The sequence below is a fragment of the Zingiber officinale genome, chromosome 4B (assembly GCF_018446385.1).
Source record: "Zingiber officinale cultivar Zhangliang chromosome 4B, Zo_v1.1, whole genome shotgun sequence".
NCBI lineage: Eukaryota > Viridiplantae > Streptophyta > Magnoliopsida > Zingiberales > Zingiberaceae > Zingiber > Zingiber officinale.
In genome coordinates, this window is record NC_055993.1 from 7868072 (window position 1) to 7939681 (window position 71610).

General features: G+C 40.7%; 5 protein-coding genes across 7 annotated transcripts in view; 2 read left to right on the top strand and 3 right to left on the bottom strand.

Annotated features, from left to right (window-relative positions):
• Nucleotides 1-1828: 1828 nt before the first annotated feature.
• On the bottom strand, nucleotides 1829-4101 carry LOC121977353 (2-hydroxy-6-oxononadienedioate/2-hydroxy-6-oxononatrienedioate hydrolase-like). Its single transcript, XM_042529936.1, has 5 exons — nucleotides 3662-4101; nucleotides 3279-3576; nucleotides 2503-2601; nucleotides 2288-2405; nucleotides 1829-2177 (listed from the first exon to the last, which is right to left on the bottom strand). Exons 1-5 carry the CDS (start codon nucleotides 4078-4080, stop codon nucleotides 1957-1959), a joined length of 1155 nt encoding a protein of 384 aa, XP_042385870.1. The 5' UTR covers nucleotides 4081-4101; the 3' UTR covers nucleotides 1829-1956.
• Nucleotides 4102-33731: 29630 nt separating this feature from the next.
• Nucleotides 33732-37646, top strand: LOC121974624 (glutamate receptor 3.4-like). 3 transcript variants are annotated; one of them, XM_042525773.1, is made up of 7 exons: nucleotides 33732-34069; nucleotides 34172-34492; nucleotides 34567-35912; nucleotides 36021-36298; nucleotides 36434-36465; nucleotides 36554-36960; nucleotides 37059-37646. In XM_042525773.1, exons 2-7 carry the CDS (start codon nucleotides 34222-34224, stop codon nucleotides 37518-37520), a joined length of 2796 nt encoding a protein of 931 aa, XP_042381707.1. In that variant the 5' UTR covers nucleotides 33732-34069; nucleotides 34172-34221; the 3' UTR covers nucleotides 37521-37646. The 3 variants fall into 3 exon arrangements, with proteins under 3 accessions (XP_042381707.1, XP_042381706.1, XP_042381705.1); XM_042525772.1 differs by having other exon boundaries at nucleotides 34213-34492; XM_042525771.1 differs by having other exon boundaries at nucleotides 33732-34034; nucleotides 34213-34492.
• A 34-nt stretch (nucleotides 37647-37680) lies between these two features.
• LOC121974625 (protein HEAT-STRESS-ASSOCIATED 32) lies at nucleotides 37681-40553 on the bottom strand. The gene is made up of 5 exons (XM_042525774.1): nucleotides 40194-40553; nucleotides 39022-39213; nucleotides 38732-38942; nucleotides 38092-38315; nucleotides 37681-38003 (listed from the first exon to the last, which is right to left on the bottom strand). The coding sequence occupies exons 1-5, from the start codon at nucleotides 40536-40538 to the stop codon at nucleotides 37893-37895; spliced, it is 1083 nt and encodes a 360-aa protein (XP_042381708.1). The 5' UTR covers nucleotides 40539-40553; the 3' UTR covers nucleotides 37681-37892.
• A 401-nt stretch (nucleotides 40554-40954) lies between these two features.
• On the bottom strand, nucleotides 40955-41506 carry LOC121974626. Its single transcript, XM_042525775.1, has one exon. It carries the CDS (start codon nucleotides 41357-41359, stop codon nucleotides 41087-41089), a length of 273 nt encoding a protein of 90 aa, XP_042381709.1. The 5' UTR covers nucleotides 41360-41506; the 3' UTR covers nucleotides 40955-41086.
• A 29916-nt stretch (nucleotides 41507-71422) lies between these two features.
• Nucleotides 71423-71610, top strand: part of LOC121974627 (alpha-soluble NSF attachment protein-like) — a 4641-nt gene continuing 4453 nt past the window's right edge. Inside the window, exon 1 of the mRNA XM_042525776.1 lies at nucleotides 71423-71610. This exon is cut by the window's right edge and continues 104 nt beyond it. Within this exon, the coding sequence (XP_042381710.1) occupies nucleotides 71570-71610 (41 nt within the window). The 5' untranslated portion in view covers nucleotides 71423-71569.

Sequence of the window (71610 nt, forward strand, 5' to 3'; positions counted from 1 at the left end):
CCTCCAGGACTTCAACTTTGTCAAGAGCTCCTCGCTCTGGGACTTCATCCTTGTCAAGAGATCTTTGCTCCGGGATTTCATTCTTGCCAAGTCACACTTGGACTTATGTTGCCAAGACAACACACTTGAACTTACACCGCCAAGCCTCCATACTTGGACTATGCCTTTGCCAAGATCACACTTGGACTTTGTCTTATATTTGCATCCTGTACACTCACAAGCATATATCAAATACAATAATAACTTTACTTAAACTTTTGCCCAAACAGTAAAACATAGGGTCACACCGATTGCTCCAATAGATTTTACCTTTTTGCTACCAAATTAATTCATTTATAAATTAGTAGAAGAAAACTTACATGTTGTTCACAAGATTGATCATAGTGTAAAATTTCGTGCACACTACGGTTTTAACTACACTGCTACTGTGATTGATTTTCCTATAATGATAAAAAAAAATTAGACATATTACGAAAATGTCCCTTAGCTACAATATTGGTAAGGGAAATTTGAGATGTTATTTAAAATGTTGGTTGACGAAATTCAATGAGTACTTGAAAATTTTGAACCTAGTGTTACAGTTGCTTACACCCAATAGCCAACACCTCGCTTAAACCCTGCTCTAAGATAATAGCAGAGAACTGGCAAAGCCACTACCTAGAATAAGGTTTTGTCAGTTTCAACTTCGTGGTCATGAGGGAGGTGTGTGGCCGGGAGTAGCTGCCTCATGAAGACCGTGGGAGACATAAACTGCACTGTTTGCCGTAGAAAAAGCTGCATCGGAGCTACTTTTGTTAAATTTTCCCCGATCGTATTTTCCATGTTCGATAAGCTGAAAAGTTCATCAGATATAAAACTCCACCAAAGCGAGGATTTTAACCTATGATCAATCTTTATTTTTCTCACAAGAAGATGCACCGTTTGTGGAAATATTTGGCATGGGCTTGACGTTTGTCAGCTTCTCTCTGTTCAGCTTTTTTTGTTCAGCAAAAGATCACAGTTCACCGAAAAATAAGCTACACCATTTTCCAAAAAAATAAGTTGCACCATTTGCCGATTGTCACCTTTGATTCGGACGAAGGTCGCTTTCTCCAAGAAGACATGGGCGTGATTCACAGTGGTCTTTTTGCTTCCGATACAATTATCATGCCAACGGGAGCAGGGACGGATTCAGTGGAGGGGTAGCATTAGCGGTCACCCCCTCTGTCTTTTTGTCGACGATGGAACCCCTAGTATTATGGGATTCCACCGACGGAGATAGAGGATACCACCCATTATTTATCATGATCTACCTCTCCATATTTGAATTTCCGAATCCGTCACTGAACGGGAGCAAGGGTAAAATAAAAAATGAGCCTAGTAAAATTACGACAATCTCAAAATCACCTACATGATTTAGGTAAATCGCATAACCAGCTACACAGTTTGAAAATTTGCCAAAAATGCTCTTTGTATATAAAATTAAATATAATATAGTAAAAATATAAATAACTAATAAAATAAAGACTAAAAAAAGGCTAAATCAACCGGGCTAGATACAAATTTTATGCCACAATATTTATCTTTTATTTGACGATAATATTGTTTTTATGCCAAAACATTTGACTAAAAAGTTTGACATGAATTCCTCATTTTCATTTCAAAACTAGTGAAATAAAAAAAATATCAACTCGTACCATATGAAGAAAAAAAAATTCTATATATTTTTATTATATAATTAAATAAAACATTATATTATTTGATACATTTGATATAATTTAAGATTTGTACGTGAGTCAGACATCCATTTCAAATCCAATTTTATGTGCGTGTCATTGGCGAAATTCTTGAATATTTTTTACATTCCAGAATAAATAAAATAATATTGTTGGCCACGTGGCATCTTAATATCTATCTTATCAGCAACAAATTAAATTAACACGTCCACTCGGATTCCTCTGTGATGTTTGACCGCCGTCATGGGGCCGGTGCGTCGATGGATTGGGGCTGATCAGAAACTGCAAACTCTCTTCGAAGAAACCTTTCGACGATCATCAGGAACTCCTCCACTTTTTCTTCGTGAGGCAGGTGCCCGCATTCCTCAATCACCTCGAAGCTCGAACCAGGAATCGATAATGAGAGACGCTTAGCGTTCCATGCTGGGACAACCCGGTCGCTGTCGCCGGTAATAATCAACACTGCATCAGCATGCATGCATTATTTCAACGGCAAAATCTAACTCTAAATTATAATATAAAATAAGATAAAATAAAATAAAAATAGAAATGTAATGAAAGCTTTTATATACCAGGGCATGAAATGTGAGCGAGTCGTTCAGACAATGGTGGTTTCTTGGAAGAAGAGACAGTCAGCAAGGCCAAAGTGTAGTCCAGAAATGCCCTCTCCCAACCTTTGGCCTTGAGTGGCTGCATGAAGAGAGATCGATGAATATTTAATTTGTTGTTAATTTACTGTAATTAACGTACTTATTAGATTTGCTTTAGTAAAGTAATGGGAACCTACCTTTGTATAACCTTGTATCACATAATCTGTGATTTTGCTCGGATCAAACCAAGAAACACGAATAGCCGATATTCCAAACTTGTCCACTATCATTCTTACCTGCAGGATACATAACCCAAACTGTTCATACTCACACATTCAATCCTTCTATTGTATTGGAAGTGAGAGATATCATCTTTTATTTGGCTGAGTGGTAAGGTTAAATTCTTTTTAATAGTGATATTTATGGAATTTTTTCTTAATTTAATTGTATAGGTAAAATGATAAGAGCTTACTATTGAACAGTAGCCGAGTTATATTGATTTTTATTGTCAAATTATGTCTAATATGACTTTTTAAATCTAATTATGTCACAATATGTCTAGTTATATGTATTAATTATATGAAAGTCGTGGTTGGTACGACATTTATTTAATGAGGTAACCTAACTAACTATATATATAACGACGTAATCTAGTCTGAGTCAGATCAATATCAATAACATTAATGAGGTAGATGGATTGAAAACTCTCCTTGCGACTCATTGCCTTTTGGTCAGCGTCAATGAGGAGACAGTGGTAGTAGATGGGTTAAAAACTTGCCTTTTTTAACGTTAACGTGGTCATGATGGTACAAGTATTTCATATATTACGCTACATTATTGACATTCCCATGCTAATTTAATTTTATCCATCCAAATTCTAATTAATAAAAGAGGTTCCTCATCATGTTGTATGTGAAGGTCCAATATGTGATTGAATCCATAAAAAAAAAAATCTCACAATATAGATATATACCAGCATTAACGCCTGTGTCGATTGCAAGAATGCCGTCAGTGCTCGAGCAAACAGAGAACCAGCCATATCTCTCAAGGCTTTCAGCACAATAAAGATTACCAGCACCAACTGCGTCCTTATATCAGCTAACGCTTTAAAAAACCTGAGAATACGATTCTCGGGAGCTCCATTTTCCTTGCCAATTGATCTCCCGCCGGATAGCGGAGCAAATATCGCCGGCGAGACGAGGACCAGCGCAGCGACCTTCTCGGGGGCTTTCAAGTACGTCTCGACGGCGACGAAGCAACCGGCAGAGTGCCTGAGAATTAAGCAGAGACCTTGAGCTTTTATATAGATAGATAGATAGGTATATAGATAGATAGACAGACAGACAGACAACATACCCTATCAGTAGAGCCTTTGCGCCTTTCTTCTCCGAAGCCAACCGATCTATGAAGAAGAGCGTGGCGAGGACGGAAAAGATCATGGAGTAGGGATTCAAACCGCTACTCGCCGCAGAGGTCCTCGAAGTGAGGCCGAAGGCAGGGCGGTCGAAAGCCAGGACGTCGGCCATGACCACCCGCGCCAGGGGCTGCATCACTCGCTCCCACGAGAAGGCCGACGCGCCGAAACCGTGAAGCAGGACAGTTGGAATTGCTCGAATCCCAACCTTTACATCTTCTTCTTCGCGAGGAGGCCTGCTGATTTTGTGGTGCAGATCGACCCCGTTGAATTCGCAGAAGCAGCTGTCGGCGTCGGCAAGCTCTTTCGGATCCAGTAGCTCATCCTGGGCGACGCCCGCGACGCTGCGTTGGGGAAGCATCGAAGAGAAGCAGCAGCCATCTTCAGCCATGATTGGCGACTTGGAGCAGAGCACGCGGGAGCAGGGTTTAAATAAATGCAGGGCACCAATTAGTTTATTTTCGATTAAACATATTATCATTTAATTTGAATTTTTATTTTAATTCTTAGCAGCAATAATAATTTCCACGATATCTCTAAGTCCAACTACGACCAAACTCGGCGTCTGCATTTAATCTGAGAAAACGAGTCATTGAAATAACGGGCTAGATAAGAATTAAAATATGATTCAAAGCATAAATTATAATCCCAGACAAAAAATATGTAAATGCAATTCCATCTGAAATTTTCTGTCATAAATAAAATTTGTATTTTTTTCATTTTGAAAGGTGGAAAAAACTCAATTTTTGCACAAACTAATTCCCCTGTAAACGTGATACAGTAGAATTTCTCTATCTAACTTCTATTTTCCATCTTCATTGCTGGTCCAGTCTGACCAGACACGTACAAGCGACAATTGCAGGTATAGTCTGACCACACACATGCCGTCACGTTTTCTTTTTTGGCGTTTGGGATTTTGCTCTTTAGAAATTGATTTTTGGAGTTTAAATAATTCTGGTCGACAGACAATACAATGCATGTTTTAATTTAGTGATTCTGAAAATTAAACAACATATTTCACATTTTAATCTAAATTCTTGTTAGAATTTGAGAGTCAAGTCAATCATGTGGGTGCGACTTTTCCTCGCTGAGGTCAGAGTCTTCATTCCCAAGCCAAAGAACTGCTTCGAAATTTGTATATGGAGTGAAAAATAAAATAATAATAATAATATTTTTTATAATATGTTTCCTGTTTTAGTTTTAGAGGCATACTTCCAATTTTTCTCCTATCCGGTCCTCTTCTTTCCTTCCAACGATGCAAGTAAGCATATCTTGTGCCCTATTTATTTGGGAGCGCGTATAATAAAAAGATTGAATTATACAAGATCGAAATACTTTTTATTGTTTACGTGTAAATTTCAAATCCATGAATTAATTATTTTTATCTCTAATTTTCATCCCCTCGAATTGGAAAGTGAGCGGACATAAGAGAATGAGAAGTATGCAATCTCAAAATCCCTCTTACCTTCTCTTGGACTCTTGCTGGACACTCCGCCGGGAGCACCGAGCAACCTTCCCCATCCCGGCATCGACCCGATCATTGCCACCTCCTCTTTCTACTTCACTCCTGCCCCTCTCCTTCTCCCCTCCTCCGCCGCCAACAACCACAATAGTAGCGGAGATTCGGCTTTCAGCCTTGCGATCTTTCTGTGAGGTTTCGGGTGAGATTTGACCTTGCGATCGTGAGATTGTGGGTGAGGTCATCATCAGGTTACCAATGTGATTACCGCTAAGGCACCCATGAATCGCGAGCTCGCCGCTGTGGTCGTCGTTACTTGGCTTTCCCTTCTTCTAGTTTACTTTTTATCCTTCATCTTTCCGTTCTTCTTTCTTAGGGATATATTTTCACGATGAATTCCTTACCTTTTTTCATCCACTCTTCTGAATAAATAAAGCATAAGTGCCCCATCTGAAAGATTATTGTAAATGCCTAGACCGCATGAATTTTATGAAACAAAATAAGAACTTATACGTAGGAAATACAAAAACATCAGCATGGATAATTTCAATGAAACCATAGAAAAAAACAAACAAAAACAAAAACATAAACATGACAACGAACCTAATTGCAAAGTCATGATATTTGTTCTTTAGCATCATCTGAGAATCCCTTAGGAAGAAGAAGCGGAAGTAAAATGAAGAGATTTTCTAAGAGGCTTAGGGTTGACGGAGTCGCAACCTTCGTCCATGGGGGAAATTACGTGAAATGTGATCAATACATATCAATTTCCAACTGGTCTTGAATGACCCAAAGGGTTTGATCATATTTGCTAAAGTTTTATGCTAAATTGTACTAGCAAATCATGATCAGAGACTTGTGATTCTTAATGAAATCCATATCATATTTATAAACATCAAATGTTAAACAATAGTAGTAAATCATCGTACTTTATTTCACATTGTCAAATAAATAAATAGAATTTCCATTAATGTTTTAAATTTTAAGTATGTACTATAATCAAAATAAAATGTTTGTATTTATAAACATAGAGCAATAAATAAATGTTTGTGTTTATAAACTTTAAGTTGTTCCATAAGAAGAACTCTCATATTCACAACATGCCCATGAAACACCTTATGCACCAAGCCCTTAGTAAGTAGACCTGCCAACATGGAATCTGTGCTGATATGTTCAATCATGACTTGACGGCTCTGAACTCTTTCTTTAACTACCAAAATCTTGATGTCGATGTGCTTGGATTTCGATAAAGTGAGATTGTTCTTAATATACAATTTTGCAGTTTTATTATCATAGTTGATCCTTAATGGTCTGTCAATGCCATTAATGATCTACAGGGTTATGATGAAACTCCATAGCCAAATACCATTAGATGTTTCGCAGCATGCTACCAACTTTGCCTCCAGTGGCTAGTAGTGTCAGTTTAACGCTCTGCCAAGATATAGTCACTCCAGCAAGCATAAAAATATAGCCTTGAAGTGGACCTCCTACTATCTAAGTATCCAGCAAAATCAAAGTCTAAATATCCAATCACCTCCAGGTGATTTAACCTCCAAGGCATGAGTATGTATCATTTAGTTCTTTGCAAATACTGTATTACTTTCTTTATTGATTTCCAGTGCGACGGTTCTAGGTTATTAACATATCTGTCTAACATCTTTATTATAAAGGCTATATCTATTAGTGTACAAACCTGTGCATATATGAGACTTCTCATAGCTAATGCATAAGGAAATTATTCTATCTGCTTTATTTCAAGTTCAAATCATGGGCACTGCTACAAGTTGAATTTGTCACCAGGTCCATAATTCTGCATACTATATTTTATAAGAACATTTTTAATGCAAGCCTTTTGTGATAGTCCAAGAATGTTTATTGAACGATCACAACAAATCTGTATGCCTAAAATAAAGGATGGTTCACCAAAATCTTTTATTTCAAAAATACCATATAGAAATGACTTGGTTTCATGCAGTAGACCCTTATTATTTTTCACAAATAATATATTGTCCATGTACAGAACAAGTATAATTATCTTATGCGCTGATCAACAGAGTTTTCTCTAAAGTCAAACGAGACAACCACTTAATTAAATTTCTGATACCATTGACGGGACATCTGTTTCAAACCATAAATGGACTTCTTTGATCTACATGCTAGATGCTTTGAGTTTGAGGACTAAAAATTCTCTAATTGCATCATACATATAGACTCCTCAATGTCTCCATTGAGGAATACAGTCTTTACATTAATTTAATGTAGCTCTAGATCATAATGAGTTACAAGTGTCATGATTACTCAAAGAGAGTCTTTTGTCTACATGGGTGAGAAAGTTTCTTTGTAATTAATGTTTTCCTTCTGAGTGAATTCCTTATCAACAAGACTAGTCTTATACTTTTTAACATTGCCTTTCGAATCACACTTGATTTTAAATGTCCATTATAACTAACGGGTTTCAAACATCCAGGCAATTTGACAAGTTCTCAAACGTCATTGTCAGCTATAGAATTCAACTCTTCTTATATGACATTAATCCACATTTTAGGATTAAAGCATTGTTTGACCTCTTGAAAAAAATGCAAGATTACTTTCAAACCCTTTGTCAAAATCATGCTGTTAGAGATAAGTATAATTATGAGAAGTCGTGATTCTCCGTTCCCTGTGGATCACCTTAAAGGCACTTGTACTTAAGGTGGTTGAGATACTTGTTCATCAATATGAGGTAATACCTCAATCTAAGTGATAGGCTCTTCCAATTACATTGGAGATGACATGAGAATATCTTTACTCACTACTCCCACTGAATGTACAATATCCATAATGTGTGGTATGGAAACTATATTGTTACTAATTACACTAGTAGTGATCATAAAAGAATTGCTAACGATTTTCTCAAAAGATACCTTCTTGACCTTATCACTCTCACTGTCCTTAATGAATTTAGCTTCTTCTGTTTCGAAGAATGATCTATTAGAGGGATCATGAAATTTATACCCCCTAATTTCTCAAAGAAACCTATAAAATTGCAGCTAACTATTTTTTTGCTTTCATTAGGTGTGTAAGGTCTTGCCTCAACTGGATAACTCTGGACGTGTAAATGCTTAATGTTAGGCTTCCTATCCATCCATATCTTGAATGGGATTTTAGTTACTGTCTTACTAATTACTCTATTAAGTAAGTACAGTGCAAGCTTGAGTGCCTAATCCCACAAAGACTCTGACAGAAAAATAAAGGTCATCATACTTCTCAGCATATCTTTTAGTGTTGGATTGTGATGCTTAACTACACCATTCTAATTGGGTGTACCAAACATGGTATATTGAGGCACAATCCCACACTTTGCAAGGTAGTTCACAAAAAGTCTTGGACGTTATTCATCTGATCCATCATATCGACCATAATATTCACCTCCATAGTCGGATCAGACGACTTTAATTTTCTTACCTAGTTCATTTTGAGCATATCCAACAATTGCAACTTCCAATGAATAAGGTACAAATAATTGAATTGAGAGTAGTCATCTATAAAGCTAATAAAATATGTTTGGTCATTCCAGGATGTCTTAGGGAATGGTCTACAAATGTCCGTATGTATTAGCTATAAAACGTCACTACAACGATTTGCTCCCTTATTTCTTTTGTTAGTTGTCTTCCCTTTAACACACTCTATATGGATATCAAAGTCTGACATCTCAAGAGAATCGAGAATTCCATGTAACATTAACATTTCTAAACGTTGTCAAGATATATGTCCTAAATATTTATGTCACAATATGGATGAATTCTCATTAGTCAATTTGTGTTTCATACTTATACTATGCATTATCATGTTGTCATTCATAGGAGTTATGGTGTTTAATTTATAAATCTTATTAACTATGGTACCATTGTCAATAAACATTGAATTAAAGATAATATTGAAAATTTTATTTCTAAATGAACAAGAATAACCTAATTTGTCCAAACAAGAAATTAAAATTAAATTTCATTGAAAAGATGATACAATAAATATATTTTCTAAATCTAAAAAAACATTAGTTCCTAAATAAAGTATAAAAACACCAATCGACTCGATTTTAGCCTTCTTACCATTATTCTTATAGATGTATCTTTCACCATGAAGTGAAAGTTATCTTTTGAGACAATCCTGCATAGTGACACTTATGTAAGTAGTAGCACCAGTATCTATCTACCAAGTGTCAATTGATATTATAAGTATCCCGAGGTAGTTTTGATGTTGATCAACCGAGTTAAGTTAGATCCTATTAGTTTGAGAGCTTGTGTCTAAGTGTGTAGGAACTTATAAATACAAGAAGTCTAGCGGAAGACGCAACGAGCGAGAATGATGGCACGAGAAGGAAGTTAACGAGCTCTGTCCATTTAAGGGACGAGAAGTAATGGAAGAGTACACTAGTGGAGCGAGAAGGACGTGCACGGCATATCTGAAGAACTAGAAGTAGGGGAGAAAGCCTACTCGAGGAAAATGTCAGAGTTGGATTTGGGTGAGCTCAACTCTAAACAGGAGAATCATCACCCAAGTGAGCGGAGTCAAAAAATGGTCAACTCAAAAGTTGACCATGAAGACTTGAAGAACCGAGGCACCTCAATTGACTTGAAGCGCCTCTATTTCCTAGTAGATCAGCTGTCGTGGAAGAGACTCGAGGCACCTCCGATCAGCAGAAGGCGCATTTAATGGCAAGGAGATGTTGCAGTGTGGATAAGAGCAAGAATCCATGTCAACACACCCGATGCACCTCCAATGAACCGAGGCGCCTCCAATCCACTAGATTAGAAAGACATTAGCTGCGATAAGGATAAAACTTGTCCAAATGGAGGCGCCTCCAAGTGTCCAAGGTGCCACCAATGTGCTACGTCACCAAACGGTCACTTTGACCAGTGGCCTATAAATAGCACCCTAAAGTCAATTGTAAAGTACACACACATGTACTCATTTCTATATTTCTTTTTGAACTTTCAATTGTTGTAAGGGGCTTTTTCGCCTCTGACCTTTGTTGAAGGAGTTAATTAGTGCACTTTCATCTGTCTTAGATTAATAACTACCCAGATTAACCAAATAAAATCTCTGTCTCCTTACCATTATTTTTATGTTAACTATTTTTAATTAATCAGTGTGTCCTTGCTAGCAAGTTAACTAGAAAAATTCCAATTTTAATTGCAGATCGTCTATCCAACCCCCCCCCCCCCCCCCTCTAGCCGGTCCACCCAATCTAATAAGTGATATCAGAGCCAAGTTGCCTTAGAAGGACTAATTGCTAACTAAAGTAACAAGAAGATGGTCAGATCAAGCATTCACCCAACGAAGTTAGAGGGGGAGTTAGAGCTTTGAAAGCGTCGGATGGAGGTATTCTTTAAAATTGACTTTGATATTCTTCTAACAATTAAATATGATTTTGAAGCACCCAAGGATAAGAATAGAGAAAAAGAAGAAGAACACCAATATAATAAGAAGCAACAGACTGATTTTGTGGCAAACTATAAGGTAGAGTTTCATTTGCTAAATGTTCTACCACCTCAAGAAGTCAACTGGATTGACGCCTATGACTCTGCCAAAGAATTATTGGAGAAGTTCTTGGAGCTTCATGAAGTAACTTCAAAGTCCAAGCTAGTAAGATGAGACCTGCTTTGAAATCAACTAACGAATCTCCGAATGGAAAAGGGAGAAAATATGGCTCAACTGCATGCAAAGATCAAGGAGCTGATCACCAAATTCAACTACCTCAAAGAAATGGTAACGAATTAAGATTCACTAAGGTATGTTCTAAATGCATTTCCGAGAACACCGGAATGGACGTTAATAGTAGACTCCTACTATATCTCCAAAGACCTCGAGGTAAGTAGTTTAGAAATTTATTTTTGACTTTCGAACTTCATGAATCTCAATGTGCAAGCTTTAAAGACATAGAAAAGTCAAACAATAGCATCACCCTAAAAGCCAAAAAGATCGAATCGGATTCAGAGTCATCCCTCGACAAAAATGAAGAGGCCTATATGGTAAGGAAATTTAAAACTTTTTAAATTCTAATAATTTTGATAAGGCACATGCCAAAAAGCTTCCACGAGGAAGAAGAAAAGTGAGACGCTACAACTGCAATGTAGAAGGACATATTAAAGATAACTGCCCCAGATTGAAGAACAAAGAAAAAGAAAATGACAAAGGATTAAGAAGGTCCAAACAAAAGAACCTTAGAGCAATATGGAGTGAGTCGTTATCAGAAGAATCTGAGATGTAAGAGCACGCTGGACTAGCACTAATGGCAAGTCACCAAGAAGAAGAAGATGAAGCCACTTCAAAAGAGAGCATCAATGAAGGGGAAGCATCTATCTATGAGTCTAACATAGTAAGCGTGGTATGTAACCTTCTCTCCAATTAATTTTACAAAGGTATTAAAATATTAAATAGATTCTTATGCAAATCTAGAAGCAAATTTCTTGAAATAAGAAAAGGAAAATTAATTATAGAGATAAAATTAGAAATGCATGTTTAGAACTAAAAAATGTTGGAAATGAAAATAAAGAATTAAAAGATCAAATATAATTGTTGAAAAAGAATTCTGCACGTTTAAATTTAAACTTTTTATGAATTTTAAATTTTAAAACTTATGGAGGACTGAATTTGTAATTAAAAATTATAGGGCCAACTTGTAAAAATTATAAAAAATAATGATAAATCCAGTAGGTAGAAATTTATTTTAGATTCTAAAATTTGTTCTAACCTATTAGATTTTTTTTTTGCCAGAAATTTAGTATTACTTGGAAATAATTTTTTGCATACATTTTCTCCAATTTTAATTCATTTAAAATTTTTTTGTGATATAGAAAAATGTTATCTTTTAGAAGAAATAGTTTCAAAAAATTTTAACTATTATATAATTTTTATGAATTTTTATTGAAAAACAAATTTTTAAAATTAGTTTTTTTTAAATTAATTTTTGAAAACTTTGATTTTTTGTGATAACCTTCAAAAAAAATTATCAAGTTATTTTGACATTGAAATCTATTTTTAAACATTTATTTTATAGAATACTTATTTCTGTATAGAAAAATATTTTGTCACTAAAAAGAAAAAGAAACTTCTCATGAAAATTTTTTCTATGATCATATTGTTTATATTTTACATTGATAACAAATTTCAAAATAAATAATTTTCAAAATTTTTTAGAAAACATAGTTTTTAAATCCTAGAAATTAGTATATTTGAAAAATAATTTTTTAAAAAAATATACAAACTTGCATGCTATATGTATAACCCCTAGATAAATTTTTTGATTTTTTTTATATCCTTTTCGTTTTATTCACCTATTTTTTTATGTGATCAAAGGAAGAGATATTATAAGGGTTAAGGGGAGATTGATTGCAAAATTTTGCTTGTACTTAATTATAAGTTTTAGTTTTTAAATTTTTTTTAAATTATGTACATGTTTGTTTATCCTAACTATAACTCGGGTTAATACATATTAAAAAGGGGGAGATTGTAAGTACCCTGAATAATTTTAATGTTGATTAACTGTGTTAAGTTAGGTTCTAGCAGTTTGATACTTTGTATCTAAGTATGTTGGAACTTAGGAATACAAGAAGTCAAGCGAAAGATACAACAACGAGAAAGATGATATGGGAAGGGAGTCGATGGGCTCAATGTATTTGAGGGACGAGAAGCTATGGAATAGTACACCGATGAAGTGAGAAGGACGTGTGATGCACATTCAACGGACAAAAAGCTGGGGAGGAAGCCTGCTCGAGGAAAAGGCCGTAGTTGGGTTCAGGTGAGGTCAACTATGGATGACCAGAGCATCACCCAAGCGAGCGGAATCTGAAAATGATCAACTCAGAAGTTGACCATGAAGACTTGAAGAACCAAGGCACGTCAATTGACTTGAAGCACCACAGTTGCCCGACAGATTAGTTACTATCGGGTTGCAAGATTGCAAACAAAGTCCCACATTGAAAACACATGGGAAAGATCATATGTTTATAAGGGAAAGATATCTCCATTGGTATGAGCCTTTTGGGTAGAGCCCAAAAAATAAAATCATGAGGGCTTAGGCCCAAAGTGGACAATATCATGCCATTGTAGAGATATCTAAATTCTTTTTGGTCCTAACAATTATATCAGTAGCAGAGCTCGAACTACCAGAAGGACTAACCGTCAACTATGCACAAAAGTCATTATCCAATCAAACCATATGGGTAGAATATTGACCTCGAATGAAAGAAGTGGAGACTCCCATGTCCAGATCAAGAGGACCAGACACCAGGTAGGAAGTCGTAGTTGTGGCTAGGCAAAGAAGTCCTAGTAGGTTGAGTAGATCGAGGGACAGGAAGACCTTATAGGTCAAGGATCGGATGTCAAGGAGTCTATGATCCTTCATTTGAGGGGGGGATTGTTGGGTTGCAAGATTGTAAAGTAAATCTCACATTGAAAATACATGGGAAATATCATGGGTTTATAAGGGAAAGATATCTCCATTGGTATGAGCTCTTTTGGGTAGAGCCTAAAAAATAAAACTATGAGGGTTTAGACCCAAAATGGACACTATTATGTCATTGTGGAGATATCTAAATTTCTTTTGATCTTAATAGTTACTGCAAAAAAGACTCAAGGAGCCTTCGATTAGCAAAAGGCACCTCCAATGGCAAGGAGACGTTACGGCGTGAATAAGAGAGGGAATCCACATCAGCACACTCGAGGCACCTCCGATGAACCGAGGCACCTCCAATCTGCCAGATCAGAAAGACGTTGGCTGCGATAAGGATAAAACTTTTCTAACTGGAGACGCCTCCAAGTGTGTGAGGTGTCTCAGATGTGCCATATCACCAAATGGTCACTTCGACCTGTGGCCTATAAATAGCACCCTAAAGCTAGTTGTAAACTGCACACACTTATACTAATTTCTGTATTTCTTTCTGAACTTTCAACTACTGTCAGCGGCTTCTCTGTCTCCGACCTTTGTTGAAGGAGTTAATTGGTGTTGGATCGAGACGCACGTGAGAAGGGGGGGGGTGAATCATGTGGTTTTAAAAATCTGCCTTTTTTGTTTTGAAAAACAAAGTGCGCAACACAAAATAAAAAATATATAAACAGACACGGTCGATTTTACTTGGTTCGGAGCCTTCGGCGACTCATACTCCAAGACCCAGGTTCCGTGGACCTTTCGATGAATAATCCATTAAATCCTCTTCTAAAATCATTGGAAGAATAATCAAATACAAAGAGAGTTAGAGAAGTGTAACACATTGCACTTTTCGTTTGCAAAAAGTAAGTACAATAAATTAAATTAGGTTACCAAACACTTTCATAAACGGTCTGCTTGAGCTCGATGTTTGGACAATTTCTTGGTAGTTGTCGTGCAAAGTAGAGTCATAGTAGGACAACAGCAGTAAGCTAGAGCAGTCGGAAAGTTGGTCAGATGCGTAGATGCTCGTATGGAAGTTGTGTGTAATAGCTTGAGCAAAACACCCTTATAAAGAGTATAGAAGGCGCCTTCCATAACCTTGAAGGTGCCTTCCATAGCCTTGAAAGTGCCTTCCATAGCCTTGAAGGTGCCTTCCATAGGTCATATTCTATCCCATCTTCGCTACTCCTTATCTACAAAGAAGTCTAAATTTTATCCTACAGAAAACGTCTTCCATAAACAGTGCGGAAGGCACTTTCCATAGCATGGAAGGTGCCTCAGGCACTGTTCACCCGAGGCCTTTTGTGTTGGTACAATTTACACTAATGATCTAACTCAGATTTTGATGAATGACATGGGATTAAAGTTAGAGTGCTTTGTGCTCTAATTACTTTACCAAGTGTGTAGGAGTTGACTGGTCTGAAGGAACTAACACTAGGCTGAAATTTAGCTAGATCTGTGGGATCTGATAGTTGGTGGGAAATCCAGATAGGTCCACGGGGCCCAATATCTGGCGGGAAGTTTGGTTGGGTCCTTGGGACCTGACAACTGATCGAAATTCAGTTGGGTTTGCGGACCTGACAACTGGCGGGAAGACCTAGTGGATCAAAGACAAGTTAAGCGACTGCAGATAAGTAATTGGAGGAGAGATCCAGTGAGGATGCATTTCCGGTTGTGAGAACTATAGGCGTCAATCTAACTTAGGTTCATTTAGAAAACCTAAGTTGAGACCTTGACTAGATCCTGGTCTTGAGGAGATAGGATCTAATTACTACAATTTTACTGAATTGGTCTAACTTTATTTTGCAGGATATACTTATTTTTGCTGCCCAGGACTAACTCTTTTTTGTAGGGAAGAAGGTTGGAAAAAGAGGAGTCCGAGCGCCCAAACCAACTTGCCCGGGTGGGTGCCACGGACACCCATACGATCTGGACGCCCGGAGTCTGTCCAAGCACCTATACCCGAAAACTCATCGAGAAGCTGAGGTGGAGCAAGTCGACTGGCCGAACCACGCCGACTGGCATGGTCTAGGCGTCCGGAGGGGTTCCAAGCGTATGGAATGGGCTTATATAAGGACCTTTGACTAGTAGCTTCAGAACATCAACTATTACGTCTTTTATATTCAGGTGCTACTCCGAAAGGGCTCCGCCGACACTGAAAAGCTGCTCCGAAGTTCGAGGAATGAGAGACTTCATTTTTCTTTTCTTTTTGTTAGTGACTTTGTTATTTTTAGTTCCTGTACTCAACTTTTGTAATACTTTTATGAACTAATAGTGATTTCCCAACGAAAGTACTTGATGAGTTTAGGACTTGGAGTAGGAGTCATCGAAGGCTCCAAACCAAGTAAAACTACTTGTCTTAGTATGTGATTTTCATTCTTCTTCCGTTGCGTAATTCTCTCTCGATTTTTGAAAAACGCTATTCACCCCCCCCCCCCCTCTAATGTATTTATGGTCTTACAAGTGGTATCAAAGCAGGTACCCCTCTGAATTGGTGCAACCACCAATTAGGCAAGGGGATGACTTTTAACCTTTTTGTTTTTAACATTTCTCTTTCGATTTTTAAAGTTTTCTTGATAAAATCTAAACAAACCAATTAGAATTGCAATTTCTTATTTATGGTCTCATCCGTCTATAATAAAACAATGAGATAGGTTTTGTAAAACTAATGGAATGAGATCTAAAAAATTTCCACGTGATGTACCAACATGTTGGAATTCAACATACCAATTATTACAAGATTCATTTCAATATAAAGAATTATTATGTTCATTTTTTGCACAAAATATTAATACTAATATATATTTATTTTCACAACGATGGAATATTTGTAGTAGTATTTTTGAAATTTTAAAAGTATTTAATGATTCAACCGAACAACTTTCCGGTGTTTATTATCCCACTGCTCAATTAGTTTTAGAAAATTTTTCTAATATAGTATTAGTTTTAAATGAACATATTAATAATGAATCTTTATCTCCTTGCATCTTAGCTATGAAAATTAAATAGGAAAAATATTTTTATTTTATTCCTGAAATTTATTTAATTGCATTTGCTTTAGATCCTAAATTTAAATTAGAAGTTTTATAAGAAATGTTAACTTTATATTACGACGCTTTAATTCCAATTAAGATTCTTCTTCTCCTGATCAGTTAATATTATATATAATATTAGAATTTATTTATATGATATTTATAATTGATCCGATGGTAAGAACAGGGGACCCCGTTCGGTGATGTCAACGCCACGTGGGAGTCAAAATGGAAGGATGCCCGTCCGGAGATGGGAGGTCCGAACGGCCGACCGGCCGTTCGGTGGAGTCAACGTCCGTAGAGGGCTGGGTCCGACCGGACGGCCGTCCGACCGGTGTCGGGCTGATGGTTAAAGGCGCCCTGAAGGAAGTCAGGGTTCTGGCGCTCAGGGGGAAAGATCGCAGGGACGAGCGGACTGCACGCTCGGCCAAGGCCATAAGGTAATATACTGCTAATGGTCTCCACAAAGCACGTGATGGAGAATCTCCCCAAGTAAATCACCGCATACGTCCGGCCGGATGTTGAAGGAGCTGGCCGACCGGACGACAGATCTGGAGCAAAGGGGAAAAGGTCAAGGGACGTCTTTTTCTGACAGCAGGTATGTTTCACGCGCAAGCCATGCTCCAAATCTTATGACAGGAGATTTCGCTGTCCCATCGAGGACATGCTTGGACTGTAGCAGTATGGGTCAGGGAAGCTCACTGACAAGCCCTTACGGGGGTATGGGCCATGGACACGTGTACACCTCGGTAGGTGTACACCCACTTCTTCGCTGCCCTATATAAAGGCCCTCTTACTTCGCCGGAGGTACGCACGCTACTAGTTTAGGAGCCCCTTTCTCTCTATTGAGCTTCGCCTGATTTGAGCGTCGGAGGGTCGCCGCCGGGAACCCCTTCCCGGCCAGACTTCTGTGCAGGTTCGCCGGAGCTTTGGAGGCCTACGCCATCGACTAGGAGAGCGACACGTGCCCAGCGTCCTTTGGTTCGGCGATTCGGACAGGATCAATAATCAATATTATGCAAAATATGAAACACAAATTAATATTTCTGAAATACAATAAACTACTAGTAGTAATTTAAAGATTACAAAATCATAACTTTTATTAAAATAACGAACAAAACATCCATGAGGATCCTCAAGTTCCACACAGGAACTTGAGAATTATTTTACGACTCTTTTGATTTTAATGAAGTAGATAGCGAAAATTTCGATATCTTAAAGTGGTGGTCACAGAAGGCTCAAAGCTTTCCCGTTCTCTCTGTGATCGCCAAAGAAATTTTAGCTTGTCCAGTGTCAACTGTTGCTGTGGAGCATACGTCCAGTACCAGCGGAAACATATTAGATGAACGATGATCAACTTTATCTCTCGACTTATTGGAAGTCCCAGTATTACTGGACGATTAAATCAGAGCAGAGAAAATTAGAATCCAAGGAATGTAACTTTCAAATGATAAAGTTGAAGATTTTGATACTGAAAGAATGAATACGACAGGAACGAGAAATGGAAGTGAGTGAAAATGTAAAAGAATAAAAATGTAAAAGAACTGCGTGGGCTTTGATTCCCCTAAGGGGATACGTAGGCAACTTAAATAAGTATAAGCCTTTTTCCAATAAATTTGTAATTTGTAATTTTTAATGTTTAATTTATAATTTATAATTTTTTTAACATAATAATCTTGAACCATGGTGAACTGTGATGAACTGTTAACCAACGGTTCCGAACCGTGAATCGGCGATTTCGAACCATGAACCATAATCGTCTTGGGCGGTTAAGGTTAAGGGTCGACTTGTCTAGAACTATCGAACCGACAATTCTGAACCATCGAACCAGCGATTCCGAACCGTGGTCAAATCTACTTTAGATGCTTATATCAGTGCATCAACATAAGTCTGGACGAAAAACACAACAATACATTAATCAAGTAAAGCAGTCTTTTTTTTTAGCGAAATCTAATTGGACACTAATACTTAACTTGACTAACCAGATGAACACTGCTATCTTCTGGTAGTCAGCTAGTAACTAAATGTTAGACATTTAAAGACCAATTTTAGATGAGTATTTTTAAACTAATTTTTTTTATTAAATTGTTCCTTAATTAATTTTTTTAACAATTAATTTTAACATAAATTAATTTTTAACTTAAATTAATTCTACTTATTACTTAAATTAATCTTTCAACAATTAATTTTTAAAACTACTCAATTTCTTTTAACTTAATTATTAAACAATCTAATTAATCAAATCACTTATTAAAAAATTTAATCTTTACTAAAAATTAATTCTTAACTTAAATTAATTAATTATTACACAATCTAACTAATTCAATTACTTATTAAACAATTTAATTAATCTTTACCATAAATTAATTCTTAACTTAAATCAATTTCTTAATTTAAAAAATTAAACTTAATTTAGTTTTTTTCAATTAACCTCTTAACTAAAATTAATTTCTTAACTTACAATTAATTTCTAATTTTTAACATAAACTAATTTGTCTAACTTAATTTTTTAAAAACAACTTATTTAATTAACTTAAATTTTTTTAACTTAATATCTTTCTTAACTAAAATAAACTTGTAACTTAAATCAATCTTTCAACAATCATTTTTTTGTAAATTAATTTTTGAACAATTAAAATTAATTTATCTCTTAATTTAAACTTAAATTAATGTTTTAACAACTTAATTAATTTTTAAATAATCTAATTTTTAACTTAATTAATATTTTACTTAAATTAATCTCTCACCAATTCAATTAAATGTTTAACTTAAAAAAAAACACTGCATAAACTATGAGGGTGGGCGCCCTTGGTATAAGGCTCCAAGCGCCCGGAAGAGGGAATCGGGTGTCCTGCCCTGTTGCCCAGTCCAAGCACCCGGACATAGCTCCGAGTGCCCGAACTGGCCTATATAAGGGGGCTAGCGGCCACCCCCTTTCCTTGCACCTCTCCCCTTTCTCTTTTGCAAGGCTTCTCACCAGGCTATATAGCAAAAGCAAAAAAAGGGGAAAAAGAAAAAAAATCGGTTCTTAAGCCACCACTACGGATCAACCGAGGTCATCAATTCTTTTATAAATATTCACAATGCTTCGATAATATTTCAATCCTAAATTTTATTTTGTTTCTTTGGTTTCCTTTGTCATTTCATTTTTAGGATGTTTTTGTTTATTAAGAAACAATCACATCCTGGTGTTGGACCCTCGATTGCTAGTACGGACCCTAGGTTTTCCACTGATGAACTTAGGATTAGATTTTCATCCACTATATATGCTCCTTTACTTTCTAGTTATCTAGATAGGTATTTTGTTATGCGATCATTCATTTCCGTTGTAGAGGTTATTGATTATTATACCTTGCAACATTTAGTTTATTGCTCTAGTTTTGTTAACATAGGTCTGTATGTTGAACTGTATAATAACCTAGTTAGAGTTGATGATCTTACCTACACCACCAGAATCGCCGGTGTGGATGTTACATTATCCCCTACTATCATCCGAGACATTTTAGGATTATGACCATCTTCATGCCCCTTTCAGTGCTACCCCTCTCGGGATTCACCATTTGACGATCCCTACTCGCATATCACGCTCGATATGAACTATTCATATTTTTTTGGTGGTTAGCATGTACCGACTGAGACCCTATTTCGATCAGTCACCTTTAGAGTCTAGGATTATGCCCTTTATAGGGTCTTAGTCACATGCATTTTGCCTCTGACCACTCGTGACATAGCGATGATGTATCCTTTTCATTTATTTCTCCTTTATGCATTATGTCATAGATTAGACATAAATATTAGTTTACACATATTTCATACCATCATCTACTCATTAAGTATTACCACCAGTTAACATGTTCATATGCCCTATTGTCACATTTTAACCGCCTACATAGCCTCATTGGGCATTGATGTCACCACAGGTGATGTCAAAGCCCTAAATGAGTTTGATATAGTAGGTGCTAGGAACTTCTCCTTAGATGGTGTACATATAGATGATAAGGGTGTCCTATCATGGGGAGAGAGGCTCAGCACCAGCCTAACCCAGCAACCCAGCCTCCACCTGATCTGGCAGCCCATCCCTAGCCTGATCCTGTGGCCAAAGATCAGCTTGATCTAGTTCTAGGAGAGGAGGCAGAGATAGATGAGTACATCAGTGATCTTTTTGGGTTGCTCATGCCTCCAGTCTCTCGTATGTTAGACGACAGAGTTACCAGACTTAAGGGATCCATGACAAGTCTCCGACAGGAGGTCTCCGGCCTTTGACAGGACGTCTCTGACCCCTCTTCCTCGTCTTCTCAGTAGATCAGCTTCTAGTTTATCTGACTGATGTTATTTAGTGTTCACTTTAGATATTTCTTTTATCATATTTGGTTAACTATTTCAGTAGATCATGCTCACTGTGGTTACTAGATGTTTCAATTATTTTATCTTATTATACTTACGATTTCACCTACTTTTCCTTTAATTGTTCAATAAAGATATCAGATTCAAGAGGAAGATCGAATTTCAAAACAATTGTCAAAAACTCTAAAATATTTATTTGAAAAAAATTTCTTAAAAATTTTTTTAGAAAATTTTCCTTAAAATTTTTCTGTATAAGTTTTGTTTTTTTTGAAAATCTTACTTAGAAATGTTTTGAACATCTTTACTAGAAAATCATTGGAAAACCTTTACTAAGAATAATGTTCCTTTGTAAATATTTACTTATAAACTTTTTTTTAAATTACTTTACAAATATTTACTTAGAAATTTACTCAGAAATTTTTGAAAAAACTTTCTTAAAATTTTTTTTAAAAAGTCTACTTAGGATTTTTTGAAGTTTACTTAAATCTTTTTTTTTAAAAAAAAAAAGTTTACTTAAAAATTCTTGAAAAACTTTACTTAGGAATTCATGAAAAAATTTACTCAGAAATATTTGACAAAAATTTTCTTAGAAATATTTGACAAAATTTCCTTAGAAATTTTTAAAATTTTCTTGGAACTTTATTTATAATTTTTTTACTCAAATGTTTTCAGTTTACTTAGAAATTTTTGAAAATATTAACTTAGAACTTTTTTTCAAACCTCTCCCTAAGTCTGAAATATTCAAGGTATTTACTTTTAGCTATTTTCTACAACCTTTACCCTAGTTTTTTTTTATTAATGTCAAAGGGGGAAGGTAAGGGTTAATGTAGAAAAACAAATGTAGAAAAATAACAAACAAATTTGATCGTGTAAAATAAATGCAAAACAAACTAAGATAATTTGTTTATTTTTTTACATATTATCTCAATATTATTTTTTTTCTAACTTTAACCCAGGTTGTCATTGCATCAAAAAGGGAAAGATTGTTGGTACAATTTGCACGAATGATATAACTCAGATTTTGATGAATGACAAGTGATTTAAAGTTAGAGTGTTTTGTGGTCCAATTACTTTACCAAGTGTGCAAGAGTTGACTGGTTTGAAGGACCGACACCAGGCTAAAATTCAACTAAGTCCATGAGACCCGATAGCTAGTGGGAAGTCCAGATAGGTCTGCGGAGCCTGATATCTGGCGAGAAGTCCATTTGGGTCTGCGGGACCTGATAATTGACCGAAGTCTAGTTGGGTATGTGGACCTGACAACTGGCGGGAAGACCTGGTGGGTAAAAGGCAAATCAAGCGACAACAGATAAGCAATTAGAGAAGAGATCCGGTGAGGACGCATTCCCGATTGAGGGAATTATAGGCATCGATCCAACTTAGGTCCATTTGGAAAATCTAAGTTGAGATCTTGACTAGATCATGGTCTTGAGGACACAAGATCTAATTACTATTATTTTACTGAATTAGGCTAACTTTATTTTATAGGATACACTTATTTTTGCTGCCCAGAACTAACTCTTTTTTGCTGGGAAGAAGACTGGAAAAAGAGGAGTTCGGGCACCCAGAGCTAGTCCGGGCGCTAGGACTAGCTCACCCGGGCGGGTGTCGTAGGCACCCTGGCGGTCGGGGCGCCCGAGTTGATCCAGGCACCTGGACCTAAAAACTCATCCAGAAGCTGAGGTGGAGTGCGTCGACGAGTCGAGCCATGTCAACTGGCGTGGTCCAGGTGCCCAGAGGAGTTCCAAGTGCCTGAAATGGGCCAATATAAGAGCCTTCAACCAACAGCTTCAGAACATCAACTATTACATCTTTCATATTCAAGTGTTGCTCCGAAAAGGCTCCAAAGACACCGAAAGGCTACTCCGAAGTTCGAGGAACGAGAGACTTCATTTTTCCTTTTTGTTTATCGGTAACTTTGTTATTTTCAATTCCTGTACTCAACTTTTGTAATACTTTTACGAACCGATAATGATTGTCCAACGAAAGTACTCGACGAGTGCAGGCCTTGGAATATGAGTCGTCGAAGGCTTTGAACCAAGTAAAACTACTTGTGTTAGCGTGTGATTTTCTTTCTTCTTCGACTGCGTAATTCGCTCTCAATTTTTGAAAAAATATTATTCACCCCCCTAGCGTATTTATGGTCCTACATTTTGTACTCCTTTTTCCCTACAAAAAATGTTAGTTCAATAACCTACAAGACAATGTTAGCACAGTAATAATGAGTAATAATTAGACCCTATCTCCCTTAGACCAGGATCTAGTCAGGGTCTCAACCGAAATGAACCTAAATTGAACCGACTTCTATTGTCCCTTTGAACGGGGACACGTCTTCACTTAGTAACTCTCCTCCAGTGACTTACCTCTACTTATCAGGTGTATAGATACCTTCCAAAAGTTCACATTCGGACTTCGGGAATCAAACATCCCGACCTACCGAAATCACACATCCGATCTTCTCCAATCGAGAATCGCATATCCCGACCTACCAAAATCACACATTCAGTCTTCTCCAATTGGGAATTGCACATCCCGACCCTTGCTAGAATCCCACATCTTGACTTCAACTTGTCGGGAATCCAACATCCTGACTTACTGAAATCACATATCCGGTCTTCAACCAATTAAGAATCGAACATCCTGACTAAGGTTAGTCAACCCTACACACTCGGTAATAAGGTTAGATCACAACACATCTAACTTTAATCTATTTATCATTCATCAAAACTCATGTTTGACCATTGGTGCCAACTACACCAATAATTAGTGTGTTTTCAATTGCCTTAGATTAACAACCACCTAAGTTATTGCTAAATTAGGTGCCCTGCAAAGCCAACTGTTGGCTAGGGCTTTATTGACTCTTGTAAATAAACAACCTTTATTTTAATATAATTCAATTCAGTTTGGCATTACTTTATCTTTATACCCATGCTATATGTATAGATAAAGTCCTTGAATATACTATAGTGAGATGTAGTGGTACATATGATGATCATCATGAAATACATCAATATTCACTGTATATTCTAAATTTGTTCCTAGTCAATTGGGCCGCCTAATAAATAAGGATAAAAAACTGCTTGAGCTAAAGACTAGCATCTGTGATGTAGTGTACCATGTTTCATTGGTAAGGACATAGAGATGTTCAAATATACAGATGGGTGATCATATGATGAGTTCATCAAACATTCCTCACACAGACTTTCCAAGTGGTTATCATTTATCGAGTGGATAAGTCTTTGGTTGTGGTTGTACACTAGTAGTCCTTATGACCCAGGACAATACTGAGACTCTATATGCTGGGGTTGCACTTTAACTCATTTACCGACTCTAATAGGGTCATCAGGTGGTGAGATTGGGTGTAGTAACGAAACATATAGGAGTCGGTGTATTATAGTCAGGGATTCACCGCACACCTATAAGTGTGGATATCCTATGTAATATATTGTTTTATAGTGAATGAAGTCTCTGATCAAAACTGTAAGATGTACTTTAGGAGTGTATTGTAGTTGGGGATTCACCGCACACCTATAGGTGTGGATATCCTATGTAATATATTGTTTTATAGCGAATGAAGTCTCTGATCAAAACTGTAAGATGTACTTTAGGAAAGGAGTTTCCTAATTACACATGTGATATCACTATAAGATATATCACATGGTTGTAGAATCAATATTCGATGTACCAATGGTTGTAGATTCAACCAGGATATATGAGATGAAGGGACCAGACTGTACGTTAACCATGATCAACTGGTTCTTGCAAGTACTATTTAGTGATACCTAGGGAATCATGGGGTGGTGCTGCTAGACGCTCTTACCATGATTCGTTGGGCGTTAATCAGAATTAGTTATGACGTCCTATAATTAAGAAGTTAATCATAGGATGGGGCTATTAAGGGTATGTCGGAATAAAGGACAAGTATAGTCCTAAATCACAAAGAGTTGTGAAATCATGGCTAGCTATATCCCTGAACCATTGAGGGTCATACAAGTATTGGTTTCCCTATTTTCCGTTGAGAAAGTCAAGTTCAAGGAGTTGAATTTAGCGAATAAAGTTTGATGTGATCAAACAATGTATTGACAAATAAAGTTTGATATGATCAAATGTTAGATTGATTTCCAATCAATGAAAACAAGGAGAGTGGAAGAGTTCCACATAAACTCTATAAATTAGATTTATATTATTATAATAACGAGCAAATGTATTTGTCGTGTCAACGATATTGAATCGTTGATATGATTATAATGGACTTATAATATTGGGTTACTAGAAAAGTTCTCAAAACGCATTAGGTAAAGATGAAAGAAAGATCGGGCTTTGAAAGCTAAAGCATAAGAGGAAATCCAATCACATTAATTTTGCGACATGAAAACATAAAATTAAAATGAAAAAAAAAATGGAAAAAGGGGATGTTGGTTCAACGTGCGTGTAATGCAAAAAGAAAAGAGAAAAATTTTTATTTTCCTTTTTCCTTCACGGCTTCACCTCTCCACGTTCTCCATTTTTCCACTCTCTCCACTCCTCCACTAAGCCATGTATTTTATTCCTTTAAGACGTGAAGTTCTTAATTCCTTCTTGAGTCTTGCCAAAATTCGGATAGCAAGTGATTCTTCTTCTCTTCCTTAAAAAAATTTTCGGTGGCTTCTTTCAAGGTGTGAGGTGCTTGTGTACGGCTTCAATTTTTGGAGAGGAATTCAGAAGCCACAAAATTTCTTGAGTTTTGAAGAATTTGGACAGCAAGTTCTTCATCCTCTCCTTGGAGAAATTCGGCAAACCTTTCAAAGAAAGAAGATAGAGATCTTCTCCCCCTCTTCCATTGAAAAGTTCCATCTCCTTGTTATTGCTTCTCCTCTTTGAGAAGTATCGTAGCCGCCCACCTTCTTGCAAAATTTTAAAAGGCGTAGCCCCTTGTTGAGGGCTATTAGACAACCTCTTGTAAAGGAATAATTGGGTAGTTCTTTCCTCATCTTCAAGGAAGTCGTTTTGATTGTCTCGACGAAAAACGATACTTGATCTCTAGTGCGATCAAGTGTTGGAAAGAGGACTCCGATCGTGGACCGGATTAGACAAAGGAAGTACGAGCTCGTGACAACAACGAGGAGTTATTTCGCTACAACCGGAATTATTGGAGTCATCCCAAACACAGACTGTTTGGAAGGTATGTTTATGTTTATACTATGATTCATATGTATGTTAATGCATGTTAATAGTTTTATTTATGTTATGTTTAAATGATCTAATATGTTTATTTTAGATGGTTTAGCATGTATAAATAAAATGATTAAATTAGTATTAAATGAATCAATCATATGATAGTGTATCTTTGTTATGCTTTTATAATCTTATACAGTTAGATTGTAATGCATGCTTAGATAAAGATTATGCTTATGTTTGTTTTTAAAATTATACGAACACTCCTTTGATTTATTTGTCAAATCACAAATAAAATTTTAAATTTCCATTGTGCATAGGAGTGTAGAAACACGATCACCGAATTTCGAATTCGGTTCCAACAATTGTAACCAAGTAAAATCTCTGGCTTCTTACTATTTTTTATGTTAATTATTTTTAATTAATCAGTGTGTCCTTGCTAACAAGTTAGCAAGAGAAATTCTAATTTTAATTGTAGGTCATCTATTCAACCCCCTAATCGATCCACCTCATTCAACAAGTACAATAGCCAAATTGAGTTCTGAACTAACAAAAGTGAGAAATTTATCTTTCTTTACACGTCAGTTGGCATACGTGGGTTGGTCTTTCTTCTTGCAGAGGAACATGATGCAGGTACAACAAGAAAAAGTCCAAGTGTGATCTTTGCAATAATGAAAGTCCCAGAGTGAGGAGCTCTTGGAAAAGGATGAAGTCTAGCAGGTGAGGAGTCTCTTGGCAATGGAAGATTCGATAACAAAGGACAAGATCGAAGGAAGCTCTTAAAGGCAAGGTGTGAAGGATGGGGAAGCATCTGAGGGACGCAAGACTGATGGAGGAGGCTAGAAGGCAAGGTCGAGGTTGTACGGGCTAGGACAAGTGCATGAGAGATTGCACTCAGGATAAAATCCTAAGTTTAGGGTTTAACTAGTATACTGGCAACTGGACCAGTCAACTAGGGCAGGACACAAAATATTTCTGTGTCTGACGGCAGTGAAAACCAGTCTACTGGTAATGTAACTAGCTGGCTGACATTGTAGCCAGCTGACTGACACTGTAGCTAGCTGACTGACACTGTAGCTAGCTGACTAACACTGTAGTCAGTCAACTGGTACACTGTAGCAGTCGACTGATAAAGAGTCGTTGCTAGAATCATGGATTCTGTAGAGTGTCGTTGGTCAGCACCAGTCGACTGGTGCAAGAACCAGTCGACTGGTAATGGTAAAATCAGCTTGCTAATTTCTCTAAGCTCTATATAATGGAGCTTGGGGTGGCTGGCCTTGGTGACGAAAATTAGACTTGGTTAAAGCCTAATTAGAGTCTCCAATCCTTCATAGCAAATTCAAGGTCTTGATCAAGTTTGTGGCAAGGTTTCTCCACCGACAAGGAGGATTATGCTAACTGGAGTTTTCGGAGTTAAATCCACCGACGGATAGAGATCATTCACCTTATGGACAACCTTGGAGTAGAAGTTTTATCTCCGACCCACGTAAATCGACATGTATTGTGGTTTGTTCTTCTTGTTGTTATAGTCTTTAGGATTAAGCTTTCGTTATACTTGTTGTTTTGTATTTCTACTGCGCTAACAAATGTAGGAAGCGATCGAAATGGGTGATCAACTATTCACCCCCTCTAGCTGGGCATTAAGGTCCCAACAATTGGTATCAGAGCAAGGAGCGCTCTTGAAGGACTAATCGTCGAAAGGAGCAAACGCTAGAAGAAGAAGATAGAGTCAGAAGGACCACTAGGATGGGATATCCGAATCCCACCTCTATACGATCAAGATGATTTTGAGTATTGAAGGAAGCGGTTGGTGACATGGTTCCAAATGGATTGGAACCACTGGACCACGTTGGAAGTTCCTTTTGAAGTTCCAATGGACAAGAAGGGGAAGCATCTCCGACCTCGGTATTGGACCAAAGAGCAAAGAGAGCAATCGAAGATGGATAAGGAGGTAATTAGAATTGTGTTGAATTTATTACCTCCTAATATTGTGTTACGGATAGGTGAGTACAAGTGTGCTCATGAGCAATGGAGCAAAGTGATTGCTCTTCATGAAAACCTTACACAAGAACGAGAGGTGGAGGAGCCCAAGGAGAAGGGTTCATTGGTCCAAGAGGAGGAGAAGAATCAATCGGATGTGGAGATGAGCTCAACATCCGAAGAGGAGGAAGAAGTGGAATCATGCACATCTTCAAGTGAGGAAGAAGAGTCCAAGACAAGTGGGGAAGAAGTCTTGGAAGTCCAACCCTTAACCTCAACTACTGAGAAGAGTGGGAAATCACACATCAAGTGCTTTGAATATGGTGAAATGGGACACTACAAGAGTATGTGTCCATTGCTCAAGAAAGTAAATGAGGTAAATCTTAAACCTGGTAAAGTTCTTTTGAAGACTAACATGGTTGTAGGGATGGTGCCAAGGAGAAGAGGCACATTCAATGTTTCACATGTGGTGAGTAGGAACACTATCACACAAAGTGCCTAAGGAAAGACAAGCTCAAGGAGATGGAGCGATTGAAGCAATGGAGGAGGATGAAGCCATGTGGATGCTCATGTCAAGGGGGAGCTCCAATGGTAGGTAGAAAGGTACACCCTAACTTGAACTTTAATTTGGATATTAATTCAAATTCTAAGGATATGCATGCCAGAAAAAATGTAGATTATTTACCAATGCATAACTATGAATTTAGATATAACGATAGGAATAGGGTTAACATAGTTGATAACCCTAGGAAATCAAATGTTAAGGTTAGACCGAACCAAAAACAATCTACTTTACCTAAGGAGAGGAAAGTAGTTGAAAATCAAGGCATTAATCCCAAGAAAGGGAGACATATACTTAGAAAGATGGGTAGGTCTAGGAATATCCATGGTGTACAAGTAGACTCTAGGGTTAGAAACCTAGAATTGAAAAATCAAGCTTTGAGGGAAAAGCTTGATAGGGTAGAAAAAGTCCTAGGTAAATTCATTAATGGATCTAAAGGACTTGATAGGCTGTTGGGTAGTCAAAGACTCAATGGTGATAGATCCGATTAGGATGTCAATTTTCATCAAACAAGGATAAGGGGAAGTTACCCATGGAGTACTTTGGCAGGTATGTCATAGTAGAGTTCCCTTAGGCCAAAAGAATGTCACATGTAATGATTGCAAGTGCAAATGGTAAGGGAGAATCCTCCAAGGCTTGAGAAAAGTTATATGCTAGGGTGACATATGATTATAGAAAGGAGAGGTTAAGAAATGGCAAGGGAAAGTCATTTAAGGATAAGAAAAAATTAACCAAGAACAAGGTGTCTAAAGTTAAGAAGGTTGAATTTGTAGGCCAAGTGTCACCCGAGATACACCGATGCGGCCTAGCCATAATGGATGAGTCATCTAGGGAGGTGGCCAAGGTTAAGAGCTCTAGGGGGAGCTTAAAGAATCAATTTTGGACTCATAGCTAATGAATCTTGGACTCTAGATGAGTCATAAAATGTGCTAAAGTGGTTTGGAGATGGACTTGAGTCTCAAACCTAGGGAATTAGTACATGTAGGATGTGTTTCATGCATAAAAATATGGCATTGGGTTCATATTGCATAAAAATTTATTTTGAATGTATTTATATCATATAAAATAATACTAAGAATGTATTATGGTTTAGTATAGGCAAATACATTAAGAGGAAGCTAAAACTAGGACATTAGGTCAAGATTCAATTGAACAATTTAGATAGTTTTATATTTTATATCAATTTTAGGATCTGTGATAAATCTCTTTTTTTTTAATATATTTTTTACAAGTAGACAAGGGTAAAACATACCTCTCCACAAAATTTGAGAATTTTTGGAGGTCTGTGAAATTTCTAGTGTATTTCTGAAGTTGGGTCAGAAATACTATTTTTGGCTGAAAACATGTGTCAGTCGACTGGTTCAGTTACCAGTCGGCTGGTAACAATATTCATTGAGCACATAATGATTTTGTGAGATTATTTTGACGAGGGCAATCGACTGGTGTCTAGGGCAGTCGGCTAGTACAAGTCTGAAATTATTTTTTAGCATTGGGTTTGACCGGGGCAACTTGTATAGGTATATGAGATCCTTGGGGGATAAATACACGAGTTTAGAGTTAGTTTAGATGATCAAATTTCAATAATTGTGATATTGTTACAGCTCTTTTTGATATGTGGCAAAAGGAAAAAAGTTTAGGTTTAAGTAGGAAACCTAAATACCTTTGTGGGAAATCCTAGCTCGAGAGGGAGCTTAAGTGAAGAGAGAGCCTAGGTTTGGGTTTCATTGCTTATGCATGAGGTATATGAGATCCTTGGGGGATAAATACACGAGTTTAGAGTTAGTTTAGATGATCAAATTTCAATAATTGGGATATTGTTACAGCCCTTTTTGATATGTGGCAAAAGGAAAAAAGTTTAGGTTTAAGTAGGAAACCTAAATACCTTTGTGGGAAATCCTAACTCGAGAGGGAGCTTAAGTGAAGAGAGAGCCTAGGTTTGGGTTTCATTGCTTATGCATGAGTGATTGCATTTTTTTTTGCATGTTTATTTCATTATATGTTTCCTAACTTAAACAGGTTGTCAAACATCAAAAAGGGAGATATTTTTAGAGCAATCTGTGTAACCCTAGGTTTTGATATTTGGGCAAAGGTTTAAGTTAGGTTATTGTTGTATTTGATATGCGCTTGTGAGTGTGCAGGATGCATGTACAACGAGGAAAAGTCCAAGTGTGATCTTGGCAATGGTGGAAGTCTTGGAGTGAGGAGCTCTTAGCAAAGGATGAAGTCTCGAAGGTGAGGAGTCTCTTGATAATGGAAGACCTTACAACAAAGGGTAAGGCCGAAGGAATTTCTGAAGGACAAAAAGAATTCGGATATCTCTATAATGATATGATATTATTCACTTTAGGAATAAACCCTCATGGTTTTTCTCTTGGACTCTACCCAAAAGATCTCATTCCAATAGAGATATTTTTTTCTAATAAACTCATGATCTTTCCCATATGTTTTTAATGTGGGAATATATATGCAACCCCAACAATCCTTCCCCCCCCCCTCCCCAAAACAAAGGATCACAGGGTCCCCCTCAAGCATCAGGTCACTATTGACCTGCTTAGGACCTCCCCTCGAGCATCGGGTCACCTTTACTTGCTCAGGGTCTCCCCTACTTTGTTCAAGATTTCGCCCACATGGTTCAATCTTGGATCATGGCTATGGCTCATGCTTCTTCCGGCAGTTAGTCCGGTGAAGAGTGACCTTGCTCTGATACCAATTGAATGACCAAAAGAATTCAAATATCTCCATAATGGTATGATATTATCCATTTTGGCATAAGCCCTCATAGTTTTGCTCTTGGACTCTACCCAAAAGACCTCATACCAATTGAGATATTTTTTCTAATAAACTTATGATCTTTCCCGTGTATTTTCAATATGAGACTATTTTTACAACCTTGCAACCCCAGCAAACTCTTGAAGGCAAGGTGTGAAAGATGGGGAAACATCAGAGAGACGCAAGGCTGATAAAGGAGGCTAGAAGGCAAGGTCGAGGTTGTGCGAGTGAGGACGAGTGTATGAGAGATTGTATTCAAGGTAAAATCTTAGGTTTAGGGTTTTACCAATCGACTGACAACTAAACCAGTCAACTAGGGCAAGGCACAAAATGTTTTTGTGCCCGACGGCTGTGAAAACTAGTCTACTGGTACTGTAGCTAGTTGACTGGCACTGTAGCCAGCTAACTGACATTGTAACCAGTTGACTGACACTGTAGCTAATTGATTGGTACTGTAGTCAGTCAACTGGTACACTATAGCAGTTGATTCATAAAGAGTCATTAGCAGAATCATGAATTCTATAGAGTGTTGTCGTTTGCCAATACCAGTCGCCTGGTAATGGTAAAATCAGCTTGTTGATTTCTTTAAGCTCTATATAATATAGCTTGGAGTGGCTGGCCTTGGCGATGAAAATTAGACTTGGTTAAAACCTAATTAGAGTCTCCAAGCCTTCATAGCAAATCCAAGGTCTTGATCAAGTTTGCAGTGAGGTTTCTTTACCGATAAGGAGGATTGTGCTAGCCGGAGTTTCAGGGAACTAATCTACCAACGGATGGAGATCGTCCACCTTACGAACAACCGTAGAGTAGGAGCTTTATTTTTGAACCACGTAAATCGGCGTATATTATGGTTTGTTCTTCTTATTGTTATAGTCTTTAGAGTTAAGCTTTTATTATACTTGTTGTTTTGTATTTCCACTGTGCTAACAAGTGTAGGAAGCGATCGAAGTGGGTGATTGACTATTCACTCTCTTCTAGCCGGGCATCAAGGTCCCAACAGGTATCAATCAATTAGGCTAATCGATTCTAATCAATTTGTCATGATTTTAAGCTATTAATTGATTGACAAAAATTGTCAATCGATTGGTTGTATCAAATCGATTGACCTGATCGATTAAAAATCGATCCCATATTCAATCCAATTGTGCTAATCGATTGACAAAATTCACCAATGGATTGGTGTTAACTGAATCGATTAGATAGTCAATTCAGCTTGGTTCTATTCGTAATTTTAGATTCGATAATTGTTTGCCTGACTAAGATAATCGATTACACCATTGCAGTTTTGACCTAAAACAGATCAAATGTCGCGGTTCTTCTAGAAGAAGTTGGCAGTCCACCGTTATTCTTTATGTTCTTCGTGAAAATCATGAAAAAACATAGAAGAGCAAGTCTTTCCTAGTTTTTTTAATTGAAGAATTTCGACAATTAAATATGGTATATACTAGTAAAACCTATTCTAGCATGAACATAATAAGTCAAAGAAAAACCTAAACTGTATTGCCATGAAATCAAAGAAACACAATCTTAACTCTGATATCAATTGAATGGTTCTTGTAAATCCCTAGACCGCATAAATTCTAATTGTAGAGTCATGATCCTTATCTTTTAACGTCATCTAAGCAATCCCTGTGGAAGAAGATAAAGCAGAAGCAATAGAAGAGATCTTCCGAAGGTGTTAAAATTGATGGCGCCATAAACTCACATTAATGGGAAATGAGGATTCTGTTAAGATGATCTAAATCTTTAGGTACTAATCTTTTATATAAGTTTTTATATAGAGATTCTGATCTATTATCAATTTATAAATAATAATAGATCATGCTAATTCAACCGTGTAATAATTCAAAATTCTAATAAATTTAAATTAGATCATTTAAATGTTCAATTGATATCCACAAATATAAATTACCGATAGGCCCACCCTATATAGATTAAATCCAACATCGTCATGACGTGAACATTTGTGGATGACCCTGGTTTGCAAGTAACTTCAATTAGTTGAAGCTATATTTTTTCTTCGTTCCTAATTTATGCAAACAGGAGCAAGGAAACATATATGAGCTGGCTTGTCCTCATCCTAGATATTTGTGAATTAATTTGCAAAACTAAAAGCTCAATCAAGCACGAGGTGATAAAATTCCATGCTCCTTCGAGGCTGCTGGTCATGGATTAATTCTCCCAATTATTCGAAAGTGATCGAAGTAGAAGAGGACAAATTCTTACAGCTTTGGAGAATCTACAAATGCAATTGATCAGCTGGCTTCATCTCTGGCAGTGGAATGAAATTGAAGAATAAGCGATTGCAGAGCTTGGGGTTTGTTTATTTGGGCGGATGAAAAGAAGAAGGAAAACAAAACAAAACAAAAAAAGTTAAGATATGCCTTTTTTTCACTCCCCATCCCACCTTAGCTTCCCCCCCATCTCTTAGGTTCCCACCAGGTAAACACATTATAAAGGAATAATAGGAATAGTCAAGCTGCTATCAGCTTCATGACAATCCATAGAGATGAAGAAAGAGATAGGTGGAATCGTTTTTCTACACAAAAATAAAGTAACAAGCAAGGTTCTTTCCCCACTGCAATCTTCTACGCTTATAATGGAGGTATTGTTCATCTAAACAGCCAAAGGAGGTTTCAGGTTATCTTTCTACTTTCTGTCTCAGTTTCAATCTCTTTTTTCATACCATATTTTTTCTTTTTCTTTCCCTTCTTCCCAACAAAAAATTCATTTCGAGCACAGAAATTGATAAATAGTGCTGGTTTTCGCCTGAATTGCTGCAGTCGACGGCCATGGTTTCCCTGTGGGTCTTGTGGTTGTTGACTGCACTCGTAACGACTGGGGCAGCAGAGGAGGCGGCGGCGGCTAACGGAAGCAGTAGGCCTTCTATGGTGAATGTCGGCGCACTTTTCACCTACAACTCTGTTATTGGAAGGGCAGCCATGCTCGGGATCCAACAAGCCGTCAAGGATGTCAACGCCAATCCGACCATCCTCTCAGGGACTACGTTGAATGTCATCACACAAGATACGAACTGCAGTGGCTTTCTTGGCACAATCGAAGGTGAATCATCGATTTACTTGCCGATGTCGGTTTCTGTTACTCTACATATGATTGAGATCGCACATGTTATGCAGCCTTACAGCTGATGGAGAAAAACGTGGTGACTGTCGTTGGTCCTCAATCGTCCGGCATAGCCCATGTCATCTCTCACGTCGTCAATGAACTTCACGTGCCACTGTTAGCTTTCGGTGCTACCGATCCGGGCCTTTCTCCCCTGGAATATCCCTACTTCATTCGAACAACTCATAGTGATTACTTCCAAATGAATGCCGTAGCTGATCTAGTTGAGTTCTACGGATGGAGAGAGGTGACTGCCATCTACGTCGATGATGATTATGGAAGGGGAGGAGTAATAGCTCTGGGTGATGCACTAGCAACGAAGAGATCTAAGGTCTCCTACAAAGCAGGTTTCTCCCCCAAAGCCGACTTGAACGCCATCAAAGACCTGTTGATGAGAGTCAACCTGATGGAGTCTCGAGTATACGTTGTCCATGCCAATCCTGACTCCGGCTTGAACATCTTTTCCCTTGCGAAAGATCTGGGGATGATGGGCACTGGATATGTGTGGATAACCACTGATTGGCTCGCTTCCAGTTTGGATTCATTCATAACAGCTGATCCAAACACCATGAGTCTGATACAAGGAACCATCGCGCTTCGCCACCATACCCCAGATTCTGCCTCGAAGAAGAGATTTATATCAAGATGGAATGACATGATCCGTCAAAGAGAAGCTACTTCAGGATTGAACAGTTACGGTCTGTATGCGTACGATTCAATTTGGTTGGTTGCGCATGCAGTCGACCAATTTCTAAACGAAGGGCAGACGATCAACTTCTCTAGTGATCCTCGATTGCACGACGCTAAGGGCAGCAGGCTTCGCCTGTCATCCCTGCAAATTTTCGATGCAGGCGAGAGCTTACTCCACAAACTGTTGCAGACAAACTTTACAGGGCTTTCGGGTCGAATGCAATTTGATTCGGATAGGAATCTCATCCGGCCATCGTATGACATTCTGAACATCGGTGGAACTGGATCTCGGTTGATAGGCTACTGGACGAATTACTCTGGTCTGTCAGTTGTAGCTCCTGAGATTTTGTATCAGAAGCCGCCAAACACGTCCCCTCAAAATCAGAAGCTACGCAGGGTCATATGGCCTGGAGATACGACAGCGATTCCACGCGGTTGGGTGTTTCCAAACAATGGGAAGCCCCTGAGAATTGGAGTCCCCAACCGAGCGAGTTTCAAACAGTTTGTGACAGAGTCTTCCAACTCGGACAATCTCGGTGGCTTTTGCATCGATGTGTTCAATGCTGCAATTAAGCTGTTGCCCTATCCAGTTCCATGTTCATTTAAGCTAATCGGAGATGGTTCTAAGAATCCAAACTATGATGAAATTATGAACATGATAGCTCGGAATGTGCGTGCTCCATCTTGTCATAAACTTCCACAGTTCGTCTCCCCGATCATTCTGTTGTTATCACTGCTACCGTTTGTAATTCCTCTCTTTCTCTCTCTCTCTCTTCAGGAACTTGATGCGGCGGTAGGGGACTTTGCTATCGTGAGAAATAGAACCAAAATCGCTGATTTTACGCAGCCGTACACGGAATCAGGGCTTGTCATTGTTACTCGTGTCCGAGAGAGTAGCACGAACGCTTTGGCCTTCCTGAAACCATTTTCAGTAGAGATGTGGTGTGTCACTGGAGCTTTCTTTATCCTTGTGGGAACTGTTGTTTGGATCCTTGAACATCGGATGAACCCAGAGTTTCGTGGTAAACCTAGACAACAAATAGCAACCATGTTTTGGTGAGTTTTCTTTCTGCTAAACAATTTTCTATGAAGAAAGTATGAAAAAAGCATGATAAACTTCAGCCATTTATCATCTTAGTTTATTAGTTATGAAATACTTAATTGACTTGAGTCGTTGTGTCCATCTTGCAGGTTTAGTTTCTCAACCATGTTTTTTTCCCATAGTAAGTAAGAATTGATGTGGATTAGATAGATTTGGTTTTCTTTCCTTTGCTATGATTTTTTTTTCTTATTCATCTGGAATATGTGCAGGAGAGAACACAGTGAGCACCCTCGGCCGACTTGTACTGATTGTGTGGCTCTTTGTAGTCCTAATTATCAACTCGAGCTACACAGCTAGCTTAACATCTATTCTCACGGTTCAACAGCTCTACTCTGGGATTACAGGGCTCGACAGTTTGATCTCCTCTACCGAGCCTATCGGCTACCAAGAGGGGAAGTTTGCGAGGAATTATATGATAGAAGAGCTCAACATTCACGAGTCCAGGCTTGTGCCATTGAACTCACCTGAACAGTATGCTACGGCTCTTGAGCTTGGACCTGAAGGTGGGGGTGTAGCAGCCATAGTAGATGAGGTTCCATTTGTCGAGATCTTCCTCTCCACTTACTGTCAGTTCAGGATCATCGGCCAAGAGTTCACCAAAAATGGATGGGGATTTGTAAGTATCTTGATCAAACAACTAACAATGTAGTCTGCATATCTGTTACATTGTTCTGACAAATTCTTAAATAGACTTTGAACCTCAATGTCAAACAGGCATTCCAGAGGGACTCTCCACTTGCCGTCGACTTATCTACTGCGATTCTGACATTGTCCGAGAGCGGGGAACTACAGAGAATCCACGACAAATGGTTAACACGCACTGGCTGTTCTTCCTCCAACACTGACATAGTGGCAAACCAGCTAAGTCTCAAGAGTTTCCAGGGTCTCTTCCTACTCTGTGGCGCCGTCTGTGTTCTTGCTCTCACCATTTTCTTCATAAAGATATGCCATCAATATACCAGGTATAGCAGCACAGAAGTCGGCGAGTCTAAAGACATTGAGATTATGCGTGAAACCAATGCTCGCCTTGGTAGGTTAAAAAGTTTCAAGGGCTTAATTCAATTTGTTGACACAAAGGAAGAAGATATTGATAAAGCTATTCAGAGGAAACTAAGTGACAAACAGCAACAAAGTGCTCGTACTTCACTTGATGGGTGTTCGGCGTCACATATGTAGAAGCTGGCAGTCAGATGTAGCAAAATATTTCCATCTAGATCAAAATGATTGTATAGAAAATTAGACAAAAGCAAAAGGTTTGATTCCTATGTAACAAAGAACAGCAAGCTTTTGGTTTTCTTGGCACTTTTCAATATATAACAGTGCACATTGTAGAGAGTATTGGAAATGCTTAAGGCCAAACAAATTTCACTTCCATAAGCGTTGTCCAAAACAAGCGTTGAATGCAACATGAAGCAGCGCACCGTATAGCAGTGAACCATATAGATTCAAGATGTCATGTTCGACGGAGTTTTAGTAACATGCCGACCTATCACACTTAAAAACATACAACACGAGTAACAATACGCGCATAGGTATAATAGAGCATTATTAAACCAGGAAAAAAGATGGTCTAAGCACAGATGAATGGTTTCTTCCCAAGTTGCGACCTCTGAGACATTCTAAATTCATCACTTCGGAGTGGTCCACAAAAAGATTCACCTGCAACAAAAAAAAAAAGAGTTTCCATTAGGACACGATGCTAAGGATCCATTAACCTCTCGGGATGAGCAATTGTAGTTAGTAGTACCCTTGGTCCGTAGCGTTTGACAAACCACTCAGAGGTCTTGTCATTGGATGCTTCAAACATAGTCTTTTGCAGTCCCAAACGCCCTATAATCTTTGCAACAATGTCTGATCTAAGAGATTCAGCATGCTTGCAAACATCATCAGCATCGATCATAATCATGTCGGCTCCCGCTTCCAAGCAACGCTCAGCCCTTCTGATTAGCAAATCGACGTCTTCAACTAGTTCTGTAAACAAGGATTTCAGTGTAAGAAAAGTCAAAATTTAACATGCACGAGTTGAAGAAGAAACAGGACAATTGCTTTGGCTATGTAGTGGTGAGACACAGATATACTCTGCTCCAAACACTAGGTACTAATCAAACGTTTTGAATTCAATACTTTTCACAATGTGCACCGTTGTCGTTATTGGATGAAATGCAGAGAGCATCAAGGGCAGCTTTTCTATATATCCCAACAATTACCAGTAAGAATGATTAGTATTTAAAAGCTGATCAAGAGGATGACAGGATACGAAAGGTTGTTGCAAGTAGACCTTCTTTGGTTATATTTGCAAAATAACTATAGTTCTATGAAGCAAGTTACAAAGCCTTTATTTTCTTTGTTTTCCCCTTCGTTTTTTTTTGTGCAGGTGTTTCTGCTACCTGAACTTTCAGGAACAGGAGATATGTAGGCTCCAAAAGCTCGATGACCAGGTACAGGAATATCAGACTTTTCAAAATTTATTGAAAACTGCGGCTTTGCCTTAAGACCGTTGCTCTTGATGAGACGAATAAATCTCAATAGTACATCTTCAGGAAGTTTAAGAGATCCAGCATTCAATTCAATAGTGTCAAATCCTAGTCGTTTGCATTCCTGTAAAAGGAAATTAGTGGAAGCCTCCTAGCTGAATAGCAACGGAGAGCATCATACTAAATATCTGAATTCTACAAACCTCGACATAATGCTTGAATGAAGATGAGCCTTTACGGAGCAGATGCTCCGCCCAATCACCTGTGCTGACGTATATATTGTGTTTATGTGCTAAATCTGTTATTTCTTTAATGAAATCATTTGGCATCAAACTATGTGAACCTCCTGAAAATTTCAAACCATCAACAAACTCTCCCATGGATTCCAAGATCTCCTGCAACCATCATCATATACTTCTGTTAAAGTGCTATATTGGCTTAAGACAATGACATGTTCAAAGAAAAGGACCGAGAAGGGTGAAAAGAAATTGCTAGCTACTGAACATTTATTGTATACCTTATGTAACATTGCTAACTATGTGTACTTTTTTTTTTCAGTCATAACGGTATTGATTAAGTTCTGCAGGCATGAGACGTCTAACATGCATTAAGATATAGAAGCTACACAAAGCTGGGCTTCATAGACATAATCTAACAAAACATGCACCCTGATCAAAAATAGACAAAGAGCTAGCTATATCATGACAAAACGATACATTCTTTCAATACAATTAATTGGTTGAACACTCATTTCATGATGGCCATAAAACAATTAGAGATACTTAAGTAGTCAGCAACAAGAAGAATCCTATTAATAATATAAATTACATAGATTGAATCAAGATTTCGGTATATGTGAACAGTCAATCAAGTTGAACATGGTGTTGGAGCAAGAGGTATTGTGTTCAAATCTTTAGTCTGTGTTGGTAATATTTTCCCATCACTTGTCGGGTTTGTCAATCCACCTACACACGAAAGGTCATATCAAGCTAGAGCCAGGGAATAAGTAGCCTTAACAGCTTCGCCAATCTCATCATTGATCAAGCAAGCAGCAACTTGCCTATATTCCCTCTAGCAGTGGTGCATTTCTCGGACTCTGGTAGCCCATCACCAGAATCTTGTCTTTCCACATCAAACTAAAAGAAACTGTATAAAGAATGAACCCTAAATAGATGAATTAGTGGTAACTAAGAGGAAGGCATCAAAGGAGAACCTAATGTTGGGAATCTACATACAAAGAGTAATTCTCAAGGGGAAAATGAAAAGGGAAACCAAGAAATTACGAGCGACAGGCACAGCGATCGCCTCGTCGCCGTAGATGCACACGAGCAAATTAATCGGTCTGAAAACAACTTAAATAAGAAGGGATTTTCACCTCGAAAGCCTGGCGACCGACGAGGCAGTGGTCGGGGCCCCTGATCTCCGTGACGCCGAACTGCCGAGGCTTCTCCGGCCGATCCTCATCCTCGCTGAAGCTCTTCCACCTGTAATACGACAACTCCATTACTGCCTCTCTCTCCCTCCTCTCCTCTCTCGAAGCTAGGATTAGCTGGGGCGCTGGGACGAGCGCAGTGGCCTTTTGCCAAGTCGAAGCTGCATTCATATGTGAGGGAGAAAAAGAGGCCTTTGGGCGATTCTGGAAGCCTCTCGCAGTCTCGCTACACGAAGAATGCGGACCTCCGCATAAACAACCCATCACGCGGAGCATGCGCCAGCCCATTTATAAGCCCAAGTATATACGCCATTTGAACGGAACAGAGTTCCTTGTCTCCTACCCGACCGGCGATAGCTGCCTCTTCTTCGATCCATCTTCTATTTTGGTAAGTTTCTGTTTGATCTGTCCAGTTTTGCATTCGTATCGCTTCCTCCCGAAGATCTATTGACTAATCCTCATTTCCTCTGGGTTTTGCCCGGAAACTAGGGCTTGCTTTTGTTCCTCTTTCTGTTTCTGGTTTACTTCTAATTAGATTACTAGAAATGTGTCGATTACGTATTGATTACTGCTCCGAAAGTTATATACAAGCGATCGGAGGATGATTTATGGTTCAATGGTTTTGAATCAGTTACATTTGGTTTTTCTCGGATAGGAGAAATTTGTCCGCAAAGCGTCGAGAGGAACTAACAAAAGACTACAGCTGCGGCGACAAAAGGAGAACCTGTGTTCAGTAATTTTGTTTTGTAGTAATAGGAGAAACATTTATAGCTCATGCATAATTATCTGCGTTCCCTTTAGAAACATTTTGTAGCCGATTATTTGGTTATTTGCGACTACAATTTGGGTCCCCAGGCGTCCCAGTAGATGATTCTGGACATGGACTCCTCCGTGCGCTTGGATCCGTCTCTCTCCTCCGCCCCCTTGGCCTGCCCTCGCGACGGCCTCTTGGTCTGCTGCGCGGACACTTCCGTGATGCTGCGCTTGGCGCGGTGGTGCAGCGACCTGAGCGCGTAGTTCCACCGGCAAAGCCCGGCCTGGTCCTTGAGCGCTTCCACCGCCGCCATGCTCGCTGCGACCACCAATGACGCCTTGCTCCCTGAAGCCATGAGTGAGAGCACTCGATGATGATGATGATGATGATGATGATGATGATGATGATGATGATGATGAAGAAGAAGAAGAAGAAAGAAAGAAGTGGCTGGTGGGGATCAAAATCAAGGAAATAATGTAGAAGCGGTTTCTTTTAAAGGACTCCTGACCTCGAGGGAAGGAGGAAAGAGGACCGAACTGGGGGAGGGGAATACAAGGTGCGATTGGATGAAAACAAGCGATGCTGCTGGTTTTTCCAGGAAACCTGGGGCTCGATCTTGCTTTTTTGTTTATTCCATATCGCCCACGGCTTAACTCGGCTCGATAAATGCTGGCTTGCACTTGAACAGACCAGGTCGCCTACAGCCAGCATAAATTGGGATGCCCACTTGACTGGAGGCGGCGTGAACATTGATGAGCATGACCCACGAGGACTGAATGCAATGTAGTTAGCCGATTGGTCATTGTCAGCTAGGGTGAATATTGATTAATTTAATATTAATTTTGTATAAAATTTTATTATTATTATTTTAAATAAATTTAATTAATTCGATGTTAACTGAAATAATTAATTCGGTTAATTTAATTTTAATAAAATTTTAATTTAATTCAGTTAGTTAACATTAAATTAATTTTCGATTAATTTAATTAATTTATGTATCGAATTAATCGAATGCTCCCTCCTATTGTCAGTAGACTTGGATCTCTACAGTCAACTACCTTAATTTTTACAAATTTATGTACGAGAATCTTGGTCCAGATTGCATCGAATCTGACTTGCGTATGAGTACGATTTATACGTCAATGTAAAATTTGTTGAAACAATCAACTAATATTTTATCAACCGAATAATTCTTCCGGCTAACCGTGGATGATGTTTGCGGATAAAGAAAAAAGTAAATGATTTTTACTCGGCTATTTGGGTTTCACTAGTATGAAAGGTCGGATCACTCTATCGGTCCCCCATGATTGTCCTCTACGCCCATGTTAGCAGGAGATAATAAATTAGGTACCAAATAGGCCTTCTATGCAGGTAGGACATTTTTCAATGTTGCAACCCACTCATAAAGAGGTTAAGATCTTCGATAGAGGAATAGAGCAAAAGAAATTCTTCCATCTTCCGTCTCTAAAATTTCTTTTGCTCTGGTGCATTTCGTTTGGTAGAATCTATTGGAAGAACAATCTATAAGAGATATTTGAGAATTAGTTAAATTTAAATACATCAAATTAAATTCACTTATTTATTGAAATGACTTGAGTTGATAATCTCAGACTGTCAGTAGGGGTTAGTTTCTACTAATTGCTTAATACATATTGAGCTCCGAGTTCGAGTAACAAAGTTTGAGCGGACTAAAGGGTCAGACGGGCAAGCAGTAGATTGGCCGATCGGACAGACAGATCGAGCGGGCAGTTAGACCAAGCGGACAGTTAGCCTTACAATGGACGACAGGACAACCTAAAGGCAAAGAGGTCGAGCGGTCCAAGCGAGTGGCCAAGCAAGTAGACTGAGCAAGCTGCGACCGGATGAGCTGAGCAGCCGAGTGAACGGGAGGGTTGAGCGATTGAATGGCCGAGCGAGTGAATGGCCAGACGGAAAGGCCGACTGAGTTGGAGGGCGAGCGGTTGAACGACCGAGCGAACTGGGCGAGCTAGCAGCCCGAGCGGATGAAGTGGTCGATCGGGCGATGCGGCCAAGCAGGCGAAGTGAACGTCCGGGTACGAGACTTTCTGGGCAAACGAGTGTTCAACCGAGCGGACTAAACGAGCGACCGAGCAAGAGGACTTACGGCCAAGCAAACTGAGGCCTACAATGAACGCAGTTTCCTTGAAATAGATTCGCCCCACCTCCGTTTGTACTTCGAGGTTTTCTCAGGTCGCCTGTTTCACATGATACAACGGCTAACCGTGATTCTCACTAAGCACTGGTGGTCACAACAAACTTAGCAGGACCTGACTGTTATCACGGGCACTTCGCCAAGCAAGAGTTGCACGACAGAGGAGGAGGGGAACGAAGGTGGAGAGCTTTTGCTTGTGTGTGTCTGTTGCCTGTGATTGTAGCAAAAAGATATATGTGGCAAAATGTTGGTTGTTCTACTTGGGCAAATTTTGCCCCGACCTGTCCGGCATTCGGGGCACGCAGGACACGAGCCAACATGGTTCAGTGCAATTCTGGCCCTAAATTTGCACCCCCAGCCCTACGCAGGCACACATGAGAGAAAGCCTCTCCCTGTGCATTTGTTCACATCATCAATGCATGTGAATCAATATAAACCAACCAATATACCTTGAAATTTCTAATGTGGAACTAAAGTCTCATTCACAATGAAGCATCATTCTTCTTCCACCTCTTCTCCATTCACATCACTTATATCCAACAATCCCCCACATGAATGAAGATAGGGTATGTGATAACATTCAAGAGTTGAGTCCAATATAGAACAGGTAGGTTTTACCCTTTGAACCTTCCCTTGTGTTGATTTATTTGCTTACTGACTGATAGTAGACACGATATCCTTGAACTATTCTACCGTTTATGTAAGCATTAATATATCTCACCTAAGACTCTCCTGATACAACTCAGTTCTCATAAGTGTGTTCATTCTTGGCTATGAACACGGCTGGTTCTGTGAGAAGTTCTAAGAATTGTGCCTCTAATTTTCTTCGAAGCGGCCTCACTTCTTTCTCACATAAGTGATCCCTTGAGAGTAGTCATCTACTCTTCTTGATCATTAAAAGTCCATCGGCTTACCCTGATCCAGTCACTATTTTATCGGTCTACCCCCCCCCCCCGTGTGTCTAATCAGTGCAAATTAGTTGTCCCTTTGAACTTAGTTCTTGGGATCTCTAGTTAGCATAGGTTGGGTATCCTCTGCACTGATTGCTGACAACGACATTAAGCTCATTCCACGTGATGAGCTTGTAACTAACTCTATTTAATCCTTTGGTTAGCGGATTCGCTAGATTATCCTTTGACTTCACATAGTCAACAGTGATAACTCCTGTTGAGAGACATATATATCTAAACTTACCATTATACAGATGGTTCTGTGTCCGACCAATTTCTGATTGACTATCGCAATGTATGTAAATTACTGGCACAAGTTTCGACCATCTCAGAATATCTTCTAAGAATTGTCGTAGCTATTCAGCATCTTCGCTACATTTGTCAAAAGCTTCAAACTCAGATTCTATCGTAGATCTGGTTATTACCATTTGCTTAGAAAATTTCCAGGATATGACTGTACCTCCAAGAGTAAATACATATTCACTCGTAGACTTAAAAGTCTTTTATGTCAGATATCCAACTCGCATCATTGTATCCTTCGATTATAGTAGGATATCTCGTATAGTATAGTTCATATTCACGAGTATACCTTAAGTACCTCAGTACTCTTGTTATCTGTTTCCAGTGCTCAACAGTGGGATTACTCGTGTATCTACTCAGTTTACTTACTGCATAGGTCAAGTCTGGTCGTGTACAACTCATCAAGTACATCAGACTTCTAATCACTCGAGGGTACTCTATTTGAGAGATACTTTCGCCTCAATTTCTCGATAGATGTTGGCTCATATCTATCGGCATTCGTACCAATGCAGTATCACCCTTGGTGAATTTCTCAAAAATTTTATCCACGTAATAGGATTGACTAAGAACAAGTCTTTCTGTTGTTCTAAGAATTTTGATTCCTAGAATCACATTAGCTTGGCTCATATCTTTCATGTCAAATCTTGAGTTCAACATAGCTTTAGTGGATTTGATTATCTTATCATTACTCTCAATGATAAGTATGTCATCTACATATAGGCACAAGATGACGTAGTCATTCTCTGTGGTTTTCATGTAGACACATTTACCACATTCATTGATCTTGAATCCACATTCCTTCATGACATTATCAAATTTTTCATGTCACTGCTTTGGTACTTATTTCAAGCGATATAATGACTTCACCAATCTACAAACCTTGTTTTTCCGTCCTAACACAGAAAACCCCTCAGGTTGCTTCATGTAGATTTTCTCTTCTAAATCCTCGTTTAGAAAGGCAATATTTACATTCATTTGATGTATTTTGAGATTCCATAGAGCGGTAATAGCCAACAATACTCTACTGGAAGTTATTCTCGACATCAAAGAATACGTATCAAAGTAATCGAGACATTCTCATTGTTGATATCTTTTGATTACCAATTTGGCCTTATACTTATCAATTGTGTCATCTGACTTTATTTTCTTCTTAAAGATCTACTTGCAACCTAGTGGTTTATCTCCCGGAGGAAGATCCACAAGTTCTCAAGTGTGATTTTACAAGATAGAGTGTATCTCAGATGTAATTGTATCTCTCCAGTGAGGTCCATTTGAAGAGCCTGCGGCTTCTGAGTAACTTCGGGCCTCACTTTCCAATATGAAAGTGATAAAATTTGATCCGTATGATTTTTCTACGTGAGCTCTTTTGCTCCGTCTAAGCTTAACCTCAACGGGTTCCTCATCATCATCTTCACCTTGTGTTTCATATGCCTGTTTTGAGGAGTTAACATCCTCTCGGGTCTGAGACGAAAACACATGCTCGAAGAACGAGACATTTCTTGATTCTATTATCAAGTTCTTGTGTATCTCCGGTATGTGTGACTCATACACAAAAAATCGATACGCACTACTATTTTGTGCATATCCAATAAATATGTAATCAACTGTCTTTGGTCCTATCTTAATCATTTTCGAATCAAGCACCAATACTTTGGTAAGATACCCCCATATTCGTAAATATTTGTAGGATAGTTGTCTTTCATTACACAACTCATAAGGGCTCTTATCTATCTATCTTCTTCCAGGGCATCTTATTTAAAATGTAATTAGTTGTTAACATAGTTTCCCTCCACATGAACTCTAGCAATCCAGAGCTCAATAGAAGAGTATTCATCATATCCTTTAGATTTCGATTCTTTCGCTCAACAACTTCATTTTGTTGAGGAGTATAAGGAGTTGTAATTTCGTGTCTGATCCCATGTTCAGTACACAACTCAGCGAACGGTGATACATATTTACCACCTCGATCATTTCGTACCACCTTAATTATTTTATTAAGCTGATTTTCAACCTCATTCTTTTAGAGTTCAAATTTCTCTATAGTTTCATTCTTATTTTTGAGAATATACACATAACAGTATTTTATGTTATCATCTATAAAAGTGATGAAATATTTATTCTCACCACGTGTTGGTGTACCTTTAAGGTCGCACATGTCTATGTGAATTAGTCTGAGTGGTTCGTTGCTTCTTTCAATATGTTGAAAGGATGACCTTATCATTTTTGCTTCAACACAAATCTCACACTTATATTCAAGATCAAGGTGGAATGCAGGTATGCTTTGCATATTTATTAATCTACGCAACACATCGCAGTTAACATGTCCTAGTCTACCATGCCACAAATATGAAGACTCAAGCATATAAGTGGAAGAGCTTTCATTTTTATTTATCTTAGGCCTAATGGTGATTACATTGAGCTTGAATAGTTCATTAGATACATAACTGCTTCCTATAAACATTCCATTCTTAGACAATACAACTCTGTTTGACTCAAAAATAATCTGAAAGTCATGTTTGCTTAATAGTGATCCGGGCACTAGATTCTTCCGAATCTCCGGAATAAATAGCACAATGTTCAGAGTAAGGTCCTTGTCCGAAATCATCTTCAGTACCACTTTTCCTTAGCCCATGATATCTGAGGTTGTTAAGTTCTCCATGAACAATCTATCTCCATTAACTTCTTCGAAGTTGTGGAGCAGCTCCTTGTTGCAGCACACATGTCTGGTGACTCCAGTATCAATCCACCATTGTCGTAGGTTTGAACTCATTAGGTTCAACTCATAGATCATAGCACAGAGGTCGTCCATTTTTTGTCTCTCATTCAGGTTGGCCTCCTGCTTATTCTTTGGCTTCCTACACTCCGAAGATTTGTGACTCATTCGGTCATAGTTGAAGCACTTCCCAGAGAACTTCTTCTTGCTGATACCTCCTTTGATCCCATCTTGGAAGATTTGGGGTTCTTCCATTTCGAGCTTTGACCGTGCTTGATCATGTTGGCTTTCACAGTAGCTTGAGAAAACAGCTTTCTCTCTGAACTCTTGTTATCTTCTTCGATGTGAAGTTTAACAATAAGTTCCTCCACATTCATCTCCTTCTGCTTATGCTTCAGGTAGTTCTTGAAGTCCTTTATGTTGGAACTTCGTGGTAGTTTTGATGTGATCAACCAAGTCAGGTTAGATCCTGTTAGTATTTGATCTCTGTGTCTAAGTGTGCAGGAGCTTAGGAGTATAGGAAGTCGAGCAGAAGACGCAGCTAGCGAGAAGGATGACATGGGAAGAGAGACGACGGGTTCGGTGCATCCGAGGGATGATGTGCTACAAAATACACTGACGGACGACAATGATGCACGCAGCAGTCCGAGGGGCAAGAAGCCGAGGAGGAAGTCTGCTCAAGGAGAAGGTCAGAAAATGGGTTCGGATGAGCCCTATTTCGGTTGGCCGAAATCACTCAAGCGATCGGAGCAACAAGAGAGCCAAAAGGGAGTTACGGAGCTGCTAGAGGCGCCCTCAAATGAGTTAAAGGCGCCTTCAGCAGGGTTGAAGGCGCCTTCAACCCACCATGGAAGGCGCCTTCAACCACTTGAAGACGCCTTCGACCAGGCAAATATTGTCGTTGCCGAAGGATAAAGCTTTATCCTTTAGCGCCTCGCTGGAGGCGCCTTCCAGCCTATTGGAGGTGTCTTCCAGCCCTGGATAAGATTTTTCAGGGGCTATAAAAAGACTCCTGGGCCTAGGAAATAAACATCAACTCCAATATTCATTTCCTAGCAACTATCTAAGCAATTAACGAATGTAAGAGGCTTCTCTGCCTTCACCGAATGAAATCTTTTAGAGCTTTTTCATTGTCCTTGGATTAACAGCTACTAAAGTTGTAACCACGTAAATCTTGTGCCTCGTCTTTTTAGTTGTTAATTTAATTTACTATTATTGATGCTTTTAATTAGAGTTGAAAGAACGGGAATGGTGTTGTTTTTGTTGATAGGCAATTCATCCCTCTCTTGCTGGCCACCAGTGGACCAACACTTCTAGCCGGGAGGTAGCTTCTCAATAATAGCAGCCACCTGGAAGGTTTCACTCAGAACCATCCCTTCTGAGTGGATCTCGTGCAGGATCACTTGAATCTCCTGGACTTGGCTGATTATTGTCTTGGAGTCAACCATCTTGTAATCCAGGAATCGACCCACGATGAACTTCTTGGCCCCTACATCCTCCATCTTGTACTTCTTGTTCAGGAACTCCCACAGCTCCGTAGTTGTTCTCTTCATGTTATACACAGCGTACAGCGAGTCGGCAAGGCAGTTGAGAATGTAGTTTCGACAAAAGAACTCAGAATGAGTTCATGCCTCCACTACACTGATGGTCTGCGCATCAGCATCCTCAGCATGCTTGGAAGGTCCTCAGTCAAGAACCGAGCCAAATTGAGTGTGGTCAAGTAGAAGAGCATCTTCTGCTGCCACCTCTTGAAGTTCAGTCCACTGAACTTCTATGATTTTTTCCCGTGATTGATTGACATAGTTCCAATCGAAGTGGAGGGGGTGTTCATGTGTTGAGTTTGTTGCACCTCAATATTCTGTTTTGTGGTCATCTCAACAGAATCGAATGTGTTTCAAGATTATTAGAAGAACAATCTGTCGGAGATATTGGGGAATCAGCTAAATTTAAATACATTAAATTAAATTCATTTATCTGTTGAAATGACCTGAGCTGATAATCTCAGGTTGCCACCAGGGGCTGGTTTTTGCTAATTGTTGAGTGCAGATCGAGCTCCGAGTCCAAGCAACAAAGTCCGAGAGAGCTGAAGGGTCGGGCGGGCAAGCAGTAGATTGACTGATCGGGCAGACAGGTCGAGCGAGCAATTAGACCGAGTGGGCAGTTAGCCTTACAGTGGACGACAGGGTAGCCTAAAGGCAGAGAGGTCGAGCGATCCAAACGAGCGGCCGGGTGAGTAGACTGAGCGAGTTATTGTTGAACGGGCGGAGTAGCCGAGTGAACAGAGGGTCGAGCAGTCAAACGACCGAGAGAGTGAACGACTGGACTGAAAGGCCGACCAAGTTGGAGGTTGAGCGATCAAACGACCGAGTGAACTAGGCAAGCTAGCAGCCCGAGCGGATGAAGTGATCGGTTGGGCGATGCGACAGGGTGGGCGAAGTGAACATCCGGGCACGAGACCTTCCGAGCGAGTGAGTGTTCAGCCAAGCGCATTGATCGAGCAGCCGAGCAAGAGGACTTACGGCTGAGCGAACCGAGGCCTGCGATGAACACAGTTTTCCTGAAACAGATTCACCCCACCTCCAGCTGTTCTTCGAGGTTTTCTCGGATCGTATGCTTCCCAGGATTCAACGGCTAAGCGTGATTCCCACCAAGCTTTGGTGGTTACGGTGAACTTAGTGATACCCGACTGCTATCACAGGCACTCCGCCGAGCAACAGTTGCACGACAAAGGAGGAGGGGAACGAAGGTGGAGAGCTTCTGCTTGTGTGTGTATGTTGTCTGTGATCATAGCAAAAAGATGTATGTGGCAAAATATTGATTGTTCCACTTGGGCAAATTTTGCACCGATCAATCCGGCATTCGGCGCACGCAAGTCGTACCCGCACATGAGTCAATATGGTTCAGTGCAATCCGGACCCTGAATTTGTATCCTCCGAGTACCCACACATGAGAGAGAGTCTCTCCCCATGTATTTATTCACAATATCAATGCATGTAAATCAATATAAACTAATCAATATACCTTAAAATTTCCAATGTGAGACTAAAGTCTCATTTTCCATTCACAAATGGAGGAAATAGAATGAATCTATTTTAAAGAAATTGTCTCAAACGTAAATCTCAGTATCTCCTTTTCTTAACTCAATGCTTCAGCAACAACGACCCATTCAGATTCGGTAGTCAGGTGATTCTTCCGACTCGACACTAGTCTTCTTGATTCTACGATTTTACTACTCAGTCGATTCGAACTCAGTAGCTGGGATACCCATTCAGACATAACGACTCAGTGAGCTCGGCATGGTTGACTCGGCAACTCAGCAGCTTGCAGCTTGTCAATTTAAAACTCGATATTTAAATGTTTAAAATAAGCATCCTGCACGCTGAATCATTGCTCCAGCAGAAATAATTTGGGGCTTAACGTGGGTATAATAGATGGAGAAGGCAGTTGTCAGGTTCGTATGTTACTCAGAGATGAAGAATGGGATTGATTCTGAAAAAATTTAACTTTGACTTTCCTAATCACATTTTGACTCTCCTAATCCATCAAACCCAAAACCCTCTCGCTAAACTCAAAAAACAATTAGCTGCCAGCGGATTCAACACCATCCGGTGGATGACACACTGAAACCAAATATAAAACAGCGACAAGTACAATTACTACATCCAACGCATGAATCCTATTCCCGGATCTCGAATCCATCGTCGACCGTCTAAATAAATCGCCTACGAGAACGGAGACTGATCATTAAGCTCACCGTTGCGATTAATCAAACTGCTTTCGGCTCTGCTCTGCTGAAGAACATGTGCAACCACAGGGACAGGGGGCTGGGAGCCACCTTCCGGTTCGCCCTTCTGCAGCAGAAGAAGACCAAAGAGGAGCGGCCGCGGCACTCCGATGTCGTGCAAGCGGAGGTGGAGGAGAAGGAGCCGGCGGCGATGAGGACGGCAAAGAAGAGGGAAGATGAGAAGGTGGAAACAATGCTGCAGTTGCTCCTCTGGGGTCCCCATTGAATTGAGTTTTTTTTTTTTTCCTGGTTTATGAAATAGATTGTTTTGATTGAATTTGTTGTCAGATTTTGTGGCCATTTTGTTGATCTTAGGTTTTATGTTGCTCTTTTTGTTTTGCCCTTTTTTTTTCAATCTAGCTTTACTCCAAGATTTCGTGTGTTTGTTATTTTCATTTTAAATATATTTGAAAACAAAATCATTTCAAGCTTAACTAGGGGAAATTGTCTGTTTTTTTTATATGTATTTCCTTTCTGAAGAGGGACAAAATTATTGAAAAGTATGTTTAAGTAGTGAGTTTTTCCTTGTTTTAGAAAGAGCGAGAATCTTCTATATATAATAGATTTTATTGTATAGAAAAAGAATTTTTGAAAAGGACAGTTAAGAAAATATGTAGAAAAAGAATTTTAGGGACCAAATTAGTGGCTAACTAGCAATTTTTTTTAAAAAAAACAGGAATTATATGATTACTTGGCTATGTCAACATTACTTTTTAAAAAATTTCTAACCTTTGCTTTCATAAAACAACATAATATTCTCGTACGAAAGCTGAGTAAATAAGTGGTCGATAAGAAGATGAAAATATTGGCAGAAGAAGACTTTGGAGTTGAAAATTACGGACCTAAGCACATTACAAAGAAAGTAAACAAGAATGTTAGAGTAAAAATAGGAAGGGGTCCTTGTTATAGACACTTCGACGCTCAAATTAAAATCATACCTCGGGTAAAAAATAGAAAAAAAGATGAACAATAAAACATTAGTGTAAATACATGTGCGTACACGTACCTGACCAACAGAGGTGACCTATTTTTTATACCATCTCTCAAAACCTCCGTAATAATAAGACGTCGGTGTTAGAATATGTCGGGTAGTGGAAGATATACGACAACCCTCTCCTAGGCAGAAGAAGCTTCTCTTGCATGCATATATCAGAATAACGAAATATTCTCGGATAAGTAGTCATTATTCTCTGACAGATGGTTGGAATTTTTTGACAATGTTGTCTCCTAGAGAGAGTTTGCCACCTTGGAGCTAACCGGGTTTAGGTTGGGAGTCATAATAATAAGAAGTGGGGAGCTGAGCCCCGAAGGTCCAACCGGCTCTGAGATTGATCAAGTGTATGCTGGGAGTCATGCTTATTAGGAGTGGAGAGCTGAGTCTCAAAGGTTCAACCGGCTCTGGGACTGATCGAATTTATACTGGGAGTTATGTCCATGAGAAGTAGGGAGGTGAGATCCTGAGGTCCGACCGGCTCTGGGATCGATCGAGTTTATGTTGGGAGTCATGTCCATGAAAAGTAGGGAGTTGAGCCCTGGAGGTTAGACTGGCTCTAGGGTCAATCAGATTTATACTAAGAGTGTTTCCTATGAGAAATGAAGAGTTAAGCTTTGGAGGTCCGACCGGCTCTAGGATCGATCGAGTGTATGTTAGCATTCATGCCCATGACGAGGGGAGTTGAGCCTCAGAGGTCCGACTGACTCTGGGGGCAATTGAGTTTATGCTTAGAGTCATGCCCATAAGAAGTGGGGAGCTGAGTTTCGGAGGTTCGACCGGCTAGGCCGTGATCGGATTTATACTTGGAGTCATGTCCATGAAGAGTGAGGAGCTAAGCCCTTGAGGTTTAACTAGCTCTAGGGCTAATCGGGTGTATGCTGAGAGTCATGCCTATGAGGAGTGGGGAGCTAAGTCCCGAAGGTCCAATCGGCTCTAGTGTCAATCGGGTTTATACTGGGAGTCTTGCCCATGAGGAATAGAGAGTTGAACCCCGGAGGTCTTACCGGCTCTAGGGCCGATCAGATTTATGCTAGAAACCAGGTCCATGAGGAGTGAGGAGCTGAATCCCGAAGGTCCGACCGACTCTAGGGTTGATCAAATATATGTTGAGAGTCATGCCCATGCTGAGTAGTTAGCTGAGCCTCGGAGGTCCGATTAGCTCTAGGACCGATCGGGTGTATGTTGAGAACTATGCCCATGAAAAGTGAGGAGTTGAACTCCAGATATTCAACCAATTTTAGGGGCCAATCAAATTTATACTAGAAGTCATGTCCATACAAAATAAAAAGTGAATCTTGTTAAAAATGATCCGTTCAATTACATATACCTTGATTTTAATTATCATCTCATCTTAACTTTAACTACTATCTCAACTTAACTTTAATGACTACGTCACCTTTACTAGCGACCTCGTATTATTTTTAGAATTAATCACAACGCACCGTATCAAATAACAAATAAAAATTTAAGACTTACAATTACATTAGTACTACAATATTCTTTCTCAAAGTTTCTTATTCGATATATCGTTGGTTTGGTCAGTTTATCTAATTAGTAAGTTAAGCAAATTAAACGTGTAAGACAAACACTCGATTAGGTAAATTAGATAGGCTGAACTGATTTATAATATTTTATCCATTATAAATGAAAATATATCCTTTCAGATGGACAAAAAAACATGACTATTTTGTATTCCTTACAATGTTCAATAAAAACTCTACACAACGAAGCCGGTGTAATACCCCGCCTGTCATGTGGGCCCGGCAACAATGTTTTAAATGTTATTTTATTTTATTTTTTCCGAGAAATGAAAGATTTGATACGATAGAAAAAAAAAATATTAAATCAGTTAATTTACTATTAGCATAAATTAAGAAGCGTTCCAGCCTAATATTTTATAGTTATACGCCTCATTTTAAAAAAAATTATAAATACGTAGTAGTTAGAAATAGCAATAGAAGAATAATAGATAATGATTTTGTTTGAAATATGAGTCAGAGGTCTGGTGAATTATTACGAGCATTGATGGAAAGACGATTGATATATCTTTCTCATATACATTTCTAAAAATAGACTTTCACGTTGTACAGATGAACGACGATGATTGGGTTGGTGGCACCTGACTCTGCGTACACTCAGATAAGTACACGGACATTAGAGGTCAGAAATCAGGGAAAAAATTATCGGATCAGGCTCTCCGACACTCAAGTCAGGTGCTTTTTCCCAAAATAACAGTGTACAAAGAGGAAAGAAAGTAGAAGACAAATGCGAATGTGCGAAAGAGCGTACTTGCATGAGGGAGAGGACCTCCCTTTTTATATAATAGTGCGTACCTTTTGAAGCCTTACCGATGTCAGAGAATGTCAGATGTCAGGCCTTGTTGGGTGATGGAGGACACGTGGCATCATCCTGTAGCTCGAAGGAAGGTTTCATTCGCATGTGACTGTAGACCGTTGGAATATTCCCTGACATTTGGTAGTTATTATCTGACTTTGTTATCTTATAGCGCTTTCTATCCTGATCGAGAAGGAATAGGACAACCCTAGATGATCAGTCTTGTATAATGTCTGACCTAAACCTTGGGGGGTCGAGGCCGTGGAGAAATAGTCCAAGTGCTGACTAGGAGTTACCTGACCGGGAGTTAGCTGACTGGGAGTTTTAGCTAACTGAGAGCACCGGGCCTAAGTACCGTCAGGCCGTGAAAGCCTAACCCATCAAATCTTGGTCAGGTGTCATCCGACTATCTTCCCAAGTGTCTCAGATCTGGAGTCTCGATTTGTAGGAACCCGACCGAGAATTAAGTTGCTAATGTCGTCACCTGATTATACTCCCTCTCTCCCTTCTTGTTGATTGTCACGTCCTTTTGACTTCTGATTATTATGTCCCCTTGATTTCTGACTGTCACGTCCCCTTGACTTCTGACTGTCGTGTCCCCTTGACTTCTGTCTGTCATGTCCTCTTGACTGTCGAGTGTCATGTCCTCTTGACTTTCGACTGTCATCCTTTATCGGATTTCACCATCATGCACAGTATCAGATAAGGCTAATTACAACTTCAACTTTAATAAAATTGGCTCTGTACATATGTTCAATTGCCTGACAACATACGGTTCCACTATGAATGTTTTTTGGTCTATCGGTAGGTGAAATTTTTTTATATCAATATATATATATATATATATATATATATATATATATATATATATATATATATCAATGTGTTTTGATGTTGCAGTTTCACACATCATTCATTGATTTTTTTTTTTTTGGGTTATATTGCTGATCGGTGATGACTCAGGAGGGCCCACCTCTGAGAAAGTTCAGGGTTTCGATAGACGTCAAGGTCACTGGGGGTCAACTAAGTGACCAGCCGATCGAAAATCTCTCCATCCCCGATCGGCCGGAAGAGTTCGGCGAGAGATGGCCAAGCTTGCAGCGCACAAAGGCAAAAGATACTCTAGCCGATCAGCCGCAACACAGACATATAAGATTAAAGAAGCGGCCGACCGAACCAATCGAGGGGAGCCTAGGCAAACTAGTAGCCGACAAACAGGACAGGGGGAACACGTGCCTACATCCTTTTGGGAGTTAGTGCCGCCGACGATCGGCACAGATGGACAGAAAATCAAACGATAAGACCTAGAATCATACGGGAGAAGCTTCCTCCGCCTCTGCAGAGATATGCTAGCCCCGTTATGGTAAGATGTCCGGGACACCTTCTCGATGCTAGCTTTTGGGGAAAGCTTGGGGAAGCGTGTCCACTCGGGAAGCGTACAATCTACCCGTCGAAGCTCTATATAAGAAGGGAGATTGCCCTCCGCGGAGATACGCAGGATACATCTCTTGAAGCCACTATTCATCACTTTCTTTTTGCTCCTATATTTGCTTGTCGGTGTGTGACTTGGGCGTCGGAGGGCCGTCGCCGGGAACCCCCTCCCGGCTTGGCACTAACAACTTATGGTTGCAGGAGCATAGGATCATCAGTGAAGACAAAGAACCACCTCAGCGTTACTTCCCTGCTGCCATCTCCTCAACTTCGGGGTAGGATCAAATTGGTGCCGTCTGTGGGAACTTCAACCTGAACCCGGAAATAGAAGATGGAAGAAGTTGGACGACCTACGATCGTAACGCTGACGACATAAGAATTGGAAAAGATGATCCAGGCCGGAGTGGTGAGGGCGATGAAGCAGCAGCAATGAGTTTTGGCCGAACGCCTGGCACAAGAGCCAGCCGTCTCAGGATCACACCAACCCGGAGATCAGGGTCGCGAGACTGAACCCATGGCCGACCAGGTAATCCGCAAAAAATTGGGCACGTTCGGACCAGTACCCAACTCACCGATCCCCTTCCACAGAGCGTTGTTCCGGACACCCTCGGAGGAAGGAGGCCGAGCCCGTCGAGACCGGGGCTCCTCGTCAGATGAGGCGCCCGAAAGGGATGCTAGGAAGGGAAAAGCGCCACGAGACGATGATTCGCCCGAACGGGTCAACAATCAATTCTCCCGAGGAATTATGGAGGATCCCCAACCTTGCCATTACACCCCATTGGTGATCGGGAAGTACAATGGGAGTGCTGACCCGGATGATCACTTGGCCAAGTTCGACAACGCGACCACACTGCACCAATACACCGATGGGATGAAGTGCAGGGTCTTCTTGACAACCCTATTGGGACCTGCTCAACGATGGTTCACCAGGCTGCCGATTAGGTCCATCCGTAGCTTCAAGGATTTCCGTGCTGCCTTCCTGCACCATTTTGCGAGCAGCCGCCGACATCAGAAGACGAGCGTCAACTTGTTCTTTCTTAAGCAAGGTTCTCGAGAAACGCTCAGGACCTATATCTAACGCTTTAACCAGGTGGCGATGGATATACCAGCAGTCTCCCCGGATGTACTAATGAACGCTTTCACCCAAGGACTCGTAGAAGGTGAGTTCTTTCGGACACTCATCCGCAGGCCAACACGGGATTTCACCCATCTGCAGAAGAAAACCACGAAGTATATCAATGTGGAGGAAGCACAGGCGGCCCGCAGAAAAGAAGCATCCGTCGAGCCCCACGCGCCATCCGAACGAAGAGTGCCTAGCAACCACCAACCCCCGCGTGGACCCCGGGCCACAGGAGCGCAACAGTATCCCGAGCCAAGGACACACGCAGTGCATATAGAGGTCAATCAACAGAAGAAGGGCAAAAAATGGACCCCAATGTTCTGTAAATTCCACCAGTCAGGAACGCACAACACCTGGGAATGTCGTGGCGACCCTAATGTACACCGACCAAAGCCAAGGGAATACCGACACTGGTTGCCCACCCCGGAGCAGCATCCCGAATGTAGAACTGAGCGAAGGATCGATGGTCGGAAGGTGCGTGACCAACAAGGGCATCATCGGCAAGATCGGAGCCCTACTCACGTTTCCGTCGATCGAAATAGGCACCCTACACGAGAGGAAGAAAATAGAAGAAACGCCTCCCGCGGAGAAATCGGAATGATCTCAGGTGGCCTAACTGGAGGAGCTCCAACCGAGCTCGGAAGAGCCACACTCGGCAGTTATCAATTTACGCAGTGGGTTGCAGCAAGGAGAATGCGGAAGGGCCAGAGATCAGTTTCGGCCTCAAGGACTTGGAGGGAGTGGAGGTCCCTCATGATGACGCGTTGATCATCAAGGCGGTAATTGCCAACTACACCATCCGCCAAACTTTCGTCGACACGGGAAGTTCGGTAAATATTATTTTTAAGCAAGCATTTGATTTATTACAAATTGATCGGGCTGAGCTCCTACCCATGGCAACTTCGCTATACGGTTTCACCGGCAACGAAGTCTTGTCGATCGGGCAAGCGAGGCTAGCCATCTCGCTCGGAGAAGAGCCACAGGTTAGGACGCGCACCACGAATTTTATTGTGGTGGATGCGCCCTCAGCGTATAACGTGGTATTAGGCCGGCTGGCCCTCAACGAGTTTCGGGCAGTGGTGTCAACCTATTGCCAAAAAATTAAATTCCCTGTTGGGAAGCTGGTGGGCGAGGTCCGAGGGGACCAGGTGGCGGTCCGGCGTTGCTACGTTGAAATGGTCAAGGAGGAAGCTAAAGTCGCTAGGAAATGCCCACGGTTGGAAGTGAACGTCATCAGGGAAAAGCCTCCCACATTGGTGTACGATGACAAGGAGGAGATACAGATACACCCGAGCCGATCAGAAGCTACTACTTTCATAGCCTCCGATCTGCCAGACCAGCAAAAGGAGGAGTTGGTCGCCTGCCTGCGAAGGAACAACAACATATTCGCCTGGTCGACGCACGAACTGGCCGGAGTCGACCCAAGCGTGGCACAGCATGAACTGCACGTTCGGCCAGACGCTCGACCAATCAAGCAAAGGAAGCGCGACTTCAGTGCCGAGCAGGATTTGATCATCCGGGCCGAGGTTGACAAGCTGCTAGAGGTCAGACACATCAGGGAGATTCAATTTCCGACCTGGCTCACCAACGTAGTGTTGGTCTCCAAGCCAGGTAATAAATGGAGAGTATGCATCAACTTCAGAGACTTAAACAAGACATGTCCCATGGATTCCTACCCCTTACCACGGATCGACCAGATGGTAGACTCGACGGCCGGATGCGAGTTGATCTGCATGCTTGATGTCTATCAAGGCTACCACTAGGTGCCACTCGCGCGCGAAGATCAGGAGAAGGTCAGCTTCGTCACTGCTGATGGGACGTTCTGCTACAAGGTCATGCCGTTCAGGCTAAAGAACGCTGGCGCCACCTATCATAGGATGATGAACAAAGTGTTCCGAAAGCAGATTGGGCAAAATTTGGAGATATATGTCGACGACATCCTCATTAAATCCCTCCGATCGATCGATCTCTGTGCGGACGTAGAAGAAACCTGCCGGATGCTGAGGACTTACGGGATCAAGCTCAACCCGACCAAGTGTCTGTTCGGCGCTAAGAGCGGGCATTTTTTGAGCTACATCGTCACCGAGCAAGGAATTGAGGTGAACCCCGGCAAAGTAAAGGTCATCCAGGACGTGCCACCACCCCACAATCTGAAAGAAGTACAGAGGCTGACCGGAAGAATCACGACCCTATCAAGGTTCATCTCCAGGTCATCCGACCGGAGTCTGCTGTTCTTTAAGATATTACGGCGAGCGACCAAGTTCCAATGGGACAACGAGTATGATCGGGCCTTCGAAGAGCTCAAACAATATCTCAGCTCCCTGCCCATCTTGGCCGAACCAACTGTCGGGGAGCCTCTTTGGATTTATCTATCATCCACTGAGTATGCGATCAGATCGGCGTTAGTCAAGCAAGAGGGGGGAGAACAACAACCGGTGTATTTTTTGAACCACATATTGAAAGATGCTGAGTCTCGCTAGACTGGTCTTGAAAAGCTAGCTTATGCGTTAATCCTCGCCGCTCGAAGGCTCTGACCTTATTTCCTGACACACTCCATAATTGTGATGACCAATAGCACATTGGGTCGAGTCCTGCTCAATCCCGAAGCATCCGACCGGCTAATCAAATGGACCACTGAGCTCAGTGAATTTGACATCCAGTATCAACCTCGGTCTTCCATAAAAGCACAGGCCTTGGCGGACTTCGTCGCGGAAGTACAAAATCCGGAACCTGAGTCCTCATGGAAGGTGTACGTGGATGGTTCATCCGCTCGCCAAGGAAGTGGGATTGGTATATTACTCATCTCTCCTAGAGAGGACCGGGTGCAGTTATCCATTCGGCTGGATCACCGAGCCACCAACAACGAAGCCAAGTACGAAGTGCTCATATCCGGCCTGCAAGCTGCTCGACACGTCGGGGCCACCAAGGTACTCATGCATTCAGATTCGCAGTTGGTCGCGTAGCAGCTGAACGGAACGTTCGAGATCAATAGCGCTCGGCTCAGGCTATATGCGGAGGCCTTTGAGAAGCTCAAGGCGAGCTTCCAAGAGGTCATCGTACACAAGATTCCCCGATAAGAGAACCAATTAGCAGATGAACTAGCAAAGTTGGCTAGTGCACTAACGCCAATCATCACCAATTGTCCAATTGAGCAGGTCTCCCTAGTGGCGCACGTGGACCGAGCAGGAGGAATACCATTTTCGGAGGATTGGAGGGCACCCATCGTGAAATTCCTCCAATCGGGAGTTCTGACCAAAAATCACGATGCCAATCGGAGTTTGAGGAGGCGAGCTGCTCGGTTCACACTGGTAGGCGATCAACTATACAAAAAGGCATTCTCCCGCCCTCTGCTCAAATATGTGGGCTCGGAGGACGCCGAATACATTCTCCAAGAGGTACATCAAGGCTCCTGCGGAGGACATCCGGGCGGGCGGTCATTGGCAAGGAAAGTCATCCTGGCATGATATTTCTGGCTCACGCTCCAGGAAGATGCAAGCCGAGCAGTGGCCACCTGCTTGTCTTGCTAAAGGTATCACAGTTTGACACACCAACTGACCACGGAGATGAAGGCATCCACTGTGGCCTGTCCGTTTGACCAATGGGGCATGGTCATAGTCGGCCCTTTTCCTATGGCGACTGGTCAAAGAAAGTTCTTGCTTGTAGTTGTGGATTACTTCTCCAAATGGGTGGAAGCCGAACTGCTAGCAAGGATAACAAAAAGTATGGTCAAGAAGTTCATATGGCAGAAAATCATATGCCGGTTCGGCATTCCACGTCGGCTCTTCTCAGACAATGGGAGATAGTTCACAGGCCAGGAGCTGAAAGAATTATGCGAGGGCTACGCCATACAGCAAGCCTTCACCTCCGTGGCTTACCCCCAAAGTAATGGACAAGCAGAGGTCACCAACCGAGAGATTCTCAGAATACTACGCGTCCGGCTCGATCATATTGTTGGTTGCTACTCGGAAAGTCTAGAGGTTCCACTGTACAAAAATTTTGTACAAAGGTCTGAACCTTTTCCTAGCTACCATGTGTTCTTTTAAATTAAATTTTGGATCGCCTGCGAAACTTAACACGTTTGATCCAAAACTTAATATATTCGTTCTTTTAGGTTTTGACTTGGGTCTCCTGCGGAACTTAACACGTTCGACCCAAATCACCTTAAGTTATTAATTCCATTAAATATTATTTTCCATAATTGGTTTCCAGTACTGACGTGGCGAGGCACATGACCTTCTTGGATATGGGAGCAACCACCACCGACTAGACAAAACCTTTTATGGAAAGCTAATATTTAATTTCCTAAAATAACTTTAGGTTAACCGAAAAGAACAATCAAATCACAAGGAAAAATAAAACAAAAGAACACAACATCGAAAAATATATTCGAAACACTAAAATCATATGCCTCTTGTATTTGGTGTTATTTCCAAAAATAACTAGTATGATGCGGAAAGGAAAAATACTAGTTATACCTTTTAGAAAAACCTCTTGATCTTCTACCGTATTCCTCTTCTAACCTCGGACGTTGTGTGGGCAACGATCTTCCGAGATGAGAACCACCAAGCACCTTCTTCTTCCTTGCAAGTTTCGGCCATCAAAACTTCTTCTAGGATGAAGAGGTTCGGCCACCACCACCATGCTCCAAGGGATACTAGAAACGAGGCTTGCTTTCTCTCCTTCTTCTCCTTCCTTGATCCGGCCACAAACAAAAGCTCCACCAAGTGATAAGTTTCGGCCAACAAGAGGAGAGGAGAGTAATAGGGTCGGCCACCAAAACCAAAGAGGAGAGGAAAGAAAAGAATAGAGATCATTATTATGAAGTCTTCTCTACCCCCTCTTTTATAATCCTTGGTCTTGGCAAATAAGGAAAATTTAATAAAAAATTTCCTTAATTCTTTTTCCATTGAAAAGGAAAAATTATTTAATTAAAAATAATTTTCTTTTTCAAATACAATGGCCGGCCACCTCAAGCCCCAAAACAAGGAAAGTTTTAATTAAAACTTCCTAATTTGTTTCCGGAAATTTATAAAATTTCACCAATAATTTAATCCCTTCATGATTGGTTTATAAAAAGGAAATTTAATAAATTAAAATCTTTCTTTTAAACATGTGGATAAAAAAAAAATTATCTCTAAAAATTAAAATATCTTTTAATCTACAAATAAGGAAAGATATCAAATCTTTTCTTAATCTTTTGTAGAAACTAATAAAAGAGAATTATTAATTTTTAAACTTTCTTTTAAATCATGAACATGGTTAAAAAGGAAAGTTTTTACCAAAATTAAAATCAACCTTTTAATCTACAAATAAGGAAAGAGATTTAGCTCTTCTCTTAATCTTTTGTAGAATCTTATAAAAGGAAAGATTTAAATTTTTAAACTCTCTTTTAAAACATGTTATCCACATAAGAAAAATTTTAAAAATAAAAATCCTTTTATTTTAATTTGGGCCGGCCACACCAAGCTTGAACCCAAGCTAGGGCCGACCACCTTGAAGCACCCATGAACCAAACTTTGGCCGACCCTAGCTTGGTCTCCAAGCTAGCTTGGCCGACCCCTATGGGATGGGTAAGAAGGTGGGTATAGGTGGGTATAGTACTCTATAATTAAGAGGCTACGATAGGGACCGAGAGGAGGAATTAGTTTTGGTCTCCCGATAAAATTAAGCATCCCGTGTTCGCCCCGAACACACAACTTAATTTTATCAATAATAATTCATTCCACTAGAGAACTATTATTGAACTACCGCACCAATCCCAAATTACATTTTGGGCTCCTTCTTATTATGAGTGTGTTAGTCTCCCTGTGTTTAAGATAACAAATATCCACTAATTAAGTAAGTTACTGACAACTCACTTAATTAATATCTAGCTCCAAGAGTAGTACCACTCAACTTCATCGTCATGTCGGACTAAGTCCACCTGCAGGGTTTAACATGACAATCCTTATGAGCTCCTCTTGGGGACATTCTCAACTTAGATCACTAGGACACAGTTTCCTTCTATAATCAACAACACACACTATAAGTGATATCATTTCCCAACTTATCGGGCTTATTGATTTATCGAACTAAATCTCACCATTTGATAAATTAAAGAAATAAATATCCAATATATGTGCTTGTTATTATATTAGAATTAAGAGCACACACTTCCATAATAACTGAGGTCTTTGTTCCTTTATAAAGTCAGTATAAAAGAAACGACCTCAAATGGTCCTACTCAATACACTCTAAGTGTACTAGTGTAATTATATAGTTAAGATAAACTAATACCTAATTACACTACGACCTTCCAATGGTTTGTTCCTTTCCATCTTGGTCGTGAGCTACTGTTTATAATTTATAAGGAACTGATAACATGATCTTCTGTGTGTGACACCACACACCATGTTATTTACAATATAAATTAATTGAACAATTACATTTATCATAAATGTAGACATTTGACCAATGTGATTCTTATTTCTAGATAAATATTTATACCAAAAGCTAGGCTTTTAGTATACATCCTAACACATATGGGAGGTAGTTGGGTGGATGAGCTGCCCAGTGTATTATGGGCGCTACGTACGACAACTAAAGAGGGAACTGGTGTCACTCCGTTCCATCTGGTATACGGCAGGAAGCGGTAGTCCCAGTAGAAATCAGAGTCGAGTCTGATCGGGTGATGCATTACGACGAAGAAAATGAGGAGCGGAGGCTGATGGTACTCGACATGGTCAATGAGGTTCGTGACAAGACAGCCGCCCGACTTACAGTGTATAGGCAAAGGATGCGCCAAAGCTACAATCGGCGGGTAATCCCTAGATCTTTTCAGGCGGGCGATCTCGTATGGAAGAAGGTCAAGCCGGTCGGCAATGTCAAGAAGTTGGAAGCTCCATGGGCAGGTCCGTTCAAAGTGTTGGAAAGGCGCCGCTCAGGCGCCTACTATTTGGAAGACGCGGAGGGAAGAAAGCTGGATCGACCATGGAGTGCGAACCACCTCCAACCCTATAGAGCTAGGTGAAGAGGTGCACGAATGAATTCATGTATCCCTTCGTTTGTACATCCTTGTTGAATACAGGAAGAAAACAACTCTGAGTTTCCTCAAATCCCCATCTAACCAACGCTTCCTCGGCGGTCGAGCGGCGACCTTAAACCCTCGCGTCATCGGTGGTCGAGCGGCGACCTTAAACCCTCGCGTCATCGGCGGTCGAGTGGCAACCTTAAACCCTCGCGTCATCGGCGGTTGAGCGGCGACCTTAAACCCTCGCGTCATCGACGGTCGAGCGGCGACCTTAAATCCTCGCGTCCTCGGCGGTCGAGCGGCGACCTTAAAACCTTGCGTCATCGGCGACCTTAAACCCTCGCGTCATCGGCGGTCGAGCGGTGACCTTAAACCCCCGCGTCCTCGGCGGTCGAGCGGCGACCTTAAACCCTCGCGCCATCGGCGGTCGAGCGGCGACCTTAAACGCTCGCGTTCTCGGCGGTCGAGCGGCGACCTTAAACCCTCGCGTCCTCGGCGGTCGAGCGACGACCTTAAACCCTCGCGTCCTCGGCGGTAGAGCGGCAACCTTAAACCCTCACGTCATCGGTGGTCGAGCGGCAACCTTAAACCCCCGCGTCCTCGGCGGTCGAGCGGCGACCTTAAACACTCGCGTCCTCGACGGTCGAGCGGCGACCTTAAGCCCTCACGTCATCAAAATTGCACCCAAATCGTCGGTCGGATAAGTATGGGTCAAGACAATCGCTTTGTCATATTTGAAAGCCACCGGAAAAATGGAGAAAGGCGTCGAATATGAAGCAAACCCGAGTTATGCCTTAAAGTTTCTGTCGACCGGGTACTTATAGGGGCAGACAAAAGTACAGTTCAAAGATTACCTAGCAAGGTGAGCAAAAGGAAAGGTTTTTAAGGGTTCATTCCAAATAAGCCAGAGCATCGTCAGGGATAGAGTTGTTGAGCTGATTGCGGTCAATGATAGTGTCAGGTAGATCGGCAGGCAAGTGCCCCTTTTTCTTGAGTTGATCAAATATATTATCCACGGCGCAGCTGAAGAGTCTAAGAACCTTGTAGGCCACCTTCATCTCCTCGAAGCGACTATGCCTGCTTTCTTTATGCGCCTCTAGGGTCGATCGGGCTCTCTCCAGGTCCGCCTTCACCACCGCGAGATCGGCATCCTTGTCGGATAGCTGGCTTCTTAAAGAAGCTTCTTCAGACTCGCGGGTTTGCAACTCAGACACCAGGAGGTCCTCCGCTTTCTTCAGCTCGTCTTCTGTCTGATTCAACTTCTGCTTGAGAGCCCGGGCCTCCACATTCTTCTTCTCCAGATCATCAACGGCCCTTTGCTTGCGGGTGGTGGCGAGCGTGATTTTGCTCTCGAAGGTAGTGATCTCTTTTTTGAGTCGATCGATGAACCCGGCCTGCTCGGTGCTCTTACCCTGTTCAGTGGTTAGCAACTCTTCACTTTTGGCCAAGTTAGCTTGCAGTTGAGCCACCTGAGTGTCGTTCAGACCGTGAGTGGTCCCGGACTGGCCGGGAGCCTCCTTTAGTCATCTCAGCTCATCCTCCACAAAAGCAAGCCTTTGGCACATCGCCAGACGGTCCACCCAAAACTGCAGAAACAAGAACCTGGAGTAGATCAGAGACGAGGCCAGACTAGTTGGTGATAGAGCTGAAAGAAAAACTCACGTCGGTGAGTTGCCTAGTGTGGCTATCCACCAGCACACCCGGAGGTGCAGTTGCCACTCGGGCACGTGCATCCTCCCACACCTCGGCCAGATGGCCTCGAATGATGATCTGGTGCTCAGTCTGACCCGCCAAGCCCCCCGGTTCGGAAAGATCTTTGGTAGGAAGATGGAGGGTGGCAGTGACGCGTCTCCGGCCGGCCAGGGCTGAGTGAGAGGAAGTCGACCGGCTGGTGCGGGAAGAAGAGGGCGCGGGGTGAATGCTTGACCTTAAGAGCCGACCCTGACCCAATGGCAGCGGTAAGCTGGTGATTGGAGAGTCGACGAGAGGGTCGGAGGGTGTCCGGTCGAAGGAGACATTGGCGGCCTCTGGCACATTCGGTCCGGAGGTGCCAGTCCGATCAACGATCCTTGCCGCTGAGGAAGCTGAACGAGCAGTTTTTTCCGATCGACGCCTCTTGCGTGTATTCTTGAGCAGCGTCTCCGATAACGAGCCCTCTTCTAGAGTGGACTGATTGGCCGGGAGTTCTGCGATCGACACACCAATCGCCGCTCCTTCGATAGGCACTTGACTCGACTCCCCACTAGCCTCTTGAATGCCGATGAGCCCGCGCTCGGTGGGTGTCTGCTCCGGAAGATCATCCGGTCGGAATCCGCGCTCGACCAAAACTTCGACCACTACTTTATCAACGTTGGAATTGGTAAGCTTCGATTGCCCAACCAAGCGTGCCCTCATCATGATGTCGGCTGCAAAATAAAGAAATAAATCAGTTAGACAAAAAGAAAAGAAGCGGGTGAATAGTTTACCTAAGTTGATCGGCTCGGATGGGTTGATCGGGCTAAGGCCGAAGAGTGCCAGGATTCCTTCCTCCAGCAACTTGTGAATGCTGAACTTCTGACTGGCCAGTATGGAGGCAGCATGTAAGTAGGCCGGAGTGCTCTTATAACGGGGCAGTGAAGGTTGCGTTCCCAACGAAAGTTGCCAAGTGGTTTGGAAGGGTGGTCGATCGGGGAAGCCAACAAAAAAGAAATACTCTCTCCAATACTTATTGGAGGAAGGCACCCTGTCAAAAAAGACCAAGCCAAGGCGAGCCTGCAAGAGGAAGGTGCCTGGCTGATCGGAAAGCTTTGGGTAATAAAAGTAGTGGAAAACCAAAGGGATCAGAGGGATGCGATGCAAACGGAACAAGATAATTACCCCGCACAAAAGGTGAAAAGAATTTGGGACTAACTGGGAAAGGGATAAGCCAAAGTATTTACAAACATCTACGATAAAGGAATAGAGGGGGATCTGCAGGTCGGCAGCAAACTGGTCCCGGAAGAAGCAAACACAGCCTCTTGGTGGAGTGGACGGCCGATCGGTGACAAACAAAACATGGATCTCATAGTCGGGAGGAAGTTCAAAGGTATTCGCGAGAATCCGAGCATCGCCCTCGTCGAACCTGGACTCCAGGATGTCGTACCAAGGACCCAAGGCAGGGGTCGAGGGCTGCGAGAAACTGGCCATGGTCGAAGAAATAACCGAGAAGAGACGGGGAGAAGTGAAGGAAATGTAACACCCCACCCTCCTCACTACTAGTCTGCGAGGGCGGAGCGCTACTGGACTACTAACTTTGCTTAACTATCCTTCTTCACATGTTGATAGTAATTCGTAAAACTCTCGGAGACCTCAAAGCATACAATTAACTAGCAGCGAAAGACTAAATGACTCATCTAATACATTCTTAATAAATGGCAATCTTAATAAATTCTTATGCTAGGTCCCAAGGCTTCTATAGTCCAGGCATCACACATTCATCCGCACCTCCTTGTCGCCTTCCTTTGCTATAACTTTTCCTTTCCTTTATCTGCAGTAAGAGGAAATGCAACTATAAGCAAAATTGCTTAGTAAGCGCTATCTAACTCACAAAACTCGAATATGCATGTGAATAAGATAAATCTAAAACTGATTTGTGAAGTTTTGAAAACTATTTTCATAATAGATAAAAATAATAATCAAACTGCTGATGGGCCCGGCAACTGTACTTGCTATGCGCGCATCCCTAACTAGACCCGAGATAGCTGGTCCCGAATCTAGTAGGGTTTACTAGGTTATCTAAACCTAGGGACGACTATGGGAGCCCAACCTAAGGACAACTAAGAGTCCAACACAGTGCCACTGATAAAAGTAAAATACTGATTTATAAGTTGATTTATCTTAATTACTTATCTTTTAATACTTCTAATATATAATGCCTCGGCATTTTCTTTAAGCACCTTGTGTGCCAAAATTCCTAAAGTCTTGACTTTGGGATCTACTTAAGGCCTTGGCCTTTTTTCTTTCTTTTCTTTATCTTTCTTATACTTGTTAATACCTCTAATAAAAGAAGACTTTTTTAAAAACTGAAATGTTTAAACAAATTCTAACTTTGAAATGCATAAACAAAAATCTGCATACTATGCTAATCAAAATTCTGCATACTATATTAATCAAGATTCTGCATTCTATGCTACACTATTTCTACATACTATGCAAACATAAATTCTGCACTATAATACTTAACCAAATTGCACTATAATCTTTTTCTTTAAAAACTGCACTATAAGTTCCACAAAAAGTCTGCACTACAAGTTCCACTAAAAATCTGCACTATAAATTCCACCAAAAATCTGCACTACAAGTTCCACCAAAAATCTGTACTATAAACTTTAAAGAAATCTGCACCATAAGCTCTTAAGAAATCTGCACTACAAGCTCTAAAGAAATCTGCTCTAAAGAAATCTGCATTTTAAGCTCTAAGAAATCTGCACTACAATCTTAATTAAGATCTGCACTATAAGCTTAATTAAAATCTACACTATAGGCTTAATTAAAATCTGCACTATAAGTTTAAATAAAAATCTGCACTATAAGCTTAATTAAAAATCTGCACTATAAGCTTAATTAAAATCTGCACTATAGGCTTAATTAAAATCTGCACTATAAGCTTAATTAAAATCTGCATTATAAGCTTAATTAAAATCTGCACTATAAGCTTACATAAAAATCTGCATTATAAGCTTAATTAAAATCTGCACTATAAGTCTACATAAAAATCTGCACTACAAGCTTAATTAAAATCTGTACTATAGGCTTAATTAAAAATCTGCACTACAAGCTTAATTAAAATCTGCACTATAAGCCTACATAAAAATCTGCACTATAAGCTTAATTAAAATCTGCACTATAGGCTTAATTAAAAATCTGCACTATAAGCGCTTCTCATGCTTGGCATTCAAGAAGAACAAAGGTCCGAAACTACTCCTACTGTAGGTGAGAAGCACTTACCTTTGCGTTCTTGGGCTTACAACCGGAAAGAAAACTTCTAGGGTTTGCGGGAATTGCAAGCTTCGACCCCTCATTCGTGCTTACGGTTTCCCCTTGACGAGAGGATCACAACCATGTGAAGATCTCCCGGAAATCTCCCTTGGCCGGCCGCCGGAGAGGAACCCTAGATCCCCCCCTTTTTTCCTTCGCCCAAACAGGAGACGTTGTGCCGTCAGGAGAGAAAAGGAGAGGAGAGGTTTAGGTTTTGGAAAATAATCCCTAAGTTCTCCATTTTTATAACTTAATATTTCTGTTAACTATCTTAAATAAATTCACTACCTTTTCTAAACAGACAAATCCAACATCAACTTATCTCTTTTATAATCCAATATTCTGTTAACTATCTTAAATAAATTCGCTACCTTTTCTAAACAGACAAATTCAACATCAACTTATCCCTTTTATAATCCAATATTCTATTAACTATCTTAAATAAATTTTGCTACCTTTTCTAAACAAAACCGCCTGCTTGACCACTTGGTCAGTCGGATTTGTTTAAGGCTTGGTTCGACCGGAGGTTGCAGGTTCGAATCTTGGCTAATTTTCTTTATTTTTTACAACTTGTTTCTTTTGGTAAAAATACCAAATGAACTCCAAAAATTGCATAAAAATACTCTAAAATTTTTTAAAAATCTCTAGAATTTTTCTAAAGCATTTCTAAATATTTTTACGTACTATTAGAACTCGTAATGAGGAATTTTGGGTCGTTACAGGAAAAGGGGCAAAGGGTAGGTAAAAGAGTTCGCTGGAGGGGTGTTGGAGATGGCAGAACAGAAAAGGGTTGCAGAAGGAAGTAACAGACTCACCGGGGGTGGGAACAGCGAGAGAAGCAGAAGGATTCGCCGAGAAACGCTGAGAAAGTCGCCGGAAACAAGAACGATAAGTAAAGGTCGGGGGAAGGCGACGACCACGAGCTTATAAATATCAAGAGGCAAGGCTAAGCCGTCCGATCGGTAGCACGAATACCTAAAGGCAAATTTGGCCATTAAAATTCAAATCACCAAGGGTCACGTCCCATCCCGTCACCTCAAGCGTGCGGTGACAGGCGGTGACACGTGGCATGCGCTCATAGGACGGTTGTCAGAATAATTAAGGGGGCATGCTCCGCATTAATGCCTCAGATTGGTGCGCGTTCCAAGAGATTTTGCTGATAGGAAAGGGCAAGTGCCAAGGCAACAACTCTACGGGTTGACCGAACAAGAATAGCAGACTCGTGGTCAGACGCTCCCTCATACTGACCGATCAGCCCGCTGAAGGCATCACCTCGAGAAGAAAACTGAGGCCAATCGACGGAACTCCAGCAAAGAGGCATAGCTGATCGAAACACCGATAAGAAAGTAATATTTTCGCACCATTTTATCCAGTCAGTTGGACTTGCATCCTCATTCGACTAGACTTAAAGGGGAGGCATGTGATCCGGTGATGACTCAGTGGGGTGATACAGTGATGACACAGGAGGGCCCACCTCCGAGGAAGTTCAGGGCTTCGGTAGGCGTCAAGGTCAGTGGGGGTCAACTAAGTGACCAACCGATCAGAAAGCTCTCCATCCCCGATCGGTCGGAAGAGTTTGGCGAGAGATGGCCGAGCTTGCAGCGCATAAAGGCAAATGATACTCTAGCCGATCAGCTGCAGCACATGCATATAAGATTAAATAAGCGGCCGACCGAACCAATCGAGGGGAGCCCAGGCAGACTAGTAGCCGACAAACAGGACAGGGGGGACACGTGCCTACATCCTTTTGAGAGTTAGTGCCGCCGACGATCGGCACAGATGAACAGAAAATCGAACGGCAAGACAGAGAATCGTACGGGAGAAGCTTCCACCGCCTCTGCAGAGATATGCTCGCCCTGTTATGGTAAGATGTCAGGGACACCTTCTCGATGCTAGCTTTTGGGGAAAGTTTGGGGAAGCGTGTCCACTCGGGAAGCGTACAATCTACCCGTCGAAGCTCTATATAAGAAGGGAGATCGCCCTCCGCGGAGGTACGCATGATACATCTCTTGAAGTCATTATTCATCACTTTCTTTTTGCTCCTATCTTTGCTTGTCAGTGTGTGACTTGGGCGTCGGAGGGCCGTCGTCGGGAACCCCCTCCCGGCTTGGCACTAACGGCTTGTGATTGCAGGAGCAAAGGATCATCAGTGAAGATGAAGAACCACTTCAACGTTACTTCCCGGCTATCATCTCCTTAACTTCGAGACATGATCAATTGACATTATAATTGTTCATGATTACTTTACTCTTTCCCGTGAATTAATTCTGATTTAATACCATTCATTGATTTGAAATTTTTCTGTGGATAAAGATAAAGACCGAGACATGTTTCTTCATGATTCCAGTAATCAAATACATTGATTGGCAAGGAATGACATTCTATTTCCATGGGCAAACTTTCACAAAGGAACAAATAAAAGATCAAGTGGTAGCTTAGATTAAATGTATCGACCCTAAACTAAATAAGGATCGTATTCACAAAAGATAACTGGCAAAGAATGATATTATTTTTAAAAATAAACTACGGCAAGGTTTCTTCGTTGGCCCGGTTGTAATTTGAGCTGGCCTGAGTCTAAATCCAAGGGTATAAAGGTAATGTGAGATTTTACGATGTCAAGGCATTTGCCCATTGTAAGCAACATTGGTTTACCTGCGATCGCAGGGCCTTCTTCCCCTTCGCCTTGCTTTCCTATTCCGTGTGTACGTCCGCGGCCGCTCTTGCGCTGAGAGGAAGCCATCAGAACGTCGGAGGAAGAGGAGATGGCGGATCAGAGCGCCAAGGCCGAGGAGTTCGTGCAGAA

What these genes read in the sequence shown, in the direction of transcription:
- LOC121977353 (XM_042529936.1), bottom strand. Translation starts at nt 4,080, where the DNA reads ATGCTTCCCCAACGCAGCGTCGCGGGCGTCGCCCAGGATGAGCTACTG. An exon ending in TGATACAAGGTTATACAAAG is followed by an intron (nt 2,406 to 2,502) that starts GTAGGTTCCCAT and finishes CTCTTCATGCAG; the next exon opens with CCACTCAAGGCCAAAGGTTG. An exon ending in CGCTCACATTTCATGCCCTG is followed by an intron (nt 2,178 to 2,287) that starts GTATATAAAAGC and finishes ATGCTGATGCAG; the next exon opens with TGTTGATTATTACCGGCGAC.
- LOC121974624 (XM_042525771.1), top strand. Translation starts at nt 33,939, where the DNA reads ATGAAGAAAGAGATAGGTGGAATCGTTTTTCTACACAAAAATAAAGTA. An exon ending in CTTTCTTGGCACAATCGAAG is followed by an intron (nt 34,493 to 34,566) that starts GTGAATCATCGA and finishes CATGTTATGCAG; the next exon opens with CCTTACAGCTGATGGAGAAA. An exon ending in CCAAAAATGGATGGGGATTT is followed by an intron (nt 36,961 to 37,058) that starts GTAAGTATCTTG and finishes AATGTCAAACAG; the next exon opens with GCATTCCAGAGGGACTCTCC.
- LOC121974625 (XM_042525774.1), bottom strand. Translation starts at nt 40,538, where the DNA reads ATGGGCTGGCGCATGCTCCGCGTGATGGGTTGTTTATGCGGAGGTCCG. An exon ending in TCGGTCGCCAGGCTTTCGAG is followed by an intron (nt 39,214 to 40,193) that starts GTGAAAATCCCT and finishes TGATGGTTGCAG; the next exon opens with GAGATCTTGGAATCCATGGG. An exon ending in CATTCAAGCATTATGTCGAG is followed by an intron (nt 38,943 to 39,021) that starts GTTTGTAGAATT and finishes TTCCTTTTACAG; the next exon opens with GAATGCAAACGACTAGGATT.
- LOC121974626 (XM_042525775.1), bottom strand. Translation starts at nt 41,359, where the DNA reads ATGGCTTCAGGGAGCAAGGCGTCATTGGTGGTCGCAGCGAGCATGGCG.